We start from the raw sequence: 72,089 nt of genomic DNA, 5'->3' as shown, positions 1-72,089 counted from the left end.
TGGTGCATTATAGAAATCTATTCATTCATTCACACGTGAATTCATAACTAACGTCTCATGGGTCTATAGCTGACTTTACAAGTAGACTGCATCTATTCCTCTCAGCTTCTAATTTTGTCTTCCTGTTGCCTTCCAAGAGCACAAAATGTCACACAAAAATAAATGTTTCAAAACAAGTCTTAAAGCATCTTCTATATATTTCTGCCACTGTGGGGACACTCGCAGTAGTGCAGCCAGTGTGTAATAGGCACTAGTACAAGGAAGGAAATGTGCCACCTGGCCGCTGTTTGAATAATAAACTATTGCAATAATCAGGATTCAATTGGTCCCCCGGCTCTGGGCCCTAGTGCCACTGTACCTGCTGCACCATTAGATGCTACACCCCTGAACCTCTAGCACCTCAGGACAGGTCAAGTAGCAACGTGGCTTTTATGGTGGCCAGTCAGTCATGCCCACAGGCCCTGGTTTAGTTTGTGCTTTCAGCAGACCCGTGCCATGTTCCAATCAAGATGATGTGGTATATCTTCACCGATGTGGGGGGGGGGGCTCCTACCTTTCCAGGAACCAATGAAAGTACAACAGGGACACACAATTAGGCAGGAGAACAGGGCTTGTAAACCACACCTGAGATGTTCATGTAACTTACCAAACACTCCAACACGTCACCTCGGTCCTTGGGTAGGTGCCATTCTTGCCCACATTTAGAGTAGCTGCTCAAAAGACATCTGCTATTGACCTTAAGCACAGAACTCCACAATATTCCCAGTCTTATTTTTCGGCAGAAAACTATACATCCGGTGGGCCTTAATTGTCAATGGATAATTGCCACTGATCGAATTGTTTCCATTGTTCTCCACATGCGAAGAGCCGCCTTTGCCTCCTCTACAACTGGAGAATTGGCACATTTTGATAGCATTCCCCTCATTGTGTACCCACCCATCACTTAATACCATTTGCAAATGGTGGCAATACGACATTCTTCCCCTGTGGAACGACACTGATCACATAATAAAGCAGTCCTCGAGATCAGGAGGCAAGTTTGTGGTTCTGAGACTGAGCAGAACTCAGATTACAATATGATAATACTTTCTAGACGCTGTAACTGACCATGCGGGCTGATATCAGACCGGGAAAGGAAAATTAAAAATCGGTAATTGATTTAGATAGTGTGCCCTAAACAGCTGCGCCGTCCGATACTGAAGTTAGTTACATAATTAGTATTTCACTCCAGTTCTTGAATGGATTCGCACTCACACTCAGCGCTGGATTCGGAAAAAATACTCCAGGAACCCATAATTTGGAGGTCAAAGTATGGCAGAGGAAAGTGGTTCGAGTCAGGAGTAGAGTTATAAAAAGCAGAGCATTAGAGTCAACTGGAGGGCAAACGTGGTAGTTTAAAATGTGGTAAATTGTCAACACATACTGCAGAGATCTTAGAGTGCCCAACAATTGTCAGAGGATTATATTAACCATAAGATAACTCTGGTGGTTAATGCAGCTCTGGGACTGTTCTGTGTTTTGTCCAGTCACAGTTTTGACTCGTAAAGTGGCATAGAGGGTTAATGTGCCTGCCGCAAAGCATACAATGTAACATGCAGATCACATATTTGTATTCTTTTTAGATAGGTAAGTGGGCTACTCCTTTTGATACAGAGATCATTTTGCTACTTTCAGTTCATAAAGTGCAATCCTTCTAATATAGCACAGTGAATTATGAAACGGCATCAAGGAGTTGCACTCAAACTGCAAGTCATGGGTTTAGACCTTATTATTTTTTTCTCAGTCTGAAGTTATTCTAAGTTTGCGAAGAAGGGTTGCTTTGGATAGTAATAAAGTCTTATTAGTACAGACAACCCCAATCAATGCATTACTTTATAAATACTAATTTAGTGTTTCTCATAACCATGCGCTCTTAACATATAATGCTTGTTAAATATTGGCAGTACATGACTCCTATTCTTTAGAACCCTCATTGCCTTATGTAACATTTCCTATACATTGATTTACATGCTCCTTATTGTTGCTCTGTGAGTGAAGTGCTCTGACACCCTACAGTGGGATAGGTAGAGGTATAAAAAAAATTAATACACAATAAATTAGCAAATGCCTTTTAAAATGTTATTGATTAAGTACTCGTACACAGAGATGCATTTGGCATTCTTACACTGCATGCACATCTCTTCCATTGGGGGGGAAGGTACGAGGAAGAGGTGGCAATGTCAAACACCTGCCTCCAAATCATAGTTTCTTTGAAATATTTGTGGAGTGATAAGTTGAGTTGCATTTAGTCCATCCACTGCATTAGCATTTAGGTGTTAGTATCCAGATATCTCCCATCTAGGATGACACAGATCAAATGAAGGGCTGATGGCCCTTTAAATGACGCCTTTCATTTTAGACCCAGCTGGAATTGAAAAAAAAGAAAGCCTCTCCACCACCTGCATGCAGGTTGATGCTCTGAACAGAAAGCAGACAACCTGTGGGTGCTGTGAATTGTGGCTAGATGTTGGAAAATTACACCAGGACAAAGTCACTATATTTCACTACGTTTGGCTAGATCCCAGATCCAGCTCAGAAATAGCTGTCAGAACTGGGATTCGGCAGGATCCCACTCATTTCCTGCACAGCTCGCACTACATTGAATGCTAAGTGTCATGGCCCAGCCCAACTCACGCTCGAGCTGCAGTCTGAAGTCCACACCAACTATGACAGCATTGGGCCTGCTAGAGCCCGTGTTTAGATCTCCAGAACCCGATAACGGTGACGAAGGTGGTCACTGGGAGAAGAGAATGGGGCACTGGAAGTCAGCATGACACACAAAGGAGATACATTAGCAGTAGCAGTGGATGGCACATTTAAAGCCTGCTTTGTCTGCTTTTGGGTTTATTTCTGCAAAACGAAACTAAAATAAAAAAAGTAATTATTCAATAGGTGGGTGGCATTCTGCCAGGAGAGTAGAGGCACTGCATTTGCAGACTCGACATTCTGGCAGGCTGGCTGCCATATTCTATGGGCCCTTATCTTGCACCAGAATGGTCCCTCGAAGCCCAGGGTCAGCCCACAGATCAAAAAGAACGAAAGCTCTGTGAGTGCTGTGAAAAAACACAACCACACAATCAGTGCTGCCCAGCGAAGGGGAAAAGATAGATGGTCTACGTTTTCTAAAACATCACTTTGCCAGAGTCTGTCACTCAGAGGATGTCATAGATAGTCAGAGCCTTGCAGCCGCAGAACTACACTTAGAACAGTTGAGTTGGATTATGCCCTGCAAAGGAGTAGTCCTGGAGAAGGTATAGATGAGCGGTCTAACCCCATCTCACTTGCAAAGAGACAATTGGGACTTCAACATTACCACTCTAATCCACACCCTGGTAACTGTGAATGTTATGGCTCAGACTAGCATCGAAATTTGTAGCCCAGACTGACAATTGTGTACGTGTGCGCAAAGATTTGTAGCTACAAAAATCCTCAAATCCTCTCTTTGGTAAGCTGTTTTGAGGTGTCACACAAACAGGCTTTTGGAGACCATGGCCCGCATATGTGTCACTATAGTCGTGCCAGGAATACTGCTGATATGCAGCAGAAGAGCTCGAAATGATCAATTTTACTCCCAATGGCAGTAGATGTGAGGTGAATGACTTACTCAAACAGTATACTGGACTGTTTGATGGGCTTGAGTGCCACATGCAGAAAGCAACAAAGCTACAAGTTATCTAGACCACACCAATGGTGGGACTAAAGTTATTTAGCTCTAGGAAGCTTTGATATCACCTAGAAGCTTATAGTGAACAAAAACTCTACAAGTAACATACCATAGATCATTGAAGGGACGTTCACATTTGCCAGCAAAGTAGTGTGAGAACTGCAATTGTTTATCAAAAGTTTCTCTCAGGTTTCCCTCCTTCCAACAAAGACAACTTTCCCAGTGATGATTCGGTTCCATCTGGTGTTCCAGTAATATGTACCTCTTCTTCCTTCATTAACTGCGGAAGGGAGGTTCTAAGGGTAAGCAATCAGGAGCTCTTAAAAAAGGAAGCCATGCTTTGAGAACCACTAGAGCAGAAGGGCAAAAGAGCCTACTTAAGAGTCTTCTTTAAGCAGAGGCCTTGGTGTATTCCGATGAGTCATTACCTAAGATGAACAAATCTCTTCATAGTAATAAGACATTTAAATCTTGGAATCAGGGTGTAGGAAGCTGGCTCTGTATATACCATATCAAAATTAGATATAATGTGCACAGAGTCCAGGGGTACCCCAGAGGCTTAACAGAGGCTAAAGTAGATAATACTAATGCTCTCTTTTGTGGTAGTGTGGTCAAGAAGTTAGGCTTATCAGAGGGTAGTGCAAAGCATTTGTTGTACACACACAAGCATTAGAAGAAGCACACACTCAATGACTTAACTCCAGACCAATGGTTTTTATATAGCAAAAATAGATTTTCTTAATTTATTTCTAGAACCACAAGATTCAAGTTGCAGGTAAGTACTTCAATAGATTCGTATTTCACACATATATCAATAGTACTTTGTTTGAAATCAATAAGTTATTCAATTTTTTAAATATTGGCAATAATCTGTTTTAAAAGATGACACTGCAAATTTTCAGAAACAGTTCCTAGGGGGAAGAAAAGTTAAATCGATTGCAGATAAGTACAAAACTTACAGTTCCAGTCTCTGGGTTTTTGGAAGTCCACAGGTTGGGGTTCAAGTTAACTCCAAACACCCACCACCAGCAACACGGGGCCGGCCGGGTGCAGAGGTCAAAGTGGAGGCAAATTTAACATAGGCTCTTATGGAGACTGGGGTACTCGGTTTCAGTTCTGCAGACAGGTTAGTACCTATATCTTTGGAGGGCAGACCGCGGGGTTCAGAGGACCACTGAGGGGGCCACAAGTAGGCACCAAACATACACCCTCAGTGGCACTAGGGCGGTTGGGTGCAGGGTGCAAACAAGGCATCGGGTCTCCAATGATTCTCCATGAGGGGACCCCGGGGATAAATCAGATGCTGCAGACGAGGTCCAGATGGTTAACTCAGGCAAACCACAGGCTGGACAGGGAGGAGAGCCACATGCTCAACATAGCTGCACCTATGTGGTTCTCCAAGGTCTGGGGGCTGCGGGTGCAGTGGTATTTTAGGCGTCGGATATCTTCGTCTGTAATTTTAGCGGTCATGGGGGTCCTCGGGATTCCCTCTGCAGGTGTCGTCGTGGAGGGGTGGAGAGCTCAACCCAGGGTGGGCGCTTGTTTGCAATCACCTGGGGATCCTCTCTAGTTGGTTGGGCCACCTGGATACGGGGCGTCTGGTGCAGAGTGGTCAGGACTCACGCATTCGGAGTGGTGTTGGAGTCCTTGGATGCTGTTTCTTCTTGGACAGGGCCGCTGTCAATGGGTGTTCTTGATCCTTTTGGGTGCAGGGCAATCCTCTGGAGCTTGGCAGAGGTCGCTTGTCCCGCTGGATGCATCGTTGTTCTTGTGCTGGTTCTTTGAAGCAGGAGACAGGCGGTAGGGCTGGGGCCAAGTCCGTTGTCATCTTCCTTCTTCTCTGCTGGGGTGTCAGCTTAGCAGTCCTTCTTCTTTCTTGTCAGGTCACCAGGAATCTGGTAAGCTGGGTTCAGGCAGGCCCTTAAATCCTAGATATAGGGGCGTTTCAGGGGTCACAGGGCAGTAGCCAATGGCTACCGTTCCTGAGGGTGGCTACACTCTTCTTGTGTCCACTCCCTTTGGGGAGGAAGACACAAACCTAACCCTATTGGTCCCTGCCCACCAAATCAAGATGGAGATTCTGAAGGGAGGGGTTCACTCAAGCTTTGGACACCTTAGGGGTGATCCTAGCTGAAGTGGTCACTCCTCCTTGTTTTTTCTAAGTTTCCCACTGAACTTGCTGCCAAAACAGGGGCTTTGTCCGGGGAGGCAGGCAACTCCACTAGCTGGAGTGCCCTGGGACACTGTAACATGAGGCCTGAGCCTTTGAGGCTCCCCACCAGGTGTTACAGTTCCAGCAGGGGGGAGGTGTGAAGCACGTCCACCCACAGCAGGCTTTGTTTCTGGCCTCAGAGAGCACAAAGGCGCTCCCCCCATGGGGTCAGAAACTTGTCTGCTAGTGGCAGGCTGGCACCGACCAGTCAGTCCCACACTAGATGATTGGGTAAAATACAGGGGGCATCTCTAAGATGCCCTCTCTGTGCTTTTTAGAATAAAGCCAACACTAGCATCAGTGTGAGCTTATTGTGCTGAGAAGTTTGATACCAAACTTCCCAGTAGTCAGTGAAGCCATTATGGAGCTGTGGAGTTCGAAATGACAAACTCCCAGACCATATACTTAATATGGCCACACTGCACTTACAATGTCTAAGAATGGACTTAAACACTGTAGGGGCATATTGCTCATGCAGCTATTCCCTCACCTGTGGTATAATGCACCCTGCCTTAGAACAGTACAGCCTGCTAGAGGGGCGACTTACCTATGCCACAGGCAGTGTTTTGTGGGCATGGCAGCCTGAGAGAGATGTTATATCAACTTTGCCTTTTTCTTCCCACCAACACACACAATCTGCAATGGCAGTGTGCATGTGTTTGGTGAGGGGTCCATTAGGGTGGCACAACACATGCTGCAGCCCTTAGGGACCCTCTCTGGCCACATTGGCCCTTGGTCCCACTGGTACGTGTTACAGGGGACTTATCTGTGTGCCAGAGGTATGCCAATTGGGGAACAATGGTATTTTTTTAGGGAAAGAACACTGGTACTGGGGGCCTGGTTAGCAGGATCCCAGCACACTCTCAGTCAAGTCAGCCTCAATATCAGGCAAAAAGTGTGTGGGGGGGGAGCGTAACTGCAACAATGGCCAGTTTCCTACACAGGGGAAATCTGATCATTTCTGTATTTGGAAGGTATCTACGTTCATATGCCAATCCACCAATTTTCAATTCAAGGGTCTTTCTTTCGGCTTAAACCACCCCCAGAGTATTCACAACGATCCTGGCCCTCGTAGTTGAGTTGATTGATGATCATGGCATTTTCCCCTTCCCTAAGTGGATGATTAGTTGTTTCATGCAGAACCTTTGGGCAGACGTTCTTTCAGGTAGAGAGAGTCTTCCAGACATTGTTGGCCTTGGGGTTCAATATCAACCTACAATCAATTGCACTTTGCCATATTTCAGGACCTTCACCTCTTAAGTTCCTGATTCCCGAGCAATCTATGGATGCTCTCCTTTCCATCCGTACATGCAGGGAACTGCCTATTAGACCAGTTCATTATTTGGTACTGGATTCGACCCCAGTGAGATCTTGGCTTCAAGTTCAGGGAGACGTTTTAAGCCTGCGGCTCTGGTGGTCCGGGTTCTGTGTTGCTGGGTATTCAGTTGATGAAGAGGATGGCTTTTTCTTGACTTTCCTGGTTCTTTTCATTCTATTCCTGGACTGTTCTTAGTGTCGAGCTGCGCTGCATCTCGGATCTCTGATAAAATACATCTTGGCCTGGATCATGAGTGCAAACACTGGATTCCGATATCTACAAGATTTCATCTCAGATGAAGTCGTTGATATGTCAGCTTTTCAGAGTACTGTTTTGAATTTTTAGAGGAGACTTTCTGTTACTTGCTGAGCTATAACACCTCTTTCTGGCAGTGGTGTAACGAAACTTGAGGGGGGGCCTGCAAAGTGCATGCTCCGGACCTAGCAAGGAGCTCTCAGGCCCACCGTGCACAGTGCCAAAGGGGGACCCCTGGAGCTCAGGGGCCTCCACACCCCGGTGCCTGTGATGGCTATTGCTACCCCCGTACTTTCTGGTGAATTCTGATGAATATCACTTCTTCTAGATGACTTATGTTTTACGTTTTTTGGTTGCTATTCATTTTTATTTGAACTTCATTCTGGATTCTATCTTCTTGAAATTTGGCCTTCTTTTGTGACAAAGGAAGTGTCCTTTTTCCATAGGGATGAGGAGATGGTACCCCCAGAATGTACTTCTCCTAATACGGCTTGTTTACGTTCTCTAGACGTGCAGGGTGATTTCCTGTTACCTAGCAGGACTATTACTCTTTTTTATTTAAAAAATTGTAGAAAAAGAGTAAGCACGTCATAAAAATCAAATAATTTTCAACAGAAACATTTTACCTATTATCATTTGTACATCCTTAAATTGTTACTATTAAAACTGAAGAGAATTCACCATTGGTGTGCCCAAGCCTCCCAACCCCATCCATTCCACACAGTCTGCTTGGATAAGTTCTCATTGGCGCTGGGCTCTCTTGCCTTCATCCTTATGCAACACAATGTCCACCTTGTAGCAATCTGTCATTTTACTGGCATCTTCTGCCTTGTGAGGGAATCTTTCAAGATCCATGCCTTGGTAATGCACATCATTACCAAGTTTTGGATCTTTAAAGATTTCCTCACCACCATGACAGGCAGGTTGTGAGATTGTATTCTCCCCTCCAAGCAGAATTAACTGAGGTGAAATATTTACATCAGAGACGATGACTGCAGCCTGTCAGATATTCAGGACCAATTATTTGTCAAGGCAGGGATTGTGGCAAACAGGTATATTAAGTCACCTTTTTTCTCACATCATCTGATGCAATAGGAGTCCGTCCTGCATTCACACTTAAATATTCACAGGCCTATATGATATAACCAGAATATGGTTTTAAAATTTTGGACATTTAGATTGCAGGTAATAATAAATCGTCCATAACAATACTCTAAGTAATGTGCTGTTCAGTAATATTAATGAGCTCCCAGTACAGTATTGTTGATGTCATGCCCAATATGTTATGTAAATATCTCATAGATCAAGTGAATCATAATCCCCCTATTCACACCCTGCAAAACAACAACCAATTTGACATTATCTTGCCTTATCAAACAAGCATTGGCAAAACCAAAGGAGCTGCGTTAACAGCAAGCCTTTTGGCTTTGTCAGTGGTTGTTTTATTTCACATAACTTTACTGTTGGGAAGTCTGTGGAGCCCTTGTCAATCTTTAAAAAAAATACTATCTTTTTGGTCGTAAAAAACACACATTGCCATAGTTGTCCCTGGCACTTAACAACATTATTTTGTGTGTAGATGTGCTGCTTGTGAAACATTGTCGCTTACAGTGAACCTAGCCAATGGCTGCAGTGGGCTGACCCAATGACCCTTTCTGCATTGCTGTAGTGGGAGGAAGAAAATGTGAATGACACAACAACAGACCAGTGGAAGAAGAAGGCTGGCTCAAAGCCCGCACAATCGTGTCTGAAACAAAGAATTGTAGTAACAATAAATAGGTCTAAATCGCCAGAACTAAAAATCCCATACTTGAAGATATTTATAGAACCTAGATCTGGGGTTAACACTCTTCAGAAAGATTGATAGTTTGTTAACTCTGGTCCTTTGAGGCGGGTGCCTGACATCAAAATCCACTCTGAGATGATGGCTCAGAGTCACGCTGCCCATGGCTATTTGTTTGGTTGCGTAGGAAGATATCTGGAGGCATTCAAGGTTGTTCAATCTAATGGGCAGGTCTGCCAACTGGGCAGAGGCACAGGTGACTTTCTGGGCAGAGATGTACAGAGTGACCGCTTTAGTATTGTTCTCATACGTTTGTCACCTGTCATTCGCTTGAGGTGAGAAACTTATTTAAGTGACACTATCAGAGCTGGCACTGATGGCTTTGGTACATTGTCTCATAAGGATGAGGAGTTAATTAAGAAGTATGATTTTGACTAGTTAGGGGTCACGCACTACCCCACTATTTCCTATGCTCAGTTCATGCTGAGTCCAGTTTTGATGCATAGTTATCAGAGGTAAGCCTGAGTAGGATGCATGGCGAAGGGAAAAATATATATTTTGGGGGCAACGAAGGCATGTGAGGTGGGGATATCTCTGAGACTAAGTACTGGCACAAATAAAAGGAATCAGAGCAATGAAATAACCAGTAAGCAATCAACAACTTAATCCATGTGCTAGATTGCAATAAATCCTTCTCTGTTCCTCCACCACAGTGGGGGTCTCAGACATGATCATCTGAGGGAGGGGTTTAATAAGCCCTGTGTAAAACATTCCCGAACCTGCCATCTTACTGGAGCCACAGCACTCTGGGGCATATTTATACTCCGTTTGCGCCGGAATTGCGTCGTTTTTTTTAACGCAATTTCGACGCAAAACTAACTCCATATTTATACTTTGGCGTTAGACGCGTCTAGCGCCAAAGTCCATGGAGTTAGCGTCATTTTTTAGCGTGGACACCTACTTTGCGTTAATTATATGCAAGGTAGGCGTTCCCGTCTAAAAAATCGACTCCGATGGATGTGCGTCGGATTTATGCTCCCGGGCAAAAATCACGCCCGGGAGTGGGCGGGTAAAAAAAAATGACATACGGCCGCTTTTGCGCCGTTTTTTAGCGCCTGCAAAAGGCAGGCGTTAAGGGACCTGTGGGCTCTGAAGGAGCCCAGAGGTGCCCTCCCATGCCCCCAGGGACACCCCCTGTCACCCTTGCCCACCCCAGGAGGACACCCAAGGCTGGAGGGACCCATCCCAGGGACATTAAGGTAAGTTCAGGTAAGTTTTTTTTTTTTTTTTGTGGCATAGGGGGGCCTGATTTGTGCCCCCCTACATGCCACTATGCCCAATGACCATGCCCAGGGGACATAAGTCCCCTGGGCATGGCCATTGGGCAAGGGGGCATGACTCCTGTCTTTGCTAAGACAGGAGTCATTTCTATGGGGGTTGGGAGTCGTAAAAAATGGCGCAAATCGGGTTGAGGCGAAAAAATTGCCTCAACCTGACTTGCCCCATTTCTTGACGCCCAAGCTCCATTTTCCCCTACGCCGGCGCTGCCTGGTGTACGTCGTTTTTTTTAACGCACACCAGACGGCGCCGGCGGCTAACGCCGGCTAACGTCATTCAATAAATACGGCGCCCGCATGGCGCTTCAGAATGGCGTTAGCTGGCGCTAATTCTTTTGACGCAAAACTGCGTTGGCGCAGTTTTGCGTCAAAAAGTATAAATATGGGCCTCTGTGTTTTTAAAGAAACCTAAAAGAGTGATATAGCCCTTGCAAATCCCTGCACATCTAATTTTCTTCTTCTGCAATTCAGCCATACTCCCTCATTCTTGTTAGGGTTCAGCACAAAGCGCTCTGTCCCTGGTGTAATCTCTCTGTGGGCTTTTATCCATGCCTATGTCACGCCCATCAGTTTGGTTGGTTCGTGGGCTTGCCTTTTAAAATTCGCTTGATTTAATTAGTGAAAGGCATGCATACTTTGGGGGTCATTCTGACTCCCGCCGGCCGCGGAAACCGCAGGGCCGGCGGGAGCCGCCAGAATACCGCTGTGCGGTCAGAAGACTGCCGCGGTTATTCTGGGTTTCCCGCTGGGCTGGCAGGCGACCGCCAGAAGGCCGCCCGCCAGCCCAGCGGGAAACACCCTTCCATGAGGATGCCGGCTCCGAATGGAGCCGGCGGAGTGGAAGGGGTGCGACGGGTGCAGTTGCACCCGTCGCGATTTTCAGTGTCTGCATGGCAGACACTGAAAATCTTTGTGGGGCCCTGTTAGGGGGCCCCTGCAGTGCCCATGCCATTGGCATGGGCACTGCAGCGGCCCCCAGGTGCTACCCGACACCCCATACCGCCATCCTGTTCCTGGCGGCCGAAACCGCCAGGAACAGGATGGCGGTATGGGGGTCGGAATCCCCATGGCGGCGCAGCAAGCTGCGCCGCCATGGACGATTCCCCAGGGCAGCGGAGGAAGATCTCAAATCGGCTGTTTGTCGTCCATATATCTTTAAACATTGGCCTTCACAAAGTTTAGGATGGTCAGGAAAGTAAGGATAAAATACTGTTGTCAAATTAGTTTTTGTACGTCTAAGAATATTAAATAAAACCCCAGAAGGGGTAAAATGACGAACAGTGATATCAAGAGCTCTAACATCTGGAAGACGCTTAGATGAGACTAGGCATAGTAACATAGCTAACTTCGCTGACAATTTTTTCAATGAAAGCATGACGTTATCAGGCCAAGATAAAAATAGATTAAAAACAACATTAACATCCCATAATGAATTGTATTTAGGTAAAGGAGGATTGGAAAACTTTACTCCCTTCAACAGACGACAAACCAGAGGATGTTCCCCAACAGGCTTACCGTTGATTTAAGAGTGATAGGAAGAAATTGCTGATCTATAAAGATTATTAGTACGGTATGACTTGCCTTTACTAGCTTCAGCTGCAAGGAAATTACCTATAAAAGTTACATCTGCTGAAAGGGAATTGATACTTTTTCCCACGCACCAGCTATGCCATAAGGATAATGCTGAGCTATAGGCCTTTTTTGGGCCTGTTGTACAGTAATGTTCAATGAAGTTTGAAGCTTCTGCCGAAATAGCAAGGACTGGTTGGGAATTCCCGACAATTTCCATGCTGAAAGGGAGAGAAGGTTGTCTAGAATCAAATTGTGAGAAAGACCGAGAGGATTGGTGAGAAGGTCCGGAAAGGAGGGAAGGACAAAAGGGGAGTCTATTGTCAACTCTAGAAGAGAAGGGAACCACACTTGGGATTGCCAAAAGGGAGCTATGAGGACTACTACCGCTCGCTGACGTCTGATGTGCGCTAAGAGCCTGTTTATCATGATGAAAGGGGGAAAGGCGTAGTTCAGAGATGCTGACCAATCCTGAGAGAAAGCATTTAAAGCTAGAGCTAACGGATTTGGACGCCAGCTGAAGAATTGGGGTAACTGAGTATTGAGACGTGATGCAAAAAGGACTATCTGGAATGGACCCCATTTGCGAGAAATAACCTGGAAAATTGCGGGATGAAGTTTCCAGTCGCTGGAATCTTGAAGGAAACGAGAATGCCAGTCTGCTACGGTATTGAGATTGCCTGGGATATATTCTGCCTGGACCTAAATCCTTCTTTGAAGACAAAACTCCCAAAACCCTTTTGCTAATTCCGCTAAAGGTTTGGATCTTGTGCCTCCCAGATGTTGTCCATACTGAGAAGAACTGAACAACAAACCCGGTCTCTTGACAGGCTTTTGACTGCAAAGGAGCCGGCAAGCATCTCTAAACAATTGATGTGCAACCGTGACTCCTGAAGAGACCATGTGCCTCCAGTCAAGATTGTACCACACCGGGTTCCCCAACCGGAGAGGCTTGCATTGGATTCTAATACTAGATCTGGGGCTGATGCAAATATAGTCCTGCCGTTCCAGGCGTCTAAATGGTCTATCCACCATTGGAGTTCTGCGCGAGAATCATGATCTAAGACAATGTTGTCTATATAAGCCAGACCCTTTTGAAGATGACATATTTTGAGCCTTTGAAGGGCTCTGTAATGAAGAGGACCCGGAAATATGGTCTGAATGGAAGAGGAAAGAAGGCCTACAATCCTTGCTAAAGATCTGAGGGATATAAGGGATTTGCGTAGGGTGTGAATAATTTCAGACTTTATAGATTTTACTTTTGCGGGAGGAAGATGAAGAGTAGCTGAGACAGAATCCATGAGAAAACCTAAAAACTCTATGCATTGGACTGGAACTAGAGAAGACTTTTTGTTGTTTATGAGGAAGTCTAGATCGGTGAGAAGGGTGGAAGTCAAGAGAAGATGAGATTGAAGGAAAACATGGTTCTGATTCATAATAAGGATATCGTCCAGATAAATGATCAGTCTGATGCCTTGTGCTCTGAGGAAAGCTACGACTCGCCTCGTGAGTTTTGTGAAACACCAGGGAGCTGAAGAGAGACCGGAAGGTAGGGAGGAAAAATTATCAAATTGGTTTGCCCATTCGAACTGTAGGAATTTCCTGTAATATGGATGCATAGGAACTGACAGGTAGGAGTACTGGAGGTCCAAACAAACCATCCAATCACCCTGAAGAGAATCTCTGAGATAGAGAATACTCTCCATCTTGAAGTGACGATAAACTACAAATTGGTTGAAATGTTTCAAGTTGATGACTGGGCGCATCTTTTTGTTCTTCTTCTGAACCAGAAAAATGTAACTGATGAAACCTGTGGGGTCTAGCTGACAAGGAACAATGGCGTGTTTCTGAAGTAAAGCCTGGATTTCTGCCGATATCGCCAACGTCATCTCTTGGGAGAATTTGGGAGGCTGAGGAAAGAGAATCTGAATAGGTTCCGAGTAGAGCTCGATATTGTAACCTTGAACAGTGTTTATAATCCATGGATCTGATGTTATCGACTGCCATTTTGGAAGGAACAAAAGAAGATGACCCCCTATGATAGTAAGGCCAGAAAAAGGACTTACCGGTTTGAGCTGCGAGCCTGGAAGCTTGGTTGCCTTTGTTGCGGAAACCGCATCCCCTTTGTTAATAAAATTGCGGTCTGTATTCCTGATAGGAGGCATTGAAGGCACCACGGGAACCCTGGTTGTTGTAAGAGTGGCCGGCAAAGCGGTTCCTGCCTCTGCCAGCCCTGGCAAAAACCCGACTGTGAAACATCTTTTTGAGGGACTGTTGGGCCTTGTCCAATGAGGCAAAGGTTGACACATATTTACTCAACTCCTTGATGAAGGAATCCCCAAAAAGGAGCCCCTCTGCCTTGATGCCTGGGTCTGATACAGCCAGATTGACTAGCTTGGGATCCAGTTTAAGAAGGAGGCCTTTCCTTCGTTCATGGTTGATTGCAGCATTGGCATTGCCTAGTAAACAAAAGGATCTCTGAACCCATAATGACAAGTCCACTGGATCAATGGGACAATTGTCCAAACGAGCAGCTTCAGCCAAATCGAATATGCGGGTGAGGGGACCCACTAAATCCAAAAGCTTGTCCTGACATGTGGACCAGGCTTTGTCCACGTCCTTACGTGGATCTTTAATGAACTTGGTAAAAAAAGTAATAAGAGAAGGGTCAATAGCTGGGGTAGATGTAATCTTGGAAGATAAAGGTGGTCGAGGATATTCAGAATGGAGTTTGGCTCTGGTTTGTTTGTCCAAAGATGTGCGTAGTCTAGATGCCACATAATCCCCCAAGTGATCCGCAGGAAAACATTCTGTAGAGTTAGGGTGGTGAATATAATTTGGGTTGAACATAGGAACCCCTTCCGCATCAGATATTACCAGAGGTTGATTAGCCTCTTGCGCCGTAAGCTTCGCTTTCTTTGGAGGAGGAGGAATCTCAGAGTCATCATCGTCAGATTTGTCTGCATCAGAGACAGAATCTGGACCATCATCATCAGTATCCAGAATACTGGAGATCACAATAGGCGCAGAAATATGCTTGGATTTTTTAGAGCACTTGAGAGACGATTTAGCATGTATATTTGAAGAACCCTCCTTTAAAGGAGCCTTGTGAGGAGCCGCGTCCTCTGCCTTTTTGTGAGGAAACCTCACTAACTAACGCCATTTTAGGATCATTTTTCGAGATAGGGCGTTTTCTGCTTTCCCCCTCAGAATGGGCCAAAATCATCATCGAAACCAAGCTTAATATAGAATTTTCTAATTTTTTTGATAATTTATTGATAGAGGCTGACACAGCTTGCTCTACAGAACATTGAATAAAATCACTCAGTTGTTCATTAATTTGTTCATCCTCCTCAAAGACATTCATACTCAAAGAGCCCTCCATTTCCATTCAAAATCAATAAAAACAGGAATTATGAAAATAGGCAGGAAAGGGTTATGGTCTCCTCAACCAGAGAAAGAACCAACTTGGCTCTGCCTAGGGGCGGAAAAAAGGCAGGTCCTGGTGAGGATAATCCGAGTTAGGACGAGTGGAAGCAAGCAGGTAAGAGGAGAAATGTCGGAAAAATCGGGGATTAAGCACCAACTGCTGTTTCTCTCAAGTGCGACAAAAGAGGAAGTCGCGCTGAGAGAAAACAGCTGTTTAGAATGCCGGTATGAAACACATAACGCGCGCGTGAGAGAAGACGCGCTATAACAGAAAATGGGGCTACGAGCCGACTAGGTAGAAACGGGCAGTAAAAGCAACGTTGCACGCGCGCGAAACATTAAAGTAATATAATAAGGCACCATACCAGAATCTTAAATAAATAAGGAAAAAACGAGCAGATTTGTGAAATACTTATCTTGACTGCGAGCAGCAAGAAAAGAGGGCTGTTCACAGTCAAGATAGGTATTTAGGGGTTTAATGCCCTGTGACTGGTGGATTCTACAAACTACTGTTTGTCTCCCATTGGCCTGTTTACGCTTGGCCTTCTGGGAGTTGTGTTTTTTTCTATTTAATAAACAAGAAAAGAAAATGCATAATATGAGCCTCCAGTCTTGCCATAAAATTTAACTTTTTGCTGGTTACATGGATAATTGCACATTTGCCAATATGTTTCACTGCGAGCAAACTTCTGTTTCCTTTTGTGTGTCTGCTTTGTGCTCATGGCGGCCGTCGGCTCGCTTATGTGAAACTGTTTTACTTTTCATTTTCAGTTTATGTGACAAGAAAAGTCCGGTTAGTTATGTGAAACTGTTTTACTTTTCATTTTCAGTTTATGTGGCATGAAAAGTCTGGTTAGGAGTTTACAACGCTAATAGCTTTAACTCAAGCAAACGCGAGACCCATTGCATTGCAAATGCTTGTTTAAAATATGGCTCTGCTATGCTGATGGAGAAGGATATGCTTGAAATTGGCAGGGCAGAGACTCTTGTGGGTGGAAATAAACTCCTTGGGAGGTATTTAGATAAATTAACCGCGCACAAGAATAGTTAAGCCAATGATAAAACAGAAAGTGTAATTGTATAAATAAGATATCAAAATAATAAATGTTTTAAATTTCTGTCATTCTTTATTAAATTTGTTTTGCCCCCAGTTAAGTCGCCTTCAGCCTTTTTTTTAGCGCACGTGAATCTCAACATTTTGGAGTTGGAAGACAGCCCCTTTGGTGAGGACATGGAAATAGAAATTGAGTCTCTGATGGGTTCACAGTCACCAGGATCTCAGTTTTTACCTTATATAGAAACAGACAGGTGGTCCTCATGCTATGGGTGATGTGCCTTTTGTATTTGTTAACTTGATCTGCCAATCTGGAGTTTTTCTAAATTTTACATGGACCAGTGTCTTGTCCCTGCACATTTGGAGCTGCAGCGAGCATTGTGAGTTTATATCTGACTGTGACCACATGCAGATATTGAAGAATTATGGAGCCAATAGGAGCATTGATGTTGTATTTTATGATTTGTTGCCTCTAATCTGACAAGAAACTGAATTGATATACAGCTATACGAGAAATCCTAGTGTGCTTTTGAGATAGGGGAGAGGTGGCCCACTATGTCATGTACATAGATGACTAATCAATCAGGTTTTCCCATGCTGACCAATTATAGGAGGTCATACTAGAGTGGATTAAGTGGCCCAGCATGCATCACTTCAGTCTATCATTTTGCTTCTGACCAGGAGTCATGCTGCAATCCAATACGTTGGCAGGATTCTGGCATCTGCAGTCAGCCTTTTTAACAGTGTGGTACTTTTTAGGTCGAAGCCTACCAGACAGCGCAACTGTCTGGCTTGCTAAAGACATCTTGTAGACATCTGAAAAGCTTCCCTGAGACTGCATTCCACCCATTTCTTACCATTGGCTTTGGGGTTCATAACACATACTTGCTTGCTTTCTATTGGCTAGCTTTATTTGGTTTAGGCTGTCCATCTTGAGTTGTCCCTTCCATGGCATCACCTATTTACAGAGCATCTTGTATTCTTCCACAAGTGTTCATGAGAGTTCACTTTCTGTAAATAGACCTTTAAATTTTGTTCTTATCTTCTCACATTTACTGTGCAAGAAAAAAATAACTTTAGAAATATTCAGATCCTATCAGAATTAGGAAAGCAAAAACGAAGCCATTTTTTGTAATTCTGAAGTGTGCTGGAAAAAATATTTTAATACGATCAAAAGAAATCCGTGCACTTGGTAATGCCATTTCCACACATTATCGTTTGTACGCCATCTAGTTTTAGCAGTAAAACTGCAAGTCTGTTCAAATGGAATGGCCATTTCAACTGAAAGTGTGTTCTCTGTAATGGCAATGCACTATCACACCATCCATACTCCACTTAGGCAACTCCACTCCATACCACTTCACTTTAGGCCACTCAACTCTACTCTTTGACACTCTAATCTACAACACTCCACTCTATGACACTCAGCTGGACACCACTCCACTCTACGTCACACCATGCTACGCCACGCCACTCTGACACTTTACTCCACTTAATGCTACATCACTCCTCGACACTCCACTCTACAACACTACACTCTATGATACTCTACTCCATGCTACTCCACTCTACTCCATTTCACTCTACTCCATTCTACATCACTACATGTTATGCCACTTCACTCTGATACTTCACCCACTTTATGCTAAGTCACTCTACTCTACTACACTCTGTGACACTCCACTCCACGCCCATCCACTCTATGCCCCTTCACTCTACTCCACAACACTCCACTCAATGACACTCTACCCAACTCTACAACCTTCTTCTCGATGACCCTCCACTACTCTCAGACACTGTACCCCACTCTACGACTATCTACTCTAAAACACTCACAACACTGTATGGCATTCTATGCCACTCCAATCTACGACACCTTATGCCATTTTGCTCCACTCTTCAGGACTCAATACTATGCCACTCCACTCTATGAAACTGTAATTCCTTCTACTCCACTCTGACACTCCACTCCGCTCTATGACTCTCCACTCTACTCCACTCTATGACACGACTCCACTCAATGACACTTTATACCACTCTGTGCTATGCCACTCTACGTCCCTCCACTCTGCATCACTACACTCTGACTCTACACCACTCTACTCCAACCTACACCACTCTACTGTACTCTATAACACTCCACTCCACAGCACTTCACTCCACACACCATCCCACTCCACACTACGCCATTCCACGAGCTACTCTCCTCTATGCCACAAACTATTAGCCATTCTAAACAGCAGCCATACTGATGTACATATTGGCTAATTACACATTGGCAAAGTAGCGCTTACATTACTCTTACATATGTGAAATCTATTGGCTTTGCCAGTGCTTGTTCTGTGCTTGAGGTTCTTTGGGGCTGCTTTCAATTGAAAAAAAAAAGAATTTATCCGCTCAACAATATCCAGTGTCAAGGTTTAGATGTGCTCTTTAATTGCTGGACAAGGTTTGGTCGACAGGTTGGACGCTTTATCGTTTTCAGAAGTGCAGAGGACATGATGTGGGTCTTATTGGCGTGAAAGGGATCTCCATACTAAGATGTGTCCTAGGAGGAGGAAAGGGTGTTCATTAAGGGGTTTTCCTGATGTTATTTGAAGTTTTTGTGATTTTATCTTCAAGAATACCAGGTTTCCACGGAGATGGGGGTCTGGGGCGCTGCGCATGGGGCTCTTCTTTGCATGATGGCGGCTCTGACAGTCAGCTGAAGATTTTGAACAGTTCGCTGGTTTGATTTACCGCCTTGTTGGTTTGAGTGGCGTAAAATGCATTCTTAGCCCTGCGGACAGCCGTATGGAAGCCTCTGATGTGGGTTTGCAGCGAGCTTTATCAAGCGCGTGCCGAGTTTTCCTCCGGCGTTATTCCAAGTTGCATGCTAGCTTTTTTTATTTCCGCTAAAACCTGTGAAACCATTTATTGGCCACCTTATCGACGTAATTACATTACGGTATTTACAAAATAAGGTAACAAACAAGTCACGGTGGGTCGTAGAATGGCTGTGGGCTTGGGGCACAGACCTTTCTTCAGTCAGACGTTCCCACGTCCAAGCGAGGCCTCTGTCGGGCGCCTCTTCGCTGCTTTCCTCCTAAGAAGGTCCACTGTGGAGGGACCCTGGGTGAGGCTTGCGGTGCTGGGGACGGAGCGCCTGACGGTGTAAAGCAGTCTTGTCGGCTCCCTGTCCCCTACGGCCACACAGGCTCAGACAGAGGGGGTCTAGTCTGTTTTCATGCATGGAGGCCGCAGGAACGTGCTTCTCGTCAGCACGCACGAGACATTTTTGGCTACGGCCGAAGATGAGTTCAGAACTAAACTGTATAGTTTCTTGTGTCACACAGATCTCTTCCCAATAAATAATTGCAAATAGGGGGAAGAGAGGTTCGCTGTCCTGTTTTTTTTTTTATTTTATAAAAGATAACTTTAAACCGCCATTCTGTTTTAATGAGAGCTTACTCAGATTTCATGATTTCCTCAAATTGTAGTTGAAATAATTTTCCTATTGTTATTGTGTATTGTTTTATTTCTTTACTTGCAGTTGTCGTTTTAAATCACACAGTTATCTTTTCTAAAAGGCAGGTCCGCGTCACAAACAGAGACGGTAGTGGGCACATTCTTAGCCTACCCCACCCAGGGGATAGCAATGGAAGACGTTTCGCTCTCCCTGCACAGAGCAGACCAGCAGTCGCCGCGCGTCCTACTGCCGCCGAGACAGGAGAGAGTAGTGGAAGTTACCATTTCTAAGGTTGCCAAATGACGCAATTTTCTCAATCATGGGCTTTTCTTTTAGAACTCGCTCTCGTCAGCTTTAATTGAAGCAAACAAAGCCTACAGTTAGTGTAGGGTAGTGAGGTAAGGAATGTCAGCGTTTCACACGGTGGGCACCTCTGTCTTTAATGCAAGCTCAAGAGTGGAAAGGCCGGGTCTGGGTGCCACTCTACTCTGTCGCACCTGCCATCAGAACTGGAGCCATATTGGGCATTTCTACAAAGACAACTATGACCATCGCCAGCTCCCTGAGGCCACCTTGTCCCCCAAACTCCCTCCACTCGTGCATCAATTCCTGTACCCATCTTAAATCCTCCCATCCCCAGCGTTGGGTCTCGCATGGGAGAAGCTCTCTTCCCACAAAGTCCAGAAAACTTTACCCCAATGTGTTTACAATTAAACAAAAAACGTCAAATCCGTCTGTGACCGTAAGAACAGACTGGAGTCAGATGCCGGGCAGTGAAGGCGGGGGTCGGAGGTCAAAACATTGTTTACTTTAATTTCTTTCAGAGCATTTTAAAAGCTTCAGCCCAAACGCCCCCTCGCCGACTTTATTAAATTCAGATGACAGGTTAGCAATGTATTTTTTCTTGTTATTTAAATATGTATTACTTTGTTATTTGGGTCACATGTGTTTCATTTTTTCATCTTTGAATATTAAGCCCTTCTGCTGCTTATCCATTTTATTTTTAGCCCTGTGTGGTGCAGTCGCTAATGCCTATTGATGTCCCAGTGTTAGGTGAACTTGGTGAAAAGGGAATTATATGGGAACAGTAGGGTGACCAGATTTTGAAAAGAAAAAAAAAACGGGACATGTCAGACATAAAAGTAGGACAAAAGCCTTTAGTGCAGAGGTCTTCAAACTTTTTTGCTCTGAACCCCTGTAAGAAAAATGTTTTGAACCTGGGCCCACCTCCAAAACTTTATGGCAAGACTTGGGGGAGCGGGAATGGTAATGTTAAGCACAGGGGAACTGGGAGTATTGAGATAATTTCAGGAGTACTTTTCTGTAGCTCAAATTTAACCTCAAACTTGAGCTGTATAAAAGAACAAAAACATCACACAAAAACAAAAATTGACCCCAAAATCTCTACCCTGCATAATTACAGTGTTGTCAGTTGTCAACCCCTCAAACTCCTGGGTCCCAACGCAACTGTACTTGCTGCACTAATGATATATGCAACCCTGAGTAGCAGGCGGCCTCTCTGCCTTTCCCTTCATGCATGGCCACCACACCAGTATTGAAATAGACTTTCTGTCCCTTTCAGAAAAAAAATATCCCCCACATGTGACCTCTACTTTGCAGCAACAGTTTCCTCAGCTCTTATGCGAGCAAGATCCTGTGCATCTCTTGGAGAGTAAGGCAGTCATAATTGTGATGCAGTGAGCCCTTGACTCCTTGGGATCCAGTGCCACTTTAGGTACTTCCCTAATGATAGCTACTGCATAGGCAGTCACCTCTGTTCCTTTCGATCTTGTCCTATAGCCCTTCAGTCATCTCTCTGAGGCCCAAGCTAAGGTACCTCCTCTGCTTCAATATTCTCTTCCCTTGGGCCATTGGTATGAGAACAAAAACACTGGCACAGCAAGGATGTGCTTGGGCCTAACACAAACAAGAAAGGATAGTAAAACATCCAAATTGGTGCATAGTTGACCTATCACACCACCCTGCCTCAGTGCCACACCTGTATAAGCCTTAATTGATTGAGTTACTTGAAGTCTCATGATGACAAGTGAAATAAGGGTGTTGGGTTCTGGAAAGTGTCCTTTTAATGGATACTTAAATAAATATACAATTATGTGGCTTTGTTGGCATAATTATGAATCTACCACATTTGCCACATAATCCATCATCTGGGGCAAAAGCTGCAGACTTTAGAAAGAAAAACTATTTCTAGCTCAAATGGATCAAAAGTTGCTAAAATATGGTGACATGTTCACAAGCAGCGGAAGGCCCTCCACAAAGGTTAAGTGGTCACCTTTCATTTTCTTTTTAATGTATATGGTTGTTAAACTGATTCTAATGAGGTACCAGCTTTGCCCAAATAGTATTACCATTTGGGGAAAAAAAATAAAAATAAGAAGTAATAATATAAAAAGGTCACATTATGCTGCCTAATTTGCCTTTTCTTCTTGCATAATTTTGTCAACCCTACTGCATAATTTGGGGCTCACCTGCCGCATAAATCCAGTGGCTCTAACTAAACCATTCTACAGCAGCCTATCATATACTGTGTATAATACTGTTTTAAAACAATGATTTACATTTTCACATGCAGGTGCTTTCAGCTATAGGCTAAGACCTTGTAGCACAATATATACACAAGCTCCTTATCCTCACTGCGCCTACCAGGATTTATATCTGTAACTCTCAGGCTCCACACAGACATCTGTAGTGATTGCTTTCACCATAGAGGTTTCATAAATATTAACTTACAATTATTTTTCATTTAAGGTGCACGTTATTTTAACTGCAGTTACCTACAGGTGACAAAACACAGAACAAAACAGTTACAGAATATTTTGCTGCTGCTTGTAAATGAAGACAGCATGGAAATGTGGTAAATAAATACATGTGTGCTTCCGCGCAATTTTCCTCTGCAAGTTTTTACGGAGACATTTGTGTCCCCCTGGGAATACTGCCAGGGCCCCCAGAAGAGCATACCTTTTACTTCTGACTGGCAAGTTGACCTGAGCTTTGTCCCACAAACTGGGACATTTATTTTAAATTAACAAAAGCATTCGTAGGTTGACCTGACCTTTGCCCCAAAAACCAGGACATTTTTTCAAAATGAACAAATGTGTCGGGACACGGGACAGTCCTCCGAAAATCGGGACTGTCCGGGGAAATCCGGGACGTCTGGTCACCCTACACACCAATTCTGCCGCTTCATAATTTAGTTTGGGGACAACTGAAATGCTAAGAAATAGCACCACACAAATCAACTATTAGACGAAACAAAGGTCTGGTGAATGGAGAGGAAACGAGGGGCTCTGGAGCTGTCTCTCCTTAAGTGAAAAATAAGAACTTAGATGTTTTGGCTATTTTAAGAAGTAGCTACTGTTAGTAGCGATTTTGTGTGGGCTGCAACTCAATAGGTACTTTGTGAATAAGCTATTTTGAGCGTGAGACTTCCAGCTGCGCACTATTCTCCTCAACAGGCTGTTCGAAATGTCATCTACAGGAAAAGCTCTGTGGACCATTACTAAATGAAAAGGTGTTACAAAAAACAGCCCTTGATATGGTAGTGTGATTGGTAAAATAGGGCCACGTGGAGGATGTTTCTTTTTCATACAACAAAGAGAAATTACCAGTGTCTTCATTCTGCAAGGAATTTTGGATCGACCAAATGAGAAACGGGCTTTTAGAGACATTAAGCCAGTAAAGCGCAGAATAGCACATGAGGGTCTGTCTCTTCTGGTCCAGTAGAAAATAAAGATTCTAGGTCAAAAACAAAAATATCAACAGTCACAAATGCTCAGTCACTCCTGGTCACGCCAGGATGGGGGAAACAAATAAAGTAGTCAAATAGTCAAGTTGAATATTTCTGCTCTGCTGACACACCCAAAGGCACCTAACCACTTCTAATCAAGAAAGTACTGACAATGACCTTCGTAAAATGAATCTTGGCCTATTCTCATAGTCTCAGAGAGGATGTTCCTTAGGCCCCCAGTCTAGTTTGGAATGAATTTCCAATCTACTCTCACCCTCTGAGTTTTCTTAATCTTCAGAAACATCTCGTTGTAGGACCCAAAACATCTTCTGGATTTACCGCCTTTCAGTCATTCCTCAAATATTCAGTCGCTGTCCCAGGCAAGGAGTTGTTAATCAAAGGCTACAAAGCTTAGCAATTTCAGGGAGATGTGTAAAATCGTCTCCTTTAAATGGCTAGGAGGGGAAAACAAGATGGCTTCTCCGTCTTCAACAAGGCAGTCAAACAACAGCAGGATGGTGTCCTGCATTTGCGTCCTATGGTAAAAAGGACCACCGTCTGATAGGGCCACAATCTTGTACTTTCTTTTCTTATGCAGAAACGTTGCAAGCCAGTGACCTACAGACATGAAGTTGTATCCGTGGAAAACAGAAGTATTGATTATTATTGATAATACAAAAGTACTAATAATTATTACCTTTGAAACATTCAAACATGGACTCTAAACCGCATGCGCCTCATCGCCTCATACAATTGGTAGCCACGTTGCTTCTTCACTTTTCCTCCTAGGACATCCAGCCTGGTCATCCAGGAGGAGGATGGAGAGGTTACCAGCATTTTCCCATGGCGTCTTCCCTGTTTAACCCTTTTAGGGTCCATAGCCCGAGTTGCGACCCCTTGAAATTATTCTCCTAGCTGTCTTTCCCTTGAATACGCTATTAGTACTTGGAGTGACAGACATCCACAATGTTGTTGCCATCTGGTCACTTCAGATTCAGCCAGAGAGATGCCCTGGCTGCCTGTAACCGCCTCAGTCACTCCTGGTCGGTCCCCATATGTTATCAAGGGAACCTCTAACCAGGTCAAAACCATGGGCTGCTCCTCAGCTGCTTTAGGGTGGATCCTCTAGAGTGTCAATCCAGGCTTTCTATAAACATTGACCCTGGAGGGCTCAAAATAGCATTATGCAGGGGGCCTTTAACCAGTACATGTCACTGATTGCGGTCCCCTCCCTCCTGGATGGACCTTATAAGGCATTTACTCTGGATCCCTTTAACCAATTCACTCCTGTTGGTTGCTCCTCTGCTGTCAGAGAAGTCAGTAAAGATCATGCACATTAGCTGCATCTTTCATGTGCAGGCTGTGGGTGTTCCCTCGCCTGGAGGTATCCCAGTACTGAGATCCTGTCTATTTTTATTCAGCATATGCCTGTGGGTCGCTTCCCTGATGCTCCAGGTGATTACATAGATAAACCTTCTCTTTCCAGGACATGCTGTGGGCTGTTTCTTTATCACTTCTAGGTGGATTCTAAAGAGACCCCTTAAGCAGGCAAGAAAACATTTAGGTAATGGACTGTTTCTCTTTTGTTTTCCAGTTCTTACAAGCCTGGCTCAGATACCTAAGGCAAGATAAGAGAATGCATGACAACATGCATCTTCCATATAATCTACACTACAATACAACACTTTTCCAGCCAACCACTGCATCACAGTGTACCATGCTACCCATCGCTAGTTCTCTGGGGCACATTGTAGGGGTAAGAAGCGCTATGTAGCTGCCATTACGTTACAATACATTCTCTGTTTCAGTGCCTGCGACCTTCGTACCATCTGTCTCAGTGTCACGCCCCACTGCCCTAGTGTGTGTCCATAACTCCCTCTGCGTGTCCATGAGTCACTGTCCTAGTGTGCGTTTGGGCTTAGGTGACCATATCTCCTCGTTTCAGTGTCCAGGTTGCCCTGTTCCAGTGCCTGACATGCGACTGACTCTGCCTCAGCCCAGTGGCCTGACAAACTCGCAGACCTATAAAAAAAAAATCTTGATCCCATGCAGCACTCTCTTCCCAGCTTTCCACAGCTCCAGCGTCGAGTTTAGCCCATCCATACCCAGGGAAGACATTATTTAAAAGAAAACAACTTAATTTGGAAAAAGAGGGGCTTGTAACATACAATAAAATCCAGTTTTTAGCTTAAAAGGCAAAAACACAGTTTCTTACCGTGCCACGTATTTTCTTTTGGCCGAGTTACACAAGCAATTTATATTTTAGGAGCAAACATTCAAAGACAAGCGCACAATACTCCTTTATTCCGCCAGTGTTTCTGGTTCAACATGTGATGTTCCCTCCAGGCGTCGCAATAATTGCCATTGTTTGATGTTCCCAGTCCCAAAAAAGTACAGAGAGGGTCTGGGAGCTGCAGCATAAGTGACCCATTGAGGAGACCCTCTTTGGACCGCTCTTTATTGTGCTGTAAAAAGATTTCTGAACTTGCCTGGAGGTTGACGGGGTGAGGGTGTTAAGAAACCGTCCACTGGAAGCAAAGGAAGGTGATGTAAGGCGCTTCATCGTGTACCTAGTCCTAGAATGTCACAGAAGAGTAAAAAAAAAACACAGATGGAACACAGACACGCAAGTGCCAAGGCAAGCGCGGAGCCACCAGCGCACGCGGAACCATTAGGGCAAGCACAAAGACAAGGGCGCAAACACGCAGATAAGCGCACAAACAGGCAGCAACAACAAAGCACAAGGACGCCACCACAAGGACAAGCACAGAGCAAAGTACACGAGCATAAAGGCAAACACACGTACACAAATACAGTCGCACAAAGACGAATGAAGGTGTGCCTATGTGAAGGTGCTGACACTAGCATGAAGATAGCCAGTCAAGCATGAAGAATAGGTACGAACTCACGCACACAGGCACACAAAGAAAGCAAAAAGAGTATGATGATGCAACACAAAGGCAAGCATGATAGGCCTAGGAGGCACCCAGTCAACCCTGCGCCCACTGCCGCCCAACAGAAAGAGTGACTGACTTCTTAAACCAATTTTTGGGGCTTAAACACGGGTAGTATTTATTTGAGCACAACAACAGAAAAAATCAGACACATTAAGACATAAAGGTTTACAGCAGAAATCAAAGCAACATTATAATACAGTAGAAATTCACTGTATCTCAAACTAACCTATCAAATGTCAACTACTACAAGCAACATGCCCTCAACCACTATATTTACATGCTCAGGGTGTGGGGAGATCACAACAGTAGAGCCAATCTCACAATCCCCATTCCACCTAGCCTTCACACAGGCTAGTGGAATGGGGATCGTCCTTGGGAGGTGGTCCCAGGCCAACACCAAACAGGTACCTGTCGAGGCGCCATCCCCAACAACCACCATACTAGAGATCCATCCCCAGGAGCGGGACAGGGTCAGACAAAAAAAATAGGGCTGGGCACCATGATAAAAGCGTCCCTATTTGCAAATTAGATAGCTGGAAAAAGTGGCCCACGACTGCAAATTAGGCTATTTTTGGGTTGCAGCCTAAAGACATCTTGGGGACTTTCAGAAAGCGGACCTACGAATGCATTTCGTGCATTGATTACCATTGACTTTGTGGTTTGTAACTCACATTTTCTGGCTTTCTATTTGCTGGGTTTATTTGTTTGAGGCTCTTCAGGTTCAGTTTCTCCCTCCTGTTGCCTATACCGCGTTTATTGTATTTATTCACAAACTCCCTTTCCGTAAACAGGCCTTCAAATCTTGTTCTTATCTTGTCACATTTGCTGTGTATTTAAAGACAGAGGTCAAATGGCAGGTGCTGTCTTCCGTTTGTGCTTGTTTACTTTTATTTCTCTGACTTCAAAGTGAGAGGATTTATGTGACAATTTTGCTGGATACTGACAGTAGGAAAGAGGGTTTTTTCTAGCACATGACAACATTTAAATGAACTGTGTAAGTATTTCAGAATATATCAGAATTAGGAACACCAATAAAGCACATTTTGTATTAGTTCTGAACTGTGTTAGAAATAAGTAATTTAATTTGATGAAAACAAATCATTACACTAGGTGATGCAATTTCTACACATTTTCGTATGTGCACTGTAGTTGTATTAGTACAACTGTATGTCTGTGCAAATGTAACAGTCATTTCAAATGAAAGTGTTCTGTCTGTAATGACAGTGAGCTACCATACCATGCATACTCTGCCTCCGCCTCTCCGATCTACTCTGCACCACTCCACACCACTGCACTCTGCACCACTCCCCTTTACAATACTCCATGCCACTCTACTCTGCACCACTCCACTCTATGCCACTGCACTCTATGCCATTTCGCCCTACGCCTGTCTACTCTACCTTGTACCACTCTATGCCAATGCACTCTTCACCACTCTACTCTACACCACTACACTCTTTGCTACTGCACTCTACACCATTCCAGTCTAGGCCACACCAATCTACTGTTCACAACTCCACTCCACACCACTGCACTCTCTGGCACTCTGCAACACTGCACTCTATGCCAATACACTCTACACCAATGCACTTTACTCTGTAACACTCAACTCTGTGCCCGTGCACTCAACACCAATCCACTGTACACCACTTAATCTATTCTGCACCACTGCACTCTATGCCACTGCACTGTACACTACTTTAGTCTACGCCATTACACTGTATGCCACAGTATGCAACTGCACTCTCCCCTGCACTAATCCACTCTATGCCACTTCACTCTACTCTGAAACAATCTACTATACACCACTGCACTCTAAGCCACTGTACTCCACTCTGCACAACTCCACCCTATTTCACTGCACTCTGTGCCACTGCACTCTACAGGGAGTGCAGAATTATTAGGCAAATGAGTATTTTGACCACATCATCCTCTTTATGCATGTTGTCTTACTCCAAGCTGTATAGGCTCGAAAGCCTACTACCAATTAAGCATATTAGGTGATGTACATCTCTGTAATGAGAAGGGGTGTGGTCTAATGACATCAACACCCTATATCAGGTGTGCATAATTATTAGGCAACTTCCTTTCCTTTGGCAAAATGGGTCAAAAGAAGGACTTGACAGGCTCAGAAAAGTCAAAAATAGTGAGATATCTTGCAGAGGGATGCAGCACTCTTAAAATTGCAAAGCTTCTGAAGCGTGATCATCGAACAATCAAGCGTTTCATTCAAAATAGTCAACAGGGTCGCAAGAAGCGTGTGGAAAAACCAAGGCGCAAAATAACTGCCCATGAACTGAGAAAAGTCAAGCGTGCAGCTGCCACGATGCCACTTGCCACCAGTTTGGCCATATTTCAGAGCTGCAACATCACTGGAGTGCCCAAAAGCACAAGGTGTGCAATACTCAGACACATGCCCAAGGTAAGAAAGGCTGAAAGACGACCACCACTGAACAAGACACACAAGCTGAAACGTCAAGACTGGGCCAAGAAATATCTCAAGACTGATTTTTCTAAGGTTTTATGGACTGATGAAATGAGAGTGAGTCTTGATGGGCCAGATGGATGGGCCCGTGGCTGGATTGGTAAAGGGCAGAGAGCTCCAGTCCGACTCAGACGCCAGCAAGGTGGAGGTGGAGTACTGGTTTGGGCTGGTATCATCAAAGATGAGCTTGTGGGGCCTTTTCGGGTTGAGGATGGAGTCAAGCTCAACTCCCAGTCCTACTGCCAGTTCCTGGAAGACACCTTCTTCAAGCAGTGGTACAGGAAGAAGTCTGCATCCTTCAAGAAAAACATGATTTTCATGCAGGACAATGCTCCATCACACGCGTCCAAGTACTCCACAGCGTGGCTGGCAAGAAAGGGTATAAAAGAAGGAAATCTAATGACATGGCCTCCTTGTTCACCTGATCTGAACCCCATTGAGAACCTGTGGTCCATCATCAAATGTGAGATTTACAAGGAGGGAAAACAGTACACCTCTCTGAACAGTGTCTGGGAGGCTGTGGTTGCTGCTGCACGCAATGTTGATGGTGAACAGATCAAAACACTGACAGCATCCATGGATGGCAGGCTTTTGAGTGTCCTTGCAAAGAAAGGTGGCTATATTGGTCACTGATTTGTTTTTGTTTTGTTTTTGAATGTCAGAAATGTATATTTGTGAATGTTGAGATGTTATATTGGTTTCACTGGTAATAATAAATAATTGAAATGGGTATATATTTTTTTTTGTTAAGTTGCCTAATAATTATGCACAGTAATAGTCACCTGCACACACAGATATCCCCCTAACATGGCTAAAACTAAAAACAAACTAAAAAGTACTTCCAAAAATATTCAGATTTGATATTAATGAGTTTTTTGGGTTCATTGAGAACATGGTTGTTGTTCAATAATAAAATTAATCCTCAAAAATACAACTTGCCTAATAATTCTGCACTCCCTGTATTCTGCATCACTGTACTCCATGCCATTGCTCTCTACGCCATTCTACTCTCTAACACTGCTCTCTCTGCTACTGAACTCTACACCACTCTACTCTGCATTACTCCACTCTACATTACCCCACTGCACTCTATGCCACTGCACTCAATGACACTGTACTGTACTGTGCATCACTCTATGTTACTCTGCACCACTCTACGCCATGGTACTCTGCGCCATTCCACTCTGCATCACTGAACTCTACTATGCACCTCTCTAATCTACACCACTGAATTCTATGATGCTGCTTTGTTTACTGCTGATTTATTTGCCACTGCACTCTACGCCACTATACTCTGTAACATTCTATGCTCATGCACTCTACACCAGTTCTCTACTTTATGCCAGTCCAATGTATGCCACTTTACTCAACTCCAGACTATGCAACTCCAATACAGGACATTCTTTGCAACTCCACTCAACAACACTCTACTCCACTCTTCCCTATTTCACTCTGTGACACTCCACGCAGCTCTCCTCCACACCACTAACTTTTAGCCATTCTGAACAGCACTCAAGCTGGTGTGCAACATGGCGAAAACACATTGGCAAAGCCAATAACTCTTGCACAGGTGAGAACTATTGGCTTTGCCAATGCTTGTTGATCTTGTACAGCACGCTGTATAAGTATTTCGCAAAGTAAAAGAAACTGCATGCTTTTGTATTTGCTGCTGGCAATGATTGTGGAAATATGAGTGAAAACAACAGATAAAAAACGGCCCACCTGGCCAAAAACAGGCCCCAAAGTACTAAACAAAACTGCCCAAACATTGATCTGTGAGACCAGTCCATCTGGGACTGACTGATTGCCCTATAGTCCAGCCCAACACTGTAGGGTCTGAAGCCCGTGGCCCACACTGCTGCACAACAGCTTGCACCTACGACTTCCACTCTCTGGGAAAATATGGTATTGTGGAATGAAAATGTGCAGAGGCGCACCACTGCTATCCAAACCGTAACACCTTTACAACTTGAATACTAAATGTGGGGTAGAAGCTAGTTTTCCCCGCACCCTAAAAGTTAAGGCACTGTGCTAACTCCGCTTCCTGGAAAATTGGTGTTAGTAGGGTGAGTTGTATGCTGATGCTGCTGTCTGGGTCACATTGCAGGGGGGAAAGAGGCCGAAGCAGACTCCAACAGGTCCTTTTAAAATTCCTGTTCCCGCAATCACGAGCTGGACCTGATGCCACCTAATTACGCTCTTCAGTTCCTGGAAAAGGTCCCTTAATCCCCTCAGCAACCCCACCCCCTTTAAGGCTCGCGCTGAATGCGACTCCTGGCCCGGAAGTTACAAGGCAAGCCGTGTCCTGCACCATATTGGGTGCAGGTTGAAGGGAAAGACTCCGATCCAGCCACCGCTGGCCTAATCTTTGGTCACTAAATCTCGGGTGCCCTTATCCAAGACTGTAGGAGAGCAAGGGGGAGCGAGGGGACATCCATTCTCCCCCGGGTGACTTCGGGCACAGGCCACAAGACAGAGAGTGGGGATAGGCCGATGGTAGGAATGGGAGTGGTCAGAGGTAGAAGGCACATAAGGGGTGGGGGCATAGATGTGGAGAGACAGTATCTTGAGGGATCCATTACCAAAATGGTAGGTGGGCATAGTTGAGGCCCACCCATTTTTTTGTTGTTTGCATATTTTACTGCACAGTATTGTTGGGTGGAAGTTTAAAGTTGACGGGGGTAAACATTGGTTTTGCCATGTAAAGACATGCTGTAGCATTATCAAGGCTGAAGTTTGGGGGGGGGGGGCTGGAGCCTGGTGTACGTGTATACACTTTTGAGGGGAGATGGAGAATGGAGAGGCAAGCTTTCTGGGGCATGAAAGAGAGATATTGGGAAATGCAAAAAAAAAGGGCTGTGAATTGAAGAAGAAAGGAAAGAGTTTTTTATGCAGTGTTCATAAATTGGGAGTTTAAGGGAGGGGGATGATAGGAATTTAATTGATTAGCAATGTTCCGTCTTATAATGTATTATGAAAGGTGATTAAATGATTCTACAAACCTGTCTTATTAAAGTGAACTTTTTTTGCTAATAAAGGTGAGTGTTGTGAGGTGTCATTGCACGGGCGCCCACAAACAAGAAGGCAAGAACACCAGCATGAGCAAAGATGAGACAATCAAACAACCTTGAAGAAAGATGCACATCTATATTTTTGCATGCTTGTGCAAGCATGAGGAAAGATAAGCAAGACAGGCACTGGAGCACAAAGACAGGCCCAAGTGTGAGGGTACCCCCAACAGCAGTGGCCTTACTAACCCAGAACCTGAGGCCTTTAAATCTTACGAAAATCACAGAGGGTCCAGAAGAAATTATTTCACAAATTATATATCACAAAAGATGAAACAGGTGCCCACAGACGAATTTTCGAAAAAAAAATACATTCTTGTCAAAAAGGCAAACGTAATAATACAATATACAAAAAACTATTTGTGCTTACCATGTTACACGAAACAAATATACAGATGATATACAGTGTAAATAAACAAACAATAACAATGTCAGAGTGTCTTGGATTCAACTAAGTGCTCCACATAGAAAGCTGGAACCAAACGCAACCAATGTTTCATCCCAGTTTGCCATTGTTTGTTTACACTGTATATCGTCTGTAAATGTTTGTTTAATGTAACATGGTGAGCACAAATTGTTTTTTTTAAATATTGTATTTTGTATATTGTATTATGTAATTGTTTTTGTAATTTTTTAAACTAATTTAATCATTTATATTTTTTTTCATTTCTCTGTGGGCACTTAGTTCATCTCTTGTGATATCATTTGTGAAATAATTTCTTCTGGAACCACTGTGGTTTTCATAACAAGTGTGACGGTAGGCACTGAAGCACAAGGGAAAGAAGCGGAAACAAGCTCCAAGACAAGTACACAAGGACAAATACAGGCACAGAAGCACAATGACAAACGCAAAGACAAGCAGACAGGCACAAAGACAGAAACACAAGCACATACACTCATGAAGTTACCCGCAAAAACAGATACATACGTGCAAAGAGAAGCCCAAAAGCGCAAAGGCAAACACATTGGTACAAACACAGGAGCACATGCAAGTAAGCATGAAGACAGGTGTACAGGAACAAAGCCACGTGTACAAGTACAAAGATAGTTGCAGGTGCACAAGAGCTCAAAGACCAGCACAAAAGCATTAAAAAATACAGACAAGCACATGCACATGAATAAAGGTGCACAAGTACATATGCAAAAAGAGAGGCAAATAAGCACACAAGCATGATGACAAGCATTTAAATATGAAGATATGTTCACACCCACTAGGACAGGCACACATGCATAGGCACAGGAACGCACAGAAGAAAGCAAGCATGAAGAAACAAGCATAAGCATGTAAGTACAAAGACAGTCTCGCAAATATGTGAGCGCAAAGGTGAGCACACATGAAGGAAGGCAAGCACATAAAGTCATAGATAGGTGCAAACACATACAGGCAAAAAGACAAATGCCCCTGTGTCACAGAAACTTTACACTGGTGCACAAAGCAAGTCCTCAGAGGCCTCTTTCACTGCCACTACAAGGCCACTTAAAAAGCACTTGAGACCCCCTGTCCTTAAGCCTTCACAGATATGCCTATCTTTCCACTTGGGTGCGCAGGCCAGCTCAGAATGTGCTACACAGGTTTCTATGCAGGTTCATCTGTCTTTTGTCTAAACTGCTATACGTAAAGTTGTTTAAAGGGCATTTGCGGAGTGTGCATTCTGCCACTGGTATGGCCCCGTGGCACTGTAAGCTGCCCGATGAACGTCCACATAGTTCTGGAGTTTCCTTTGCAATCCTAAGTCTGATTCGGCTTATGGTTTATGTGTTATGGGCTTTGTTCTAACAATACACTTAGGTGTTGTGTCTTCTTCTTTAAGTAGTGGATAGAGGTGTGTTAAGGGCTGTATGTCGCTTGTGGTTGCTTATGGATCTTTTAGGTCGATAGTCCTACCTGGTGATGGATATGTGTATGTGGTATTTTTGATGGCGAGTGCTGTTGTTTCCATGACGGGTATGGGCCTCCTTCCAAATGTGCTGGATTTAAGGTGGGAAATAATGAGGCTAGAATAACCGATTGCAGATGGCATTACCTCATCTAAATCTGGCCGTTACCCCTTTAAAACCCTTGGATGGGGAATAACCTGTTGACCCGGAATTACCTGGTACTTTCCCACAGGTTTTACTCGATTGTGGGGGCTCTGCAGCTCAGATTTACATCCAGCTCTAACCAGGTGGTAAATGTGAGTGGGGAGTGACAGCAGGCTGCTGTGTAGGTGGCGTTGGTTGGGAGGGTGTCTGGCATCGGGGCAGGCCTTGGTGGCTGCTGCGAGAAGGCTTGCAAACTCCTCCCATGCCATGGAGGGGGTCACGTAGCAACGGAATCCAGCTGCTCTGGCACCAAGGCTCTGCTCTGCCCAGGAGTTGCACCAGTTGCATTTACACACCAGGTGAAAATGGACTTGGTGTTCCTGCACACAGTATCCCTGGATATGGGAACACCGGATCTCATGGGATGGCCCCAGTGTTCCTACATCCAAGGCCACTTCATAATTGACCCTTTTAAGGTGAATCTGGGCCATGTGGGATGTATGTTAGGAGTTTTGTCCCATATGTTCTACTGGGTGTTGTGGTATGCATATCTTGATGGGAAGTGCTTGTGTGAGCACAGTGATAACAATACTACGTAGCTCATCTCTGTTGAATTGGATGTATTGTATTGTATTTGAGCATTTATATAGCGCTTACTATCCCTGTGTGGGGCGCTTGCCTGCATGGGTAGCACTCTATACCATGTAGGGTTTATTGTTGGAAGGTTTTGTTTTGATCCTATGTAGAAAGTGTTTTCATATCATGCTTGATGTCCACTGAAGTGCGGTTACAATGCTATGGGATGAGGCACTTTGCAGTTTGGTGTATGATTAATTGTGAGAGACAGACACATAGTTTTATGATTTTCAGCATGGCGGCACTTTTTGAACAGATGTACAGGTCCCTTTATGGCAGTGGAAGTATAGAAAGTACATGTACTCAATCTTTAGAGCACCTCTTAGCTCCTGAGAAGAGCCAGTACTCTACCATTAAATGTACTTTAGCAATTAGGAGAAGTGCAGGTACTGTCCCTTAGAGATTAAAGAAGAGCAGGTACTTAGTACCAGACACTACCTGCCCATTTAAAGCACTGGTTTATGGTATTTCTTATGATTTAGCCAGCTTAGCTGAGTTGTCCAATCTGAGATTCTGTGTATAGTTGTGGCCCCGAGCTGGCATGGTTGGAGGGAGAGAGAAGTGGAAAGAGTTTTTGGGATGGGCACTGTTATTATCATCCCATGTGATGTCCCTGAGAGATGTAAAGAAACAATCAGTGTATAGATATTTGGGACCTGCAGTGGTAGACAACATTAAAGTTCTCCAAATTGCCCAGCAATGTGTGACCGATCTCTTCAGTTATTCCATGTCTGTTCATTTGGTAATGTCTGTTTTTGGTTATACAATGCTGGTGATGGACAGCCCTTGTAGCAGATATGTCTTATGGGAATGTAAGTGGTATAGGTAACAATTTGCTGCTGACTGCTGCATATTATGGTCTTGGTACTATTATGGGACATAGGGGGTTATTCTAACTTTGGAGGAGGTGTTAACCCGTCCCAAAAGTGATGGAAAAGTGACGGATTTACCACCAGCCGTATTACGAGTCCATTATATCCTATGGAACTCGTAATACGGCTGGTGGTATATCCGTCACTTTACCGTCACTTTTGGGACGGATTAACACTCCTCCAAAGTTAGAATAACCCCCATAATGTTTACATATGCAAGCACATAGCTATATAATATTACAGCAAACATTAGGTTAGCCCCTCTTAACTTACCTGCATATCGAAAGCAATTTGCTGGTTGAGTTGCTTCCAATCTGTGGGTTGTAAACTGAAAATTGTGCTTGAGAGGACAACTTTATTTCAGGGGATATATGCAGAGTGACCATTCCAATGAGCCCTTTCATTTGTTTAGTGGGTTGTTCCTTAGTGTTTAGTGCTGTTGTGCTCTACTAGATAGCTAGCTGTATAGCGTACCTGTTATTGGATTTATGAACAGTGTTTGGCCTACCTAACATGTTTTGTTAGAATGTATGTTTGTTGCCAACTGTGCCCTTGCACTCAATATGGTTTGGTGATAAGTATTTCCATTCATTGCTTGATAATAGGCATCTACTTAGTGCAAACCTAGCCAGACAGGCGGTGCAGTGCTGCATGTTTATTGTTGATTAGCAGTTGTATAGCACAGGAACAACAAAAACACATAAGCACAGTAGGCCCTGTAATCCAAATAGTGACCTAAGCAGGGAACTGCCTGCTGCTTTTTATTCATGGCACATGAGCAAAAATAACAATTAGAAAAAACAATCAAAGTTGTTAACATGAGTGACACATATTTAAGGTTTAAAGGGGCCTAGATTTCACAGACTCCTCATAGGCTTAAGTCAATTGTCAGCTATGGTTTACACCCCAAAATGTCCCCATTCTCTCTAAGGCAGACCATCAGAAGTAGATTGAATACTTATTCCATTATGGTGAGAGAGCCTAGCTTATATATTCTATATTAACATGAAATGTTTATGAATTAACGTGTAATAATGCTGCATAGAAAACGTATTAATGTGTTTTGCTAAAACGTGTGCTTGAAATGTGCCCACGGGGAGTGGCCGCCAATATATACGGGGACTAATGAAACTGACTAATAATTATGAAATGTTATATTGAAACGTGATTTTGCACTAATAATAATAATAGGTATATGTAAAAGTTTTGCTAATAAATCATTAGACCTTAGTTAGCATGAGTCGAGGCCTAGCTGCCTGGTTTCATATAAAATGTGTTTTTCTAACGTGCAGTGTGCTGACTTGCTGAAGGACATGAACTCTTGTTTTTCTCCAAACTAGAAGATGAATGTAACTGTAGTATATCTGTTCCCATGAAATTCAACTTGCTTAGTGAAACATTTTTGCTGAATGCAACAGTGTAGGCTGTTCGCAGGTACAAGGTCGCCTGAACCGGTACAGACAATGGAGCCACTGACTAAAGATGCAAAGAAGACCACGAGAGTATGAAATCATACCGGACATTCTACCCACTAAAGGCGTCAATCATAAGGACCAATAAATTACGTGGGAACTGTTATGGGGTGACAAATTTGATGAGATAATTGAAACTCTATTGGAGGGAGATAGTGAGGTGCAACCCCTCATCCAACCAGAATTCTAGGGGAATGTACAACAAAAATGGGATAAAAAACCCTTGACACAAGGAAGTAAATCTGAACTAGAGGAGAACAGGAGAGAATAGGAGAGAGTTAGGGAGATGCTGATGCGATTTGCTATGACCCAGACACTTTGTCACTCTGCATAGAGACTTTGCTGTTTGGTTCTAAAAACCTTCCTTGCCTTATATTGTCAGTTTACACTTTACCTCCTTATGAGGGAAGTGCCCCTTTACCCAACTTGCTGAATTCCTGGCCGATGGTGAATCAACTGATGTCCTGAGGACGAAGACCGAACCTGAGTGCTGACCCAATACGGAGGGTAACTATATGACAGTGAAATTGTAATTGTCTGTTTGCTTTTCCTTTCTAGGTACCAACTGCTTCTTTTGACAGAGACCATAGCCAGATGTTTTCTAAATTGGTGTTACTAAATTGTTTTGCATGAAGCCCAACATGCCAATGCTAATTTGAGGTTAGGAGAGGGATTCACTAAATTGACGCAAATAGACAAATGACTGAATCAATGCTTTGTTGAATAAAGTGCTAACGTTACTCTGCTAAAGGATAACCTATGTTGATGCCGTGTTATGTTCTAATATTCGTGATTCTTGCTTTGATGAAATCTTATCAGAGTTGCCATATTGTGACTATGCTAATGTGTTTCTTGGTTTTGAGATTAATTAACTTATTAGTAGAATTGTAATCAATAGGGAATAAACTTCACAAAATCCTGCTAAACTGGTGTGGTTATTCATGACTGAAAGGTCATGGTGGTTTTTGAGTTTATTAAATGTCTTTGATTAATTTGAATTGTCGCATTACTGTGAACTATGATGACATTATTGACATATTAATTGACATGCTGATTAGCTATCTAATCCTAAAGTGTCTTCAATCAGGGTCAAAAGATTCATTGGCCTAAAACGAGTCCCAAAGTGAGTAAATTAGTCATAAAGGGACGCGTTAACAATGGCTAAATCCCTACACAAAATGGTGTCATGCACATAGGCATACTTTAAAACCATTTGTTTTTGCATTGTTTATTTACAAGCCATGTGCAATAAAACCAGCCCCCCAGACAGTAAAAGTGGCTTCCACCTTGCCAGCCCACCAAAACGCCTGATAGCCTGGCCGACTGTGGATATTGCACGTACCAAGGCCAACTTTTCCTGTTGCATGTCAATGGTAGCCGAGTGGATGAGCAACAACTACCTCAACCTCAATGGCAATAAAACAGAACTAGTCTTATTTGGGAAGGATACATCTGTTTGGTCCAGTGACTGGTAGCCCAAGGATATAGGGCCCCCCTTCAGCCGACGCAATCTGAACTTCAACTTGGACAGACAGCTTGCAATGGCTGACCACGTGACAGCGGTGTTGGTGCTGCTGCTTCGGCAGTGCTTAAGGTGCTCAAAAAAGTTTCAAGGGCGTGACCCTAGATTCCAGAAAAGCTGTCACCGAAGCCCTTATCACTAGCAGACTTGAAGGCATCCCAGCCCACCTCCTCAAGAGGCTACAGGCGGGCCAGAAAGCAGCTGCCAGGCTAATGTTGAATCTTCTCCACTGAGCCTCAGTCTCCAACCACCTTCAGACCCTTCCTTTGCTTCCCAATCACGAGCGTGCGAATTTTAAACTGGTCATTTACACTTGCATTTCCCCCCGCCTCTCTCGTTAGCGCACACGCCATGTATCTACTGTTCCAGAGCTGGAGGGGGGGTCACTTCTTTTCTCATCTTGCCCCACTGCCAGGAACAAGCTTCCTCTAGCCATCCGCTCCACCCTCTCCCTGCAGGACCTTAGAGAAAAGATGAAGACTTGGTTGTTGCAATCTTAGGTTTCTTGCATCTAGGCTCCCTGGCCAGACTTGCTCCATCCGCGCCAAGATACCCCTGGGGTGCTACGTGCGCGTTACTGATACAAATAACGCAACTTAACATGACGTAGGTCAGAAGAGTGACTGACGCCACCTCGTTCAGGAGAAAGCTTGTCATGAGAGCTTCTCTGTCCCAGCCCCACCGTCTTTAGAGGAGAAGGCTTGTGGGTAATCCTCTGGGCAACCAGCCCATGTACTTGAGCTGCTCGTGGTGTTTTAGAAAGCCAATTAATCAAATACTGACTCCACTTCCATGGAAAATTTGACGCTCTGCAAGCAACAAATTGGTGTAAAACGGATATTATAAGGAAATTATTCTTTTTATATGCACACGCTTTTCAATTACCGGAGTGTTCTTTTGAGCTGCAGTCACCGTCCGAACACGCCCGAGCACTTACTGGCACGAAATTTCCGCAACCGGGGCGGTGCTGGCAGGGAGCTGCTGCAGTACTGTGCCGTACACCTCCTTTACACGTTCAGGAGCCAGGACCTATGTCCGAGAAGCCTCTCTCGGTGACCGTGCAGCACTGAAGCCCGTCTTTTATATCCAGAAGAGTGCATCATCCCTTCCCCAGTACACCAGCGCTTCCCCTCCCTTCTCCTGCACAGCAGCATCTCTCCCCCGAACAGAACCGCCCACCCCCTCTCCTGCACAGCAGCATCTCTCCTCGCACAGAACCGCCCACCCCCTCTCCTGCACAGCAGCATCTCTCCCCGCACAGAACCGCCCACCCCCTCTCCTGCACAGCAGCATCTCTCCCCGCACAGAACCGCCCACCGCCTCTCCTGCACAGCAGCATCTCTCCTCGCACAGAACCGCCCACACCCTCTCCTGCACAGCAGCATCTCTCCTCGCACAGAACCGCCTACCCCCTCTCCTGCACAGCAGCATCTCCCCTCCACGCGGAAGCTCTCCCCTGCTCGTTGATGTACAGAGCCTCTCCCAGATGCTGGGAAGGAAGGAAGTGAGCTCGGGCTGACGTCTTCCTGCGCTGTTGTTGTGGTTACCGTTTCCTCTCCAGACCTGCACCTAGAGGAGGCTGAGGGGACCGGGGAGGAAGAGAGGGCAGCGGGGATCCAGAAGGGGCATTGCTGGAGGGTAAGTGTCTCCTGGGCCGGGATTGCGTTTAAAGACCCCACCTTTGCCCGGGGCGGAGGGATACTGACCACAGGACGAGTCATATGAAACACAGAAGGTGAACTGGTGCAGCATGTATGTGTATGTATGTTAGTTATGTGGGTGTGTCGGAGAAGGGCTTATCGGTACGTGTTGTGTATCAACGTAGGTGATCGTGTATCTCTTTCTTTTCAGTAGGTGATATCGCGCCTGCACGTAAATCAGCGCAAATTATTGCTCTTTGCCTACATCAGAGTTTGAGAACCAGGTGTGTGCGGTGTATTATATTCACACATCCATGCCATGATGTGTGCGCATGTTTGTGCTCTATGACGTCAACTGCATTTTTCATTTGGCGTGAATAGTGTACATGGTGCTTCCTGTATGCACATGCGTAGGTGCGCGCGAGCTCTGAACGTTCTGCTGTATTATTATTATATAATATATACATATCTTCTGCACGTGTCGACGGACATCAGGGTCGATCCTTAGAAACCATCTTTTTCTATAGATAAATGCCTTACGTGAAGACAAGGAGGGTCTCCTCCTAAGGAGGAACGTTGTGTGTCGCTCAAGTGGGCCTTCCTAGCAGTTCTAAACCTTCTGCGAAGTGGCGGTGTTCGGCACCAACCCTGAGTCCTGGCCTTTACGTAACGGTATGTTCATGGCAGGGGTTTTGTACAGCGCCTATCCGCCTGTTACTTGGCTGTGGCAGTAACGCCCTTGGCTGCTGGGGAGGGCTTGAGTTGGCCTGTGATGCAGTTAAAGGGCTTCCTTGCGGTGGCTGACGGCAATGAGGCCATAAGGTTGTACGCAGTAGGAAGGAAGGCCGTGGTGATTGATGGCAGACCAATGTTACTAAAGTGATGTGAAGCAGCAGTAAGGATAAGGCATACATGATCAGTGGCATTAAGGCCCTGGCATTGATGCATGTGGTTGCAGGTTTATGTGGGTGTATGTGGTAAATGGCAAAGTGCTGGCATGGGCAAAGGTGGTTGGTAGCAGTAAAGCATATGGTAGTAAAGAATCAAAGCAGGAAAGTGTGTGTATTGGGTCGTGGCAGTGGTGAATGTTGGTAGATAGGTCCTGACTGATGGTTGGTACAGAAAAGCCCTGGCAGTGCTAGAGGATGACAGTTTGACCTTATGGTGGTGTGCAGTGCCAGATAGAGGTGGACAATTTTAGTTGTTTAAAGCAGTAAGCACTATAGTGCTGAAGGGTGGGGGGATAATTATGAGTAAGCACCAGTAAGGACCTGGCGGCTGTGGTCACTGTGGTATTATGGCACCGACATGTGGCATCAAAGTGTTACAGGTAGCACTAAGTTTCTGGTATGGATGTTTGGTGGCAGTCTGGCTCTGTCACAAGTGATTTATGCAGGATAGCTTGCAGAGCTGTGGTTGGTCACAGATAAGCCTTGTCTGTGTTAATTATTGGCAAAAAAGTTGGCTGCTGTTTGTGGCAGTAGTGAGACCTTGAAATGGTTGCATAAGCACAAAAGATAGTGATGAAACAATTCGAGTCCTACGTAGACACCATCCTAGGAACAACAATTCAATAGAATATCAGTATATTGGGTAAGGAAGGCTCATCCTCATAATGTGGCATGCTTCATCATTGTCTTTCTCACTGCAGCCTGGTAACATGATACAACCAAGGCAGATTCAACGTCGGAGGGAGTTCTTTATATACAACCGGCTGGACAAAAACAGGGTCTAGAAAAACTCTAAAAATTCCAAGAGGGCGTGGCCAGCCATCATGGTCGTGTGGACTTAATCCACCAAGCTCCCCCGCCTTCACTAAGAAAATGAAAGCTGTAGGTGTCTATGCACACTGGAGTCACCAGTAACGGGTGTCAGAACATCTGGAGCCGCTCCGGCACCCGAAGACCAAGCGTTTGTGGGCCCTGCCTTCCTGCGCCGAGTTTGAGACAGTGAGGATCCTCTGCCGGGGAAGGCTGTGGCTGCCATCTCTAGCTACTACAAGGAGGGGCGGTGAGTGGTTGCACGGTGGCTCAGCTGGAACCGTGTAACCACTTCCTCTTTAGGCAACAGAAAGAGGGACTAAACCGCATGCAGGAAGGATCGGCTCAAAGTAGCAGAACTCAGTTTGGTGGCAGTGGGACGGTGGAGTGACGGTGCCTGACTTCAAGATGGTGACCACCGGGACGCTCAAGGTGGGGCCTCAAAGATTATAAATGTAAGGGGCACACTGAAGGGACCGGAGACTCCCTCTCACCAGCATGCTTCCAGCCCGATTGCGGAAGAGAAATGCTCAGCATTTCTCTTCCGCTCGGGAGGAGGGGGCCAGAAGAGACATGAAAGGAAAGGCCTTTCCTTTCATGTCTCTGCAAGCATTTCTGATGATCGGGCAGCAGAAATGCCCAATAGACACCAAGGAATTGTTTTTAGGCCATTTCTTCCCCCCCTGGGGGCAGAAACCACTAGACACCAGGGAGGTTTTTTTGTATCATCCTTACACATAAGGGGAACGGCCACTCCCCGGGAGGGCAAAATATTTTTAGGCCTTTTCTGCCCCCCCCTAAACTAATATAATTAGCCTGATCTGCCTCCGGGGAGGGCAGAAACCTCTAGACACCAGGGATATATATATATTTTTATTTACTTTTTGTTTTTATGTATGGGGAGCGAACCCGTAGGCAAGGGTCGCTCCCCTGGGGGGCAAATTGTATTTAGGCCATTTCTGCCCCCCTTGGGGGCAAATCAGCCTATTTATGTTAGGCCAATCTGCTTCCAAGGGGGGCAGAAATCATTAGACACCAGGGATTGGTGTGTGTGTCTGTGTGTGTTTTGTTTGGGGGGGCTGCCCCTTGGGCAAGGGTCGCTCCCGATGGAGGCACATTACTGTTGGCCATATCTTCAGATCGGCCTATTTTTGGAAGGGCCATCTGCCTCCAAGGGGGGCAGAAAGCCCACCAGAGCCCAGGGAAGATTTTTTTTCAAAATAAGAGAGGGGGGTATGGCCATACCCCCACCCCAAATAAATGGGGCCAAAGTTGTTCTGCCACCAGTGGGCTGATGGGGCAATTACCCCCGATCCACACACCGGGGGGGGAGGGCAGAAAGTCTACTAGATGGCATGGAATAAAAAAAAAATAGTGGGGTGGTGGCTACCAACTGAAGGGGGTAACAGTCTTCCAGCTCTCCCCCACACAATAAAACATCTTATCCCACGGCAAGCAAGAAGACATTTGATTATTTTGGGTTTTGCTTTTACATTTGGGCCAGGAGAGCTTGGTAACTCTCAAAATCGTCCCACTTGGAATGGTGAGGGCTGCACTTTTTTGACTTTGGGACGCTGACATGTAGAAAAATCCACAAGACCCAGACACATCTGAAAACGAAACATCTGGTTGATTCCATGGTGGTGTGCTTCACATGCACCCTGCACCATTTTCTTACCCACAATACCCTGTAAACCTCCAACTTTGGTGGAAATCACACATTTTCCCCACATTTTTGTGATGGAACCTTCCGGAATCTGCAGGAATCCACAAAATTCCTACCACCCAACATTGTCCCATTTATACCGATAAAAATTCTGCTGCACTTGTCAGCCTAAAAATGTTTTTTTTCAAACTGCCCTTTTGGACCCGCTTTGGTTCCCCCTCAATTTCAACATGTTTTTGGCTCTTCCCTGTCACAGGCACTTGGCCCACCTACACAAGTGAGGTATCATTTTTATTGGGAGACTGAGGGGAACGTTGGGTGGTAGGAAATTTGTCCCGGTGCGGTGATCCCACACAGAAATATGGGAAAAAATGATTTTTTAGCTAAATTTGAGGTTTGCTGAGGATTCTGGGTAAGAAATCATTGAGGGATCCACGCAAGTCACACCTCCCTGGACTCCCTCGGGTGTCTAGTTTTCAGAAATGTCTTGGTTTGGTAGTTTTCCCTAGATGGCTGCTGAGCCCAGGACCAAAAACCCAAGTGCCCCCCCCAAAAACAGGTAGTTTTGTATTTGATAATTTTGATGTGTCCAGATAGTGTTTTGGGGCATTTCCTGTCTTGGGCACTAGGCCTACCCACACAAGTGAGGTATCATTTTTATCGGGAGACTCGGGGGAACGCTGGGTGGAAGGAAATTTGTGGCTCCTCTTAGATTCCGGAACTTTCTGTCACCGAAATGTGAGGAGAAAGTGTTGCTTTGGCCAAATTTTGAGGTTTGCAAAGGATTCTGGGTAACAGAACCTGGTCAGAACCTCACAAGTCACCCTATCGTTAATTCCCCTAGGTGTCTAGTTTTCAAAAATGTGCAGGTTTGGTAGGTTTCCCTGGGTGCCGGCTGAGCTAGAGGCCAAAATCCACAGCTAGGCACTTTGCCAAAAACACCTCTGTTTTCTTTGGGAAAATGTGATGTGTCCATGTTGTGTTTTGGGGCATTTCCTGTCACGGCCACTAGGCCTACCCACACAAGTGAGGTATAATTTTTATCAGGAGACCTGGGGGAATGCTGGGTGGAAGGAAATGTGTGGCTCCTCTCAGATTCCAGAACTTTCTGTCACCAAAAAGGAGAAAAAACACAAGCCTCCTTCTGCATCCCTTTTTTCCTAATTTCTTGGTCTCCTTCAGGGGAACCCACAAAGTCTGGGTACGTCTAGAATCCCTAGGATGTTGGAAAAAAGGACGCAAATTTTGTGTGGGTAGCTTATGTGGACAAAAAGTTATGAGGGCCTAAGGGCGAACTGCCCCAAATAGCCAAAAAAAAGCTTAGCACCTGAGGGGGAGAAGGCCTGGCAGCGAAGGGGTTAAAAGCTTTGGTCGGTAGAAGGAACCCTTCTCTCACATCAGAGACATGTGGGATCCCTAACTCGCGTGGCCTGCACTGCTGATCGTGGACTTGATGACAGCATGAACCTGAAAGACCTCAAGATGGGAACCCCCACCCCTCAGTGATCGAGCATACTCAAAGGATACATCACTCCATAACGAGATCGCCTCCCCTCGGCAAGTTGCTACAGGGGAATGATTGAACATTGTTGAAATCAGAAACTTGAGGTGTAATCTGCATACCTACCTGACAGGGCAGAGGCTACATCCACTCTGGCCTCGACGTTTTTACCTCAACATAAGCAGGGATCAGATACTGCTCTATATGCCACCCAAAAAAACAGCACAATAGAGTATCCAACTACTTTCAACCGGCGGAGGCCAGGGAGTCACGACCAATGCAACCAGAACGAGAGACCATGGACCTGACGAAGACCTTTTGGCCTTGTTACAGGAGTTCAAGAAAGAATTGTGTGAAGAATTAAAAGCGGACATGGCTAGCTCCCTGGAGATTCTTCGTTCTGACCTCACCACCATACTCACAACGTTGCGGTAGGATGTGGACTCAGTGAGAGAACGCACAATGGACCTGGAAACAAAATGCCAAGCTATGGAGCATTGCATAGAAAAACTGGAGGAATCTTCCAACCAGATTCGAGACCTCCTACAAACTACCCTCTTAAATTGTGAAGATCTTGAAAACTGCTTCAGGAGAGATAACATTTGCCTCCGGAATCTAGAGGAGAGAGTGGAGTGGTCGGATCTGGAGGCTCTCGTCCTGGGTCTTTTGGCAGAACCTTTAGGAGATCCGCAAGCAAAAATTAAAGTGGAGAAGGCACACCGGGTGGGACCTCGATCGCTGAGGGAAGGACGTCGAACTAGAGATGTCCTGGTGAAACTACATTCATTTAAAGTGCAAGAGGTGATCCTCCAAGCATCCCAGAAAACAGAAACAATCTCCTTCTAGGGGGCGATGTGTTCGCTTAACCAAGACATAGCGCCTGCCACATTAGCAAGAAGACTTCAATTTAGACCAGTGACGGAAGAACTCAGCAAGATTAAGGTGAAATATCAATGAACGTTTCGGTTTGGCCTTGCTTTCTCCTATTTAAATAAATTGCACCACTTTACTGAGGTGAAGGTGGCAGCAACTCTTCTGGGCCTCTCATTACTCGACGATACCCACCAGGGGGAAACTAGTGGAGCGAACCATATAAAACCCACTACCAATGGAGAAAAAAATGCATGGCACTCCCCACGACATTATAAAAAAACAGGGAAAGAAGGGAAACTGAGAAGCTTCAGACTTCCCCGAGTGAACTGTGACCAACTGAGTTACTGGAAACTCTTGATGATATCCCCTCTTTTCTTGATCCATTTTTCCAGGCCCTGATTAAGTGCATCACATGAGCTGGGCAATGGAGGGGAGACTTTTTGGGCACCGGGGAGTCAGTAAGGTCGGCAACACATGGGGGAGCTGAGCATTTTTTGGAAAGGGTTATGACCTGACTACAGTTAATCACCTTTCTGATACACCTACGCATTACTTATATTATCATCCGTTAGGAGGGCGGAGGCGGGTACTGACCAGACCGCCTATTATGTTATATTGTTATGTCATGGAAAGACTATCTATGGGATTTCAGTTCCTGAATTTTCAAATTTGTAATATTTTCTTGTTTATCATGAGTGATCCGTTTGGGAAATATTTGAAACAAAGATACAGGATTCATTATCCGATGTCCCGAGTGGGAATAGAGAGGGGTGGGGAGATTTGGAGGGTGGGGAAGGGAGGTTACAAGGTAAAACCAACTGTGATAGATTTAAATGGTGTTAGTCACACTGACATGGAATGTGAGGGGTCTCAATTCTCCTGCCAAGCAACAGGCAATATGGAAATACCTCTTGGATGTGAGATACAATATAGTGGCTGTGCAGGAAACCCATCTTCAACATCGTGAATATCACAGGCTCCAGCATAAGAGGTATCCCACAGTGTATAAATCTTCCCATATTACTAAACATAATGGGGTGGCCCTACTTTTTCACTCCTCTCTTGCCTTTGAACCCTCTGCTTCCAAATCTGACAGGGATGGTAGATTTCTAATGGTGAAGGGTACAATAGAAAGCAGTCCCTGCAAGATTGCTACAATATATGCCCCTAATACTGCCCAAGCGGCCTTTGTGCACTTTTGCTTCAGCAGTTGGTGGGATATGCTGAGGGAGAGATTATTCTCTTTGGTGATTTTAACCTTACCTCGTACCCAACTATTGATAGTTCCCACCCGACACATACACCCACTGCAAGCTTCACGAAACCCTTGAAATAAATATTCCAGGAAATGTGGTTAATTGATGCTTGGAGATGCATTCATCCAGAGGCCAGAGACTACACCTTTTTCTACCTCTTGTAACCTTGTTGTGAAGATTCTGAAATCATTATTTTGCACTGTTTGTCTGTCATGCTTACCATGCTTTTCTTATCCAGGGTTGAACACTCGCCCTTGAAGAGGTAAATCCTAACATCACAGAGTTGTGGATTAGAGGATAGCTACATTTTGATACCAAGAGCACCTAAGACTCACAATGCATCATCTCAACCAGCACACTATAAATAGTCCCCAACACATTGTGACATGCCGTACTTGGATTTTCATTAGTCACCCAACAACACTCTAGATACAACAACAAAACCACTCACAATTGTTGCAATCTCACCGACAAATTGCACACGCTAGATATAACTCTCCCAAGATCATTCACATACCATGGCTTCAAAGCCATACAGTTGTCAAAGTGCTGCCAACCCATTGGCACTGTCTCCAACCACACAAACATCCCATAAACATGTAGATGAAATTTGCATGAAATGAATGCATCCTTATGCACACCCCACAGCAGAAGAACTAAGCTTTCAGTGTGCTGCTTGTATAGACAACTCTATGTTCTAGGTGAGCAATGCACGCCTGACTCCAAAATGAGAGAACAATGGAAAGTTCTTTGGCACACCTATCCATAAATAGAAGATATAAATCTGCACAAAGATCTTCTGAGACTCACTTTCATGCTTACTCTGACAAAATCACTTTGAAACCTAACTTTGAACAAACGTTCTACTATCCACACACACACATACACACACCAACAACACAACATACACTATCAAAAAGGTTTTCCTGCAGCCGTAAGATGAGCAACCCAGACAGAGAACAGACCAATATGCCAGAGTAATGTAAGTTAGTGCTATACAGATGAGAATTGCAGAACACACCAATTACTATTTAATCAGATAAGAGGTTCCACTTTTTTGGTCGAATTGTGACAGCAAAGCATTTCTGCTCTGTTTTATTACAGTTTTACTTTATACTTTGTAATCCCGGCCCCCGATACAACTCCGTAAAAAATTGTTGTCCAGAGATTTTTATTTTTGATTTGTGTTTTTGGACCATTAGAGAAGTAATTTAGCTTGGGTAGACATTGCTAAAACGGGTTGATTTTTTTCTAGGCCACATTTTTTAAAATGGCAGACGTCTTGCAGTTATGATGTAACATTTCAGGAACCATGAGACCTATATACTTCATTTTGGTGACAAAACATAGGTTTTGGGGGTCAATCAGTCTTATAGAGACAGAAAATAACTCCTGTGAGCAACCCTTCTGCCTTTTTCCAAAATGGCAGCTATAATAGAGGAAGAAGAGACATATATAGAAATTAAACAAATAATAATGGTTTTTATTCCTTTTATGTATACACCAAACAATGTTTATGATCCTAATATGAAAACAGAATAATGTTTTCACTCTTGCTTTAGACACATTTCATAGTTCACTTTATTTATTTGTTTTGGCAATCGCTCGTGGTACATTTGAGAAGAGCATATCAACAGCGACATCATTTTGAAGCAAAGGTTTTGCAAGTACATGTACGTGTAAGTTCTGTGGGTAGAGACTTTAGAAATTTTGCAGGTTTTAACTCCCCATCAATATCTTCCCAACCAAATTTGCATGAATCTTTCTCTACATATGCATTATCCAAAGCATTTAAACATTTTCTGATCAAGTAGAACACTCTTTTAATGTGTGCACGCATAGAATATGACGTCGGTGGAAGGTCACTTAGCGGGAATGATCTCTTGAACCACTGTACCGAAGATCATCAAATGTGTGACAGTCAGAACTCGTTTTCTACACATGCACAAGATATTTATCTACGTCTTTCAAGTCACTTTCTTCCTCTGTCCCAGCAAATTATTTGAGAAACTTCACAGGTTCAGCAGTTAAAGCACCAAGCTTTGTTCCAATTTTGCTCATAGTGTAATCACTCATAAGAATATGTGCCTTGATAAGAACACTGCGCCTCTCTGGGTCAAGTTTCCTGTACAGAATATGAAGTGGGATTGAGTGTCTTTTGTCGCCTGTTCAATAACATCTCCATAACTCTGACAATCCTTGACGTATGAACATTACAACAAATTTAAGTAGCACAACAAAAACATCTTTGTCATTTGACAGTACAGTGACTCAATTGGAACCATTTTGAACAGTCTACTCAAGTGGCACAACACGTAGGTCAGCTTCCTCCAATTTGCTGTTAAGTTCTTGAACCATATGGCTTGTACCTTTTCAATATATTTCTGAGGCACCAAGTCCTCATTGACAACCATTCCACTTCCAATAATTGAAATTCAGTGTTCTCTGAAGCATCAGCAATGTTTTGAGAGTAAGCATCTTAAACTTCATCTTGTTTGATGTTGATGACCAGATTTTATCAAGTTGCACAAGTATAGGTTTCAAATTTTTGATGCAAGCAAGGTCAATTTTTCCACTTGTAGACATTCGCCTGATTCGCTCATATTCTTTGACAGATAGTTCAAGATAACTGTCAAAGACAATGTGCAGTTCTTGCAAGGTGCAGACTGACTTTGATATCTGTAGAACAGTCTGAACAACCTCTCTGAAGTTTTGCATGGCTGAAATCTTGACCATTCACAATTTTAAGGTGTAGTCCACAACAACAGCGGTTTTCAATGAGGACACCTTTTCAAACTGAAATTCTTGAGGTCAAAGTTTTTTTTTCTAGCTTTTGAACAAGTTTGTGCTTTACTGGTTTGGTATCAGCATCTCCATCAAATAATGTGTTCATTGGAAGAAGATCATGGAACAGAATGTTCTTGATAAATTCTCCCCTTTCTTTTGCTACATCCATCTCTCTATGTGCTTGCAAAGGTTGTTTCTTTGTAACCTGTTTTGCAGTAGCTGGCTGGATGAAACTATTACTATGGCAATTAACGTGTGGAACTTTAGCTTTAGTGATTATGTCAAACAGCCTTTTCTCTTTCAATACAAATGTCTCCTGCTTCAGTTCTGCATATAGTTTCGATCGATATTCCAGGACATCTAGTAGACATGTCTTTATATTGTTATCCACATATTGTTTGGTCACAAAGTTGTGTAGTCGCACAGGCTCAGTCAAGAAGAAGGCTGTCAACATGTTCATTAAAACGTCCCCCTCTCTTTCCCACAAGTTTGTGGTGAGAAACAGCGAAACACAGTAATTAGTGACTCCACATTCTTCACGTGCAGCTTCCAATCACTTTCCTGAACAGCATGTAACAGCATGTACCAAGTTTTTCACTAGAGCTATCATGTGTAAAACATTTCTCCACAAACTTGGTTTTCAGGCTTTCCAATTCAATGCAATGTTTTTATAGCCTCAGATACGAAGAGCATACCTTGTAACAAACGGACATAATGAGTTCTGATCCATACTGACTGGACAGTTTTGCCTCCAAACATTTCAATCAATCAATCAATCATCAATCAATCATAGTATTTATAAAGCGCGCTATGTACCCGTTAGGGTTTCGAGGTGCTGAGGTGGGGGGGGGGGGTGGAGAGGCTGTTTAGCGGTCGAAGAGCCAGGTCTTGAGGAGCTTCGGGGTTGCCCGGAAGCATTCAGTGGAGGGCCCGGGGTTGAGGGCGCGGAGCTCTTCGGCCGAGAAGTGGGCGCGGGAGGCGCGAGGACCAGGGGGGGTGGCGCTGGGCGCGGTACAGGCGCGGACGGGCGCAGACGGGCTTGCCTCTGGCGCGCCCGCTGCGCGCGTCCGCTGCGCGGACGCGCAGCGCCAGCCATTAAGAAGGGAGGGGGGAGGGAGGAGCAGCTGGGAGGCGGGAGGGAGCGGCAAATGGGGGTGCGAGGGGGGCGGGGCCGCAGGGAAGCAGCGGCTGGGGTCGAGGAGCGCACAAGGGGCGAAAGGCACAGAAATCGGGCAAAAACAGTCACAAATGCAGGAAAAAACACAATATGGACACAATACTGGGATTAAATACGATCGGGGAGACAGCAATCAGGGGGGCACAATGGGGCAAAAAGCGCCGGCGGCGAGGCGCAGAAAAGCGGAAAAAAGCTGAAAAACAAACTTACGGGACGGCGGAAGCGGCACTCGGGTCAAGTGAGCCCACTAGCCACCAGGGATGAGGCGCAGGAGGATGCCTGCGGGTGGAGGAGGGCCTCGAACACGCAGACGGCAGCGTGGTCGTGGGGCAGAGGCAGAAGGCAGCAGGTTGGTGCTGCGGTCGTGAGGGGCGAGCTCAGGACCTGAACCAGGTCCGAACTCGCTCACTGGCGACGCGCAGCGCCAGCCATTAAGAAGGGAGGGGGGAGGGAGGAGCAGCTGGGAGGCGGGAGGCGGGAGGGAGCGGCAAATGGGGGCGCGAGGGGGGCGGGGCCGCAGGGAAGCAGCGGCTGGGGTCGAGGAGCGCACAAGGGGCGAAAGGCACAGAAATCGGGCAAAAACAGTCACAAATGCAGGAAAAAACACAATATGGACACAATACTGGGATTAAATACGATCGGGGAGACAGCAATCAGGGGGGCACAATGGGGCAAAAAGCGCCGGCGGCGAGGCGCAGAAAAGCGGAAAAAAGCTGAAAAACAAACTTACGGGACGGCGGAAGCGGCACTCGGGTCAAGTGAGCCCACTAGCCACCAGGGATGAGGCGCAGGAGGATGCCTGCGGGTGGAGGAGGGCCTCGAACACGCAGACGGCAGCGTGGTCGTGGGGCAGAGGCAGAAGGCAGCAGGTTGGTGCTGCGGTCGTGAGGGGCGAGCTCAGGACCTGAACCAGGTCCGAACTCGCTCACTGGCGACGCGCAGCGCCAGCCATTAAGAAGGGAGGGGGGAGGGAGGAGCAGCTGGGAGGCGGGAGGCGGGAGGGAGCGGCAAATGGGGGCGCGAGGGGGGCGGGGCCGCAGGGAAGCAGCGGCTGGGGTCGAGGAGCGCACAAGGGGCGAAAGGCACAGAAATCGGGCAAAAACAGTCACAAATGCAGGAAAAAACACAATATGGACACAATACTGGGATTAAATACGATCGGGGAGAAAGCAATCAGGGGGGCACAATGGGGCAAAAAGCGCCGGCGGCGAGGCGCAGAAAAGCGGAAAAAAGCTGAAAAACAAACTTACGGGACGGCGGAAGCGGCACTCGGGTCAAGTGAGCCCACTAGCCACCAGGGATGAGGCGCAGGAGGATGCCTGCGGGTGGAGGAGGGCCTCGAACACGCAGACGGCAGCGTGGTCGTGGGGCAGAGGCAGAAGGCAGCAGGTTGGTGCTGCGGTCGTGAGGGGCGAGTTCAGGACCTGAACCAGGTCCGAACTCGCTCACTGGCGACGCGCAGCGCCAGCCATTAAGAAGGGAGGGGGGAGGGAGGAGCAGCTGGGAGGCGGGAGGCGGGAGGGAGCGGCAAATGGGGGCGCGAGGGGGGCGGGGCCGCAGGGAAGCAGCGGCTGGGGTCGAGGAGCGCACAAGGGGCGAAAGGCACAGAAATCGGGCAAAAACAGTCACAAATGCAGGAAAAAACACAATATGGACACAATACTGGGATTAAATACGATCGGGGAGACAGCAATAAGGGGGGCACAATGGGGCAAAAAGCGCCGGCGGCGAGGCGCAGAAAAGCGGAAAAAAGCTGAAAAACAAACTTACGGGACGGCGGAAGCGGCACTCGGGTCAAGTGAGCCCACTAGCCACCAGAGATGAGGCGCAGGAGGATGCCTGCGGGTGGAGGAGGGCCTCGAACACGCAGACGGCAGCGTGGTCGTGGGGCAGAGGCAGAAGGCAGCAGGTTGGTGCTGCGGTCGTGAGGGGCGAGCTCAGGACCTGAACCAGGTCCGAACTCGCTCACTGGCGACGCGCAGCGCCAGCCATTAAGAAGGGAGGGGGGAGGGAGGAGCAGCTGGGAGGCGGGAGGCGGGAGGGAGCGGCAAATGGGGGCGCGAGGGGGGCGGGGCCGCAGGGAAGCAGCGGCTGGGGTCGAGGAGCGCACAAGGGGCGAAAGGCACAGAAATCGGGCAAAAACAGTCACAAATGCAGGAAAAAACACAATATGGACACAATACTGGGATTAAATACGATCGGGGAGACAGCAATCAGGGGGGCACAATGGGGCAAAAAGCGCCGGCGGCGAGGCGCAGAAAAGCGGAAAAAAGCTGAAAAACAAACTTACGGGACGGCGGAAGCGGCACTCGGGTCAAGTGAGCCCACTAGCCACCAGGGATGAGGCGCAGGAGGATGCCTGCGGGTGGAGGAGGGCCTCGAACACGCAGACGGCAGCGTGGTCGTGGGGCAGAGGCAGAAGGCAGCAGGTTGGTGCTGCGGTCGTGAGGGGCGAGCTCAGGACCTGAACCAGGTCCGAACTCGCTCACTGGCGACGCGCAGCGCCAGCCATTAAGAAGGGAGGGGGGAGGGAGGAGCAGCTGGGAGGCGGGAGGCGGGAGGGAGCGGCAAATGGGGGCGCGAGGGGGGCGGGGCCGCAGGGAAGCAGCGGCTGGGGTCGAGGAGCGCACAAGGGGCGAAAGGCACAGAAATCGGGCAAAAACAGTCACAAATGCAGGAAAAAACACAATATGGACACAATACTGGGATTAAATACGATCGGGGAGACAGCAATCAGGGGGGCACAATGGGGCAAAAAGCGCCGGCGGCGAGGCGCAGAAAAGCGGAAAAAAGCTGAAAAACAAACTTACGGGACGGCGGAAGCGGCACTCGGGTCAAGTGAGCCCACTAGCCACCAGGGATGAGGCGCAGGAGGATGCCTGCGGGTGGAGGAGGGCCTCGAACACGCAGACGGCAGCGTGGTCGTGGGGCAGAGGCAGAAGGCAGCAGGTTGGCGCTGCGGTCGTGAGGGGCGAGTTCAGGACCTGAACCAGGTCCGAACTCGCAGACTGGCGACGCGCAGCGCCAGCCATTAAGAAGGGAGGGGGGAGGGAGGAGCAGCTGGGAGGCGGGAGGCGGGAGGGAGCGGCAAATGGGGGCGCGAGGGGGGCGGGGCCGCAGGGAAGCAGCGGCTGGGGTCGAGGAGCGCACAAGGGGCGAAAGGCACAGAAATCGGGCAAAAACAGTCACAAATGCAGGAAAAAACACAATATGGACACAATACTGGGATTAAATACGATCGGGGAGACAGCAATCAGGGGGGCACAATGGGGCAAAAAGCGCCGGCGGCGAGGCGCAGAAAAGCGGAAAAAAGCTGAAAAACAAACTTACGGGACGGCGGAAGCGGCACTCGGGTTAAGTGAGCCCACTAGCCACCAGGGATGAGGCGCAGGAGGATGCCTGCGGGTGGAGGAGGGCCTCGAACACGCAGACGGCAGCGTGGTCGTGGGGCAGAGGCAGAAGGCAGCAGGTTGGTGCTGCGGTCGTGAGGGGCGAGTTCAGGACCTGAACCAGGTCCGAACTCGCTCACTGGCGACGCGCAGCGCCAGCCATTAAGAAGGGAGGGGGGAGGGAGGAGCAGCTGGGAGGCGGGAGGCGGAGGGAGCGGCAAATGGGGGCGCGAGGGGGGCGGGGCCGCAGGGAAGCAGCGGCTGGGGACGAGGAGCGCACAAGGGGCGAAAGGCACAGAAATCGGGCAAAAACAGTCACAAATGCAGGAAAAAACACAATATGGACACAATACTGGGATTAAATACGATCGGGGAGACAGCAATCAGGGGGGCACAATGGGGCAAAAAGCGCCGGCGGCGAGGCGCAGAAAAGCGGAAAAAAGCTGAAAAACAATCTTACGGGACGGCGGAAGCGGCACTCGGGTCAAGTGAGCCCACTAGCCACCAGGGATGAGGCGCAGGAGGATGCCTGCGGGTGGAGGAGGGCCTCGAACACGCAGACGGCAGCGTGGTCATGGGGCAGAGGCAGAAGGCAGCAGGTTGGTGCTGCGGTCGTGAGGGGCGAGTTCAGGACCTGAACCAGTTTTCAACCTCAAAAAGTGCATTGTCTATGCCACAGTCACTGAGATAACTTAGTGCACACCGCAATGCAACATTCGTCATGTGGGAAATGCCCATCATTGGTTAAAGATCATCACATTCTACAGGATTGTTCATAAAAATGTCAGCTACAATACGGAAAACACCTTCATTGCAGAAATTTGGCAGGATAGGCTGGTATTCAAGCTGGGCACAGATATTTTGGAATTTTTTTAGAGCTGTGGATACTGTTGCGTAGTTTGTGAATGGAGATGGTATTACTGGTAAAAGCCCAACCTTCTTCAGTGGGACGGTATTCTGGGAGATATGAGCATAAATTCCAGCCCATGAAGGGAACTGGCTTTTCTTCATCCTTCAGTTCGCACTGAATAAAAGATATGATAAATTCAGTTAAATCAGCTTTGCGGACTGCAGCATCATGTAGAAGAAGATCCATGTCCTCAGCCACTTTGAAACTTTCTGATAGACTGGGATGTGTTGATGGCTTGTAGTGATGTTGATGACTTGTACTGATTTTGCAAATGTTGGCAAGGCAGTTGGTTTATAAGTTAGCAACTTTGTTTCTTTATGCCTAAAGCTGACACAGATTGTTTTCCAGCACCTACTTAATTGGTACTTCTTGAAAAAGCACCATGGCAGTGTCATGTGTGCTGGATGTTCCAGACAAAGAAGAGCTATCTTTAAAATCAAAATTATCAAGAACAGCAATTGTAAATCCTTTCCTGGTAAAGTGACTTGGAAGTGGTGTGCTGTCACAAGATTTTACAGCATGAGCTGCTAACAAGTTCCTGCTCCGTACTATGTCATTATAACTTGTTGATACACCAAATCTATTCATTAAAGTGATTAGTTTTCCACTTTTGCACTTGTCATAGATTGCGAGGGCAGTCATTATGTGTAGCAGAGTTTTCCTTTTGCGGTGACGTAATTCATAAAACATGATTTGCAAAAGAAAGTACATTTGCACAGCATTAGCCTGTTGGTTCATGGGATTGTCTTCCACTTCTTTGATTATATCTTCAAAGCCATCATCAATGTTGTTGGCTTCTGTTCCAAGCTCAAGAACGTTAGTCTGCAACAGTTTTGCTCTGCTGATATAAAACAATGATGTCAAAAATGTTAAGACAACATCAGGCACACATGTTGACTCTAATGATTTGCAGAGCTCTGGGGCATCACGAAATTTGTCATTAAGTCCAAAATTGAAATCTTTCAGGATGTTGCTTAAAATGGTTCCTGCTGATTTTACTGCATCTTTTGATCTTATTTTTAGCAGCAAGAATGTCAGGAGTCAAATCAGCTGATAACACCATAAGCGGCTCATTCTTATTGTTAGACTGAGAAAAACAAATTCTGTCATTGTGCAGTCTCACGAGAAAAATCTTAATTTCAATATTATGGATAAATACAGTTTCATCAACGTTGACTATTACTTCTCTGATTTCACTGAGTGTGGACCCATAGCCAGCACTCAACAGTGGCTTTAAAACTTAATTTGCTTTTTCAAAGAATGCAAACTTAACTGAAGGCTGGTGATTATGTTGCTGCTGGGAGCTCATTGTACATTCATATTTTTTAATGTATGCATGCATGAAGTTCAGGTGGACATACAAATCTCCTGCAAATACATTCACCTCGCTGTTTAGATCAGCTTCTCAGCTGAAAACGTCATCTTGGAAAAAAATAGCTGCAGATAAAAACATGTTTGCCCTTTGAGACTCACATACTCTGTACTTAGTTTTTTCATCAATCCCTTTCACCCTGTTCTGGCTAAACCACAGATAACACATTGAAGATCCTCTGCTTTCTGATCAGTTGTTAGAGGTGGATGAGGGGTAGCCATCAATCTTCTAAGTGGATAAGCACTGGGTTTGGTTGTCGTCCCTTTCTCAGAAGACTCGGAATCTTGTTGGGATTCACTGGTTTCTGCTATTTTTTCACAATTTTGTTCCAGGCTTTTTTCCATTGTATGCGACTTGTAGCACTTGTTGTTACGATGATAAAATATTTGATCCTCTTCACCCATCAGTTTCAATCTTTTGTGAACTTCATCTTACTGTTTTTCTGCAGCATCTCTAACTCTCTTCTGTCTAACCGCAATTAATGTTAGCTTTTCTTTCCAATTAGTTTGGCATATGACAAATTTTTCGATGTTGAAGGAGTCCTCAGATTTTGTAGTTAGCAACACTGTCAGATGGTAAAGATCCTCTGCTACCACCTGCTTCACTCATATTTACGAATTCGAATCAACGGAAAACCTGAAACAAAAACAATATTAAAATTAATTATCATTATGATGGCTAAAACACATAATTACAGAGCCGCCATTTTGGAAAATGGGGGAAAAGTTGGTCTGAGGACTTAGTTTCTGTTTCTGTAAGACAACGTGACCCCCAAAACCTATGTTTTGACACCAAAATGAAGTATATAGGTCTCATGGTTCCTGAAATATTACATCAGCACTGCAAGACATCCACCATTTAAAAATAAAATCTCTATAAAAAATCATCAATGTCTACCCAAGCTAAATTACTTCTCTAATGATACAGAAACACAAATCAAAAACGAAAATCTCTGGACTACAGTTTTTTACGGTGGTGTACCAAGGGGTCAGGACTATTGGTCATGGAACACTAATTAATTTTTTTTTGTATATAAACTTATTTATTTGAAAGGCTAAGGTAAAAATATAATACAAAGAGCACAAGTAGTAATACACTAGAATATAAAGGACATCACCTTTTTATCACTAATAACTTAAATGATACCATTTTACTTTTTGTACAGAAAGACACAACAGGGTAAAAGGTAACAGACTAGGACCCACAAAATACATCAAGCAAACTATTCATTGAAAGTGAACCTCATACAATAATATACCTTTCAAAGTTTCAATCGGCACTAAACATCCCTATAAGGCAACTGCTGTTAAATTCCTAATAATCCTAAATTGGAGAAACCCAAATGACAACCCAGAAATGAAATTGTTGGTAAAGCCAATAGGTTTGAAGTTTTTATGGCCAGCGGTTTCGCGTGGACAAGCTGTACAACTGTCAAATGCCAATGCTTGTTTTCCTGGGAGCACTGGAAAGCTAAGTAAGCCAGAAGCTTGTGAGAAACGGATGCCACAGGAAAAAAAACTGCTTGCTTTATTTTTTGTAGCATCACCAAGACACATATATGTTGAATTAGATATAGAAAATCTATACTTACATACCGTTCTTTATTTTGTATTCAGTTGGCAGTGCTGGGAATAGGCTGCACAGAAAAACTTGGGGCCCCTGCACTTATTTATATAACAAATTGAGTAGTCAGGGTGAACATCCCCCAAGGCTCATTGTATGCAGGGACTGTTCAGGATAGCGATCCCCAGCTGCACACACCCATTAATGTTGTCCTCTTTCAACTGCCATTTTAGGGCACAGGGAATAAGGTACCTAAAATGGATACCAGGCACTTATGCACAAGCAGACTAATGACCAGAATCTCAGATGGGCATAGTACTGGGATTATATTTAGGCTAACACGCATTCTAGTAAGAGGAGTGTGCTCAGTGGTAGTCTGTACAAATGAGCCACTTTCAATCTTGGAATTGGCATGGCGTAGTGTCATGTATGCTTCCTCTTTGTCACAAATATACTTCAACCTTTTCAGCAGCATCAGCACATGTTTGTTTCTGCCTGTCAGTTGAATGGAATCAATATTTCCCACCGCTTGGAGGTTATACCATAGGTATTGATCCTCCCTGTAGGAGGCTGGACTGGCTTGTAGTGAGTACCAAGGGGTACTTATACCTTGCACCAGGCCCAGGTATCCCTTATTAGTGTAGAGGGGTGTCTAGCAGCTTAGGCTGATAGAAAAGGTAGCTTAGCAGAGCAGCTTAGGCTGAACTAGGGGACGAGTGAAGCTCCTACAGTACCACTAGTGTCATATGCACAATATCATAAGAAAACACAATACACAGATATACTAAAAATAAAGGTACTTTATTTTTATGACAATATGCCAAAAGTATCTCAGTGAGTACCCTCAGTATGAGGATAGCAAATATACACAAGATATATGTACACAATACCAAAATATGCAGTAATAGCAATAGAAAACAGTGCAAACAATGTATAGTCACATATAGTGACATATAGTTACATATAGGGATAGGGGCAACACAAACCATATACTCTAGAAGTGGAATGCGAACCATGAATGGACCCCAAACCTATGTGACCTTGTAGAGGGTTGCTGGGACTGTAAGAAAACAGTGAGGGTTAGAAAAATAGCCCACCCCAAGACCCTAAGAAGTGGGTGCAAAGTGCACCTAAGTTCCCCAAAGAGCACAGAAGTCGTGATAGGGGAATCCTGCAAGAAACAACAACACCAGCAATGCAACAACGATGGATTTCCTGACAAGAGTACCTGTGGAACAAGGGGACCAAGTCCAAGAGTCACGATCAAGTCGGGAGTGGGCAGATGCCCAGGAAATGCCAGCTGTGGGTGCAAAGAAGCTGCCACCGGATGGTAGAAGCTGTGGATTCTGCAAGAACGACAAGGGCTAGAAACTTCCCCTTTGGAGGACGGATGTCCCACGTCGTGAAGAGTCGTGCAGAAGTGTTTCCATGCAGAAAAACCGCCAACAAGCCTTGCTAGCTGAAAAGGTCACGGTTAGGGTTTTTGGATGCTGCTGTGGCCCAGGAGGGACCAGGATGTCGCCAATTGCGTGAGGAGACAGAGGGAGCGCCCAGCAAGAGAAGGAGCCCACTCAGAAACAAGCAGCACCCGCAGAAGTGCCGGAACAGGCACTATGAAGTGGAGTGAACCGGAGCTCACCCGAAGTTGCACAAGAGGGTCCCACGAAGCCGGAGGACAACTCAGGAGGTCGTGCAATGCAGGTTAGAGTGCCGGGGACCCAGGCTTGGCTGTGCATAAAGGAATTCCTCGAAGAGTGCACAGGAGCCGGAGTAGCTGCAAAACACGCGGTTCCCAGCAATGCAGTCTAGCGTCGGGAGGCAAGGACTTACCTCCACCAAACTTGGACTGAAGAGTCACTGGACTGTGGCAGTCACTTGGACAGAGTTGCTGAGTTCAAGGGACCTCGCTCGTCGTGCTGAGAGGAGACCCAGAGGACCGGTGATTCAGTTCTTTGGTGCCTGCGGTTGCAGGGGGAAGATTCCGTCGACCCACGGGAGATTTCTTCGGAGCTTCTAGCGCAGAGAGGAGACAGACTACCCCCACAGCATGCACCACCAGGAAAACAGTCGAGAAGGCGGCAGGATCAGCGTTACAAGGTCGCAGTAGTCGTCTTTGCTACTTTGTTGCAGTGTTGCAGGCTTCCAGCGCGGTCAGCAGTCGATTCCTTGGCAGAAGGTGAAGAGAGAGATGCAGAGGAACTCTGATGAGCTCTTGCATTCGTTATCTAAGGAATTCCCCAAAGCAGAGACCCTAAATAGCCAGAAAAGGAGGTTTGGCTACCTAGGAGAGAGGATAGGCTAGCAACACCTGAAGGAGCCTATCAGAAGGAGTCTCTGACATCACCTGCTGGCCCTGGCCACTCAGAGCAGTCCAGTGTGCCAGCAGCACCTCTGTTTCCAAGATGGCAGAGGTCTGGAGCACACTGGAGGAGCTCTGGGCACCTCCCAGGGGAGGTGCAGGTCAGGGGAGTGGTCACTCCCCTTTCCTTTGTCCAGTTTCGCGCCAGAGCAGGGCTGAGGGATCCCTGAACCGGTGTAGACTGGCTTATGCAGAGATGGGCACCATCTGTGCCCATCAAAGCATTTCCAGAGGCTGGGGGAGGCTACACCTCCCCAGCCCTGACACCTTATTCCAAAGGGAGAGAGTGTAACACCCTCTCTCTGAGGAAGTCCTTTGTTCTGCTTTCCTGGGCCAAGCCTGGCTGGACCCCCGGAGGGCAGAAACCTGTCTGAGGGGTTGGCAGCAGCTGCAGTGAAACCCCGGGAAAGGCAGTTTGGCAGTACCCTGGTCTGTGCTAGAGACCCGGGGAATCATGGGATTGTCTACCCAATACCAGGATGGCATTGGGGGGGCAATTCCATGATCTTAGACATGTTACATGGCCATATTCGGAGTTACCATTGTGAAGCTATACATAGGTAGTGACCTATGTATAGTGCACGCGTGTAATGGTGTCCCCGCACTCACAAAGTCCGGGGAATTTGCCCTGAACAATGTGGGAGCACCTTGGCTAGTACCAGGGTGCCCACACACTAAGTAGCTTAGCACCCAACCTTTACCAGGTAAAGGTTAGACATATAGGTGACTTATAAGTTACTTAAGTGCAGTGGTAAATGGCTGTGAAATAACGTGGACGTTATTTCACTCAGGCTGCACTGGCAGGACTGTGTAAGAATTGTCAGATCTCCCTATGGGTGGCACAAGAAATGCTGCAGCCCATAGGGATCTCCTGGAACCCCAATACCCTGGGTACCTCAGTACCATATACTAGGGAATTATAAGGGTGTTCCAGTATGCCAATGTAAATTGGTGAAATTGGTCACTAGCCTGTTAGTGACAATTTGGAAAGAAGTGAGAGAGCATAACCACTGAGGTTCTGGTTAGCAGAGCCTCAGTGAGACAGTTAGGCATCACACAGGGAACACATACATATAGGTCACAAACTTATGAGCACTGGGGTCCTGACTAGCAGGGTCCCAGTGACACATATCAAACATACTGAAAACATAGGGTTTTCACTATGAGCACTGGGCCCTGGCTAGCAGGATCCCAGTGAGACAGTGAAAACACCCTGACATACACTCACAAACAGGCCAAAAGTGGGGGTAACAAGGCTAGAAAGAGGCTACTTTCTCACACTCCCCTCCCCAGATATTTGCTAGGAGAGCTTCCGACAGAAAGCCTGCATTTTGACACCTATCCCTAACACTGACAGTTATCGTGGGCAAACATGACTAATCTCCCAACAAATACACTACACAACTGCGGTGTGTCGCCTTCTAGGTCCCTATCAAGGAAGTCACGCTTCCTGGAGTAGGACAAAGCAACACTTATTGAACAATAGTTTCCAGGGCAGGTATTCAAGAGGTGAAGGTAAAGACGTAAAGCAACTAGGCACTTCAGGACACAAGACTGATGCTCTGACCTGCGGTACAGTTAAATGCACTGGACAACAAAACCATCAGAAATGTTTCTATGGCCTGCTCTAGGCGGACAGGCATTTTTATTCCTGGTGACTGAAGGGTTCTGTGGTACGCTGGCAAAACATTTATCTTCTCTCCTGTAAATGAAGCTTGCATGTGTGCAGTACAGATGGTTAATATACTTATCTAACACTATCTTTCCTTTCTTTGCTAGCACTGAGGGAGATGCTTGCCATTCACAAGTCCAACATGCCCCAGAAGTCGATATTTCAAGAAGTGAAGTGGGAGCCCACTGCCGGGAACACCTTCCTCAGTGAGAAGGAGATGAAGCAGGACAAGAACTTCAACATTGTGGATGAGGCTTGTGACCGCAACAAGAACTGGAACCTGGCCAAGGCCCAGGCCGAGGAGAAGGCCGGGGAACGAGAGAGCACGTCTTCCCCAGATGACAACCAGAAACAGAGAGTCAAACACAAGTTGAAGGACCTCTCACAGGCCATGAGATCAGAAGGCATTGGTCTCTCATCCGAAGAGGAGGTCCGCAGCCCTCCTGAAGGGGCAGAGGTCAGTATTGTGGAGGAAGATGCCGAGACTGCCGAAGACACAGTGAGAGTGTGTGAGGACTGGGCTGGGTCTCCGATGGAGGACAACGGGTATGCTAGCAGCTCCCTCAGCATTGACAGCCCCGACAGCATCACCCTGAACACCTGGAATCTCCCTGCAGGCACTACTCTGAATGATCAAAAAGCTTTGGTTGAGAACAATGAACTTATTGAAGCAGACGCCGAGACCTCATCTGACTCTGATGCTTACCTCCCATCGCTGGCCGAGGCCCTCCAGAAGCTGCAGGACAAAGAGAAGCTGAAGCGGCAGGAGAAGGAGAAGCATCAGGTTCACCTGACGATGTATCGCCGGCTGGCCCTTCTGCGCTGGATCCGAGGTCTCCAGCAGAGAGTGGTGGACCAGCAGAATCGTCTGCAAGAGAGCTTTGACACCATCCTGGACAATCGCAAAGAGCTCCTCCGTTACATCCAGCACGGTGTTGGCTGCTCCAAGGAGAGCACCACGGAGGCCCTGTGATCTACCCTTATCAAGCCCCAAACAGACATCTGCCAAATCAGTACATCCTCGATGGCATTATAGATAGATGCCTGACCCTCAAGCTTGCATCCCACCGCACCATGGTCATTGTAGTTCTCTCTTCTTCATTGAGTAAACCAGCATGCAAAAGCCAAATTGCATGCCAGTGAGAAAACCAGATCCAGATGCCATACTTATGTGTGTTGAGCATTACTACACAACAACCCCACAGACGTTAGTGGATGCCAAATGGTGCCAAATCCTGGGGCTCCCTCATTAAGCAGCAAGCCTCAGTGACGTACTACAGATTTAAAAACTCAAGAGTATGCTGGAAAGCTGCATGACTGTTAACTGTGATTGGAACATATGTTTCCATCTTCCTGTCTGCCTTGAACATTGCTTATATATAATAATCTCTGTTATTACGTGTGGTGCTTTATCTAAATATGGCACGTCTGGCCTTTTCTTGTTTTTCAGAAGTCTTGATAATCAGGCTTCGTTTCAATGCCAAGGAAAAGTGATTCGCCAAGTCCGAGCCAATGCAAGTGCCATTTTGCCTCCCCACCACTGACATTTGAACATTATTTAATGCAGTTGGGTGCAATCGGTCTCGTCACTAACTTGTTACCATGACACCGAACCTGCACCTAACTGTATTACTTTTAAGCATTCTGGATCTAATATTCTCAAGATTAAGGTTACGAAATAGAACCATGTTGTCAGGGACATCTTACTCCAGTTCAATCTTCCCTTCAACAAACTACTGTTATCTGGAAATTCAGTGTAACTGGTTCAATTGGTGAATCAGGACTGCAACTCCAAGAATACACTGGGTTGTTAAATAAAATTCCGGGACTGGACAGTAGTGTCCTTGGTGACATGGATCATCTGGTAACCTTACACAAAAGCGCTTGGCCGGGATCTTGTTGTTACGAGTCCTGCCATCACTGCGTAGCATCCACAGGCCCTTCCTGCAGCTCTAGCTGTCCACTGTTCAATCTGTGGAGTTTATAGGGAAGGATTGTGGGATTTGTTGAATCTTAAGGCATAATTTACATTGATTCCAAATTAAACCATGTGAACCGTGTATGTTGCATGGTGGTGTGCATTCACAGTTTCACAAGTATGGGAGTGCACCTTCACCTAGATATCTGTTGCTTGTGGTACAAAAGAAACATGTCATTACATTTATTGCTTGTGCCATGAACCAAGGCGGGAGACAGGGTAGAATGGGCAATTGATACTACTGATGGGCAGAATACCGCTTAAATGCTTTGAACTTCTGAGATGCTGCTTACTCAAAAGCCTCCCCATTAGAGAAGTAGGTTCTGTCCTCCATTTCCTTCCAAATGGGCCTGCTTGCCGCAGGTAGGAGTTTAACAATCTCGGTGGAATTATAAGAAGATGAAATACACTTTCTTTTTCTCTCATGGCCATAAATGTGTTTGTATCATCTCGCCTTGCCTTGATCTTCCGAGCCAATGCTTCCTGGACCTTCATTGTGTTTAGAGCACAGCTGCCAGAGTAAATGCTGAAAGTGAACAAATTCGGCCGTTTGTCACCTCTTCTAAAATGCCTTCATTGGCTTTGGATCAGAAGAGATGATGTTAAACATTAAATGCCTGGATCTTTGAGCTATGTTGACAAAGGATTGCTGTTTCTTATGCAATCCAGAAACATCCTCCTTGACTAGTTCTGCAGCCTTCTAGTTGCCTTCTGATTGTTTCATCTTTCAGACAGGCGGACCTTGGTGGTAGATCTTTTTGGGATTACAATGACTTGCTCTGGAGCATGTAACCTAAAACTCTCAGCAAGGAGGGTCGCCATTTAAAAATTGCGAACTCTATAGAATCAGATTATCATTCTGCCTGGCGAGTAATCTATTTTGCGTTCTCATTTTGAGGAGATTAGAAATGCAGAAAATCCTTCCTCTTGAAAGTAATGTGCTATCACTGCATTAACAAATTGCAGGTTAGCACCAACAAAAAGCATTGACAAAACCAATAGTTCTGGCGTTGTTTGCCAATCTTTTTCCTTGTCAATGCTTGTTTTGCATTGTCATTGTTATTGCAAAACTGTATTGTCGGGGAAACTGACGGACTCTCGTCAATCGGAAAAACAAGTGGCTAAAAGCAATATTTATTTTTGAACATTTGGTCTCAAAAGGCACACGTTGCCATAGTAGTCATTGGCACTGATGGGAACTACTTTGTTTAAATGTGCTGGTTGTGAAAGGGCGGAATGCTGTCACAGATGCTGAATGAGAAAACGATAGACCAGTGGATGAAGAGAGCTGGCAGAAAGCCCAAATAGGAAAGTATATCATATATGTAATTTTAGTAAAAACAAAAGATCTTGGCTAACGCCAGACATATAGAGTTGGTGCTAACATTACTCATTCAAATGTAAGAAAAAAACGAATACAGACGTTCTGCATGTTATTCTCCATTTAAACTAAATTTGTAGAAATGCAATAAAAACAGCGGGGTAACTCAAATTCACAGTATCTCTGTCAGTTTTCTGACCATTTCGTTTCTCTGAATAACGGCTACGGTGTTAATGTGCTTTCTTTGTAAGGCTTTTGATATAGTGTAATGTAATCTAACATAGCACAGCATATAACAAATAGGTGTGACGTTGCTGGCATCTTTTGTTGGTCTGCTCACATCCACTGCCTACTTGCAATCAGACTCTGTTGATTAGATAAGGGTATTTCATTACAAATATATGTTGCTGTTTACCTGCACTGCCAAATACCAAGAAGTATTTGCTTCAAGAAAAATAGCCATTTTAAAATGTAACTATACAATTAGCTTTACTCCTTACATAAGGAAATGAGGATTAAAACGGGCTTGCATCAGAACCTTATCTCTAGGCATCTGTCCGATGGTGAGAGGGTCTGTATCTCATTGTACTCTGGTCTTCTCTGAGATGTGGTATTTGTAGAGTCTGCTTCTCCCATTTACAAAAGAAAAATGCTCTGCACAGTGTGAATCTGCTGTCTAGCACCACGTCCTCCTCCTTCTCGCAGCCCTCCCCACCTGATGCAGGTTATCACCAGGTAGGAAGGCAGCCTGCTTTGTTGTCTTTTGGCTTATCAGTTTGATTCTTTTAAATAAAGTCCTCCTCAACCAGAGTGCCCAGATAATGGACCAGATTCTCTAGTTAGCCTTGTTTAGGGTATTCTCTGTCACATTGGCAGGATATTGTGATAACGTGTTTCTCCCAGAGCTTTTGGTTGATCTGGATGTGATTTTTACATTGTAGATACTTGGCCCTGATCCCTCCAGAGCGGCCTGGGTAAACAGACTGCTCTTGAAAGGCCTCTGCTTTTCTGGCACACTTTCGGATCGTGGTCAAGGAGAAGGCTTTGGTTCAAGATGAGATGACCAGCTTTCTGAAAGAAAAGCTACCCTTCTCCTTTAGTTATCGTGCCTGTGTTGGGACATTCGAACCCCAAGTGTATTTGGTACCGATTTCGCATGAGGCATGCACCACGGATCCCTGCTTGCGGCTCCTAAGTGATTCGGAGACCGCTTTTGCCGTATAGGAGTCTTTTATGTGAGGACAGTGCATGCATGTCTGTACGCATACTGAGGCAAGGCAAAAGTGTGTAACCCAGTAATGCTGTGCAGCAAGATGATCCATTAGCAGCAAGCATGTTTATAACTCCAGGGCAAAGGATGTTTTTTAGGGTCAAGTGCGCAAGCACTCTGGCCCCTGTTGTAATCTCTCTGTGGGCCTTTAACCATGCCCATGTCACGCCCATCAGTTTGGTTGGTTCGTGGGCTTGCCTTTTAAAATTCGCTTGATTTCATTATTTAAAGGCATGCATACGTCATGCCTTTTCCGGTGTTTATCCCTCCTCGAGATCACTGGTAAACTACTTAAAACATATGAGGCTCTGTTTTTTCCGCATGGCTTCTGGACTACTTTTTCTTTTTCTATCCAACGCAGTGCGATCTCACAGGGCAGTAGTCAAGCGCTTTGCATGACATCGACCCTGTTACATGGATAATTGCACTCTGGCTGATACGTTTGACTGCGAGCAAACTTCTGTTTCCTTTTGTGTGGCTCCTTCATGCTCATGGTGGCCGTTGGCTCATTTATGTGAAACTGTTTTACTATTCATTTTAAGTTTATGTGGCAAGGAAAGTCCGGTTAGGAGTTTACAATGCTAATAGCTCTAAGTCAAGCAAATACGTGACCCATTGCATTGCAAATGCTTGTTTGTCTTTGGAGCGCAAGATTCTGTTGTTTTCTTGCTCAAACATGGACACTGGAGTAGGGAAACGCAAAACCAAGAAATGCCAATTGTTGCCAGCCTCCTCTTCTGCTTCCTTATCTTTTCCTATGCAAAGTGAGGGATGTCGTGTAGCCCCACACAATCTGTACATCAAATATATGCAGTGAAAAGAAAGTTCTGTTCAGTGCTTCTTTAGTTTTATGCTCTATATAGACGAGAGTTTGAACCTAAACAGCCCGTAATGGGACTCAATTCCACCAAATTATCACTAAGTAGAACTGTAAAATTAAAAAAACATCAATTATTGACGCTAATGGCCCGAACTGCATCTTGCCCCTCATCCTCACAGAAATCTCAAGGTATGGTTTATATTCTTCAGGTATCCCAGACCTGTGCCAAAAACACAGAGGTGAAGCAATTCACCACACTCATATAAATGGGTATTTGCTTAGCAGAATCGCACATTTCACTTATAATATTATACATATAAAACCATCAATACTGTATTTATAATCGGCACCAGATTTATTTTACACACTGGCAGGATGAAACTTGCATTCCTAAGCCCATTTATCCATCTAATTGGCCTATTGGTGCTGTTCCCAGATTATGGGCAATGTTTCCCACGCCCTCAGTGTCAGCATCCACAGGCATTTCGATTTTGGCCCAAAAGCGTTTTAATCAGGGGGATAAATACCAATACTGTGCATGTTGCTGCAGTTCGCCAAACACATCGTGTTCTGGGCCTGATTTAGAATTGGGTAGATGTGGTTACTCTGCCAAAAACGTGACGGATCGGATATCCGGTCCGCCGTATCACGATCCCAATATATCCGATGAGAATTGTAATACAGAAGATGGGATATCCATCATGTTTGTGATGGAGTAACCCATATGCCAAACTCTAAATCAGGCCCTCTGGCTTCATCAGGACCATGGGCTCTGTAGTAATTAGTATACCTGGATAGAATTTTAGCTTTTGAATCAATGCTAATTGGTTTCCCAAAGTGAAACCACCACTAAATGAGAAAATGATAAAAAGTCCCTCAGACACAGTGAGTGTGTATTTGCTGATCTGTAGCAAGTAGGAAGGGATTGTAATAATACAGATGAAAAAAAAGCTTAGAAAAGAGACTGAGATTGGCGTTATAAATTGAAAGAATTTTACAGGGTAAGGATCACCATTTCTAAAAAGTGCAGGACCAAAAGAACATCCCTCATAAGTGTTCCATATAGACATGTAGCTGTGGGGCTGCAGGAAAAAAATTGACCTCTGGTGACTGTAGGAACGATGTGTCCAGAACACTGTAGTATGTACAAATGAAGGAGCGGAGCTGTGCAAAGTATAAAATATAATGCTTATGTATTCTTTTACAAGTCTTGTGCCGGAATATGAAATCCAAATTATACAATTGCTCTCAACACTTCTTTTCTAAAGGACGGCTGAGGGGCTGTAATTTAAGCCGCACTATTGCTGGCTACTCAGGTGAGGATAAGCAAGGCTCGTAAGGTATTGCTGCGGAGCAGTGTGCAGTAACACCACAGGTGAATGCCTGAACAGGGAAAACAGGGCTGGAGTATCCTGTCTCCAGATGTGTCTAAAAATGCTCAAAATGCACACAAAAAGGTCTGTCCTCCTCTCCGCTTCCATGACTAGACTGCTAGCTTCATTAGTTTTAGTCTCTCGCCTTCTAGTCACACAGCAATGTCGTACTCCAGCCTCCATGGACCTGGGCATACGGTGGACCAAGATTTAGAATATTAATGCCATGTAATGGCTCACACTATTATAATAGACAGGGTAACCCAATATTCCCCCAAGAACTGGGTACTTAGAATTTTCTAATATAACAAATGCCCAAGGAGGACTCATTTTGATAATTAACTCAATATAGATGAATATCAACATTTAATGTTCTAGTCCAAGCATGGACCAATTCTATATTTGAATAAATTCACATACGGCATGATATAAAAAGGGTTGGCAATTTTATATGATCATCAATTTTATACAAGAAATTAGAGCAACAACACTGATTAATCATGTATACAATGACAGGTAACCTACTCCAGTCCCACTAACTCCACATCTGAACATTTTTTACATTAGAAATGTAATAGCTCACGGCACTCGTGCACAACACTATGCCAAAATACGCAAGGATACGGACTCCTTTACACACACACATATGTCAAGCATGACAGAGGGGTGCCATGCCCGCCCGAGATCATCCGCCTGGTGGGAGAGTGGGCTTCCGGAGTGGAGGAGTTACATATTTTAGGGGGAGGAGGTGTCATGGGAGCGGGCGGAGCAACCCTGCTTGGTTCGCCTTTTTGGAACACTCTATGCCAGTGGTCTTCAAACTTTTTAATGCCATGCATCCCTCCAGTGAAAAAAATATTTGGGCCCCCCTCCAAATTTTTCACAATTATTTTAATAAATTGACTGTTCTGTTACTGTTTTAAAAAAATGCAATCAAATAGATGATGCCAAACATACTATTCTGGTCAGGCAGGCTTTACTAACAGTGTAAAAGCATTCACAGTGTGATTATTTGGGGTGGGAGTTTGAAGAGTATTTGGAGTCCCTTCCCTTTTTACATATACTCCCTGCTTGGATATAAATAACAAAACATGTTAGTGATGGCCCATTACAGAGCGGATTACTGCTGCTCATTTTTGTCAGCTTAAAACAAAGCCCTGTTATCAGCATAATGCTTCGCTTGGCCAGAGCCTGGCACGTGCCCCAGGGATCATTTGACCCACCCCTTCCCCAGGGGAGCTTGTCCCCCCAATTTGAAGACCCCTGCTCTAGAGGGATCCTTTCACAGAGCTCTGGCAAGCAAGATGGAGAGATTTGGCACTTCATGTCATGTACCATGTATGGTGTTATTGTTTTACAGCAAACCTTAATCTGTAGTTTGAAAATGTTAAATAAAGTTGTTAAACAAAAATACAAACACAAAAGAATGGTACACCAGATGCTGTAACACAATCGACATAAGACACCACCTTTCCTTATGGTCCTTAGCCGCTCGTAAAGTGTCTCTGGACTCGGTGGCGTAGGGTGGGCAATGAAAGAGTGGTGTTATTTCATGTGATACATTCCCAAGAAGGAAGACCAGAAACACATATCAGGACGTAACTTAAAAAGCCTATATATCAGGCAAATAGCTGTGCACAACTTATTTTATTTGCATAGGAGATGGAAAGAACCATCATGCAAACACCTGCCAGTCCTTGGTCCGTGTGATTGTTTCTTCCTTCCAATTTCCCCAATGCGTCTCTGTCCTGGGAGGAGAAAAGGCTTCTGTTATAGGGTGTTAGTTTTTTTGCTTCCCAGGAGTTGCCTCGAATGCTGGCTACTATGAGTCTCCATCCTTTTCTCCTTTTTCTCCGACTCACGGGGTGGACTCCGACCATAAACTGGGAAAAAAAAGAATGTGTATCCATAAAGACATTTTAAAGCTTTTACAGCTCAGGGGGAGGTCTGTCTCACTGGTACCACCAGGATGCACATTCAAACTTCATCTTTGCGAAACCCCCTGGAAGCCATCTTCTAGCAACAAAGCAAATGTTACAGGGTGTCAATATCCAAGTTACTTGCACAAATATATGATTTGGCGAGTCTCCTGAAAGATTGTCAGACATTTTTTAGATGAGCCCATGTTAATCAAATCTATCAATTTCTCCCACCGTAGCTTCACATGATGCCTGCTGGAGATGCGATTGTCAGAAATGTTGATGCTGTCCTCAAGAAGTGATATACAAAATTGAATGAGCCTTTCAGTCATTGATGAAATAACTTTAGTCTATTTTTGTGGTAGTTCATGACGCTGGGCACTGATTCCGATCATTGTGTCCTAGGAGGGTTCAGCAACTACTATCCCACCACATTCTTAAACCTCCACAAAACGTTTGGGCATTCCTGACAGTCATTGCCTAGTAATAGCACCTAGACACGGGTTCTTGGAGAAGAAACCTGGCTCTCCTTCATTAGGTCACTGTTGTGGCCCAGCTTGAGGAACACGGTCTGCTATTTTATTCAATCCTAT

General features: G+C 45.4%; 1 protein-coding gene across 2 annotated transcripts; it reads left to right on the top strand.

The window, feature by feature from the left end:
• The first annotated feature begins 39,907 nt into the window (after positions 1 to 39,907).
• On the top strand, positions 39,908 to 66,285 carry C3_1H1orf216 (chromosome 3_1 C1orf216 homolog). 2 transcript variants are annotated; one of them, XM_069223819.1, is made up of 2 exons: positions 39,908 to 40,528; positions 62,923 to 66,285. In XM_069223819.1, the coding sequence occupies exon 2, from the start codon at positions 62,934 to 62,936 to the stop codon at positions 63,786 to 63,788; it is 855 nt and encodes a 284-aa protein (XP_069079920.1). In that variant the 5' UTR covers positions 39,908 to 40,528; positions 62,923 to 62,933; the 3' UTR covers positions 63,789 to 66,285. The 2 variants fall into 2 exon arrangements, with proteins under 2 accessions (XP_069079920.1, XP_069079921.1); XM_069223820.1 differs by having other exon boundaries at positions 40,482 to 40,625.
• Positions 66,286 to 72,089: the final 5,804 nt, after the last annotated feature.

Source organism: Pleurodeles waltl, chromosome 3_1 (assembly GCF_031143425.1).
Source record: "Pleurodeles waltl isolate 20211129_DDA chromosome 3_1, aPleWal1.hap1.20221129, whole genome shotgun sequence".
Lineage (NCBI taxonomy): Eukaryota > Metazoa > Chordata > Amphibia > Caudata > Salamandridae > Pleurodeles > Pleurodeles waltl.
Note: the sequence above shows the minus strand (reverse complement) of the source record. Positions and strands in the feature narration are given on the sequence as shown.

Excerpts from the sequence above, each read along its gene's own strand:
- C3_1H1orf216 (XM_069223819.1), top strand. The coding sequence starts at position 62,934 with ATGCTTGCCATTCACAAGTCCAACATGCCCCAGAAGTCGATATTTCAA.